The sequence below is a fragment of the Miscanthus floridulus genome, chromosome 8 (genome assembly GCF_019320115.1).
Source record: "Miscanthus floridulus cultivar M001 chromosome 8, ASM1932011v1, whole genome shotgun sequence".
Taxonomy (NCBI): domain Eukaryota; kingdom Viridiplantae; phylum Streptophyta; class Magnoliopsida; order Poales; family Poaceae; genus Miscanthus; species Miscanthus floridulus.
In genome coordinates, this window is record NC_089587.1 from 96,820,219 (window position 1) to 96,891,445 (window position 71,227).

Here is a 71,227-nt window from a genome sequence, read left to right on the forward strand (position 1 = left end):
ACGAAACCATAGAATCCCTGTCCCAATATTCAGCAGAGCTTGATGCACGAATGGATTTTGAGTTTGGCAATGAACAAGGTGGTGATGCTTGTGGTTGGGATGGTAATGACAAAGGTGGTGTCAATAATGATAGTGGAGCCCGTGTCGGGGATGAAGATGATTTGGAGGACATTATTCGAGCCCTTGGACCAGAGATTTTACTAAATAGCCCAAAAGGTCTAGAAAATTTGGAAAGGGTGACAAAAGCATCGAAGGAGACTGTGTATGGTGTTGAAAAGGGTTGTCCGACACATTGGACATTTCTATGTTTTGTGCTTGAGCTGCTCATCCTAAAGGCTAAGTATGGCTGGTCAGACTGTAGTTTCAATGATCTATTGCATCTCTTATCATGGGTGCTGCCACAACCAAACTCAGTTCCCGCCAACACATACCAAGCGAAGAAGGTCATAAGTCCATTGACAATGGGGGTTGAAAAATCCATGCATGCCCCAACCACTGTATACTTTTTTGTGGTGAAACGTTCAAGTCACTGGATAAATGTCCCTAGTGTGGGGCCAGTCGGTACAAGAACAATGACCTTTACGGTGGGGACGAAGCATCCATGGGGAAAAGAGGAATAAGAAGGGTACAAAAAAGGTGGTACAAGAATCTCAGCCCCCAGAGGACACTCCATTAGGCAATGATGCAAAGCAGAGAAGAATTCCTGCCTTGGTAATGTGGTACCTGCTAGTGACCGATCGCTTAAGACGTATCTTCCTAAACCCTAAAGAAGTCACACTCATGACTTGGTGGGATGATGAGCGCAAGGTGGATGATGATAAGATTGCACACCTGGCTAATTGTAGTCAGTGGCAAAGGTTTGATGAGAAGCACAAAGAATTCAGTAATGACCCAAGGAATATACGGTTTGGCTTGAGCACCGATGGAATCAATCCCTTCAATGAGAGGATGAGCAACCATAGCACTTGGCCATCACCTGCATGTGCTATTTCTTTTCGAAGATCTCACAGAAGACGATTGGCAAGCAAGAGCTTAGTGACCTACATGAATTTGTGGTGGAGACACAAAACCAACTAGAGATGTGTTTACCTCCTACTTTTTTTCATATAATGCCACATCTCATGATTCACATGGTTCATCAGATACAGGCACTGGGCCCTTGCTACTTGCATGAAATGTGGTCCTATGAGCGGTTTATGTTGGTTCTAAGTCGATACATGCATAATCGAGCATACCCAGAGGGTTCTATGACAGAGGGTTATAGTACTGAAAAGTCATTGAGTGCTGTCAAGAGTACCTAAAAGTACAGAAAGGGATTGGTAAACCTGATTCTCATCACAAGGGTAGGCTGGCTTGGAAGGGCACCAGTGGTAGAAAAGTGTTCATCAACCATGATTACAAAGAGGTGAGTCGGACGCATTACAGTGTCTTGCAGAGTACACAACTGATGCAATCATACATTGATGAACACTTGGCTATCATTATGGCGGAGAGAAATGGCCGTTTGGATGATTGGGTCATGAAACAACACAAGCAACGACTAACTACATGGTTGAAGGACCAAAACATACCGCCTAGAGACACCATAGACTCTATTACCATTAGTAGGTTAGCGGAGGGGCCATCGAGACAAGTGACATCTTGGAATGCTTATGACATCAATGGGTATACGTACTATACCCACACAAAGGATAGTAAATATGTGAACCAAAATAGCGGCGTTCGAATAGAGGCTCTCGATGGATTGGGGCGAAAGATCCAATACTTTGGCATTATTGAAGAGATATGGGAACTTGACTATAGAAGGGATATAATGGTGGCCCTGTTTCGATGTCGCTGGATCAAACAACACCAACTGAATGAGATCAGATTGAGAGTCCTGGACCTCGAGAATCTAGGCTACCAAGATGACCCTTGGGTGCTCGCTTCATGTGTCACACAAGTTTTCTATATGTCTGACCCATAAAGTAACCTCCCCCTGAAGAAGAAGACAAAGCACGTGGTTGTCTCTAGGAAACAGCAAATTATTGGAGTTGATGGCGTGAACGATGTTGAAACTTACAATTACTACGATGAGATGCCGCTATTCACAGACTTTCCTAAGAAGATCAATGTTGTGGAAAAGAATCTACCCAAAGACATATTGCCATGGGAACAAAAAGGTGTCAAGGGGAAAGTCGATACAGCGGGCTAGCTAGTTGTTGAACGTGGAGTGTTTGTGTAAGTGTGTGTTTGTAAAACTTCATTTATGCATGCGTGTGAGACTATATTTATGTATGTGTGTAAGACTACATATTTTTTTATGTGTGTGAGACTATATTTATGCATGTATGTGAGACTACCCTTTGCACCATCTAGATGAATCTATTTGAACATCCACTCTATTACTACTAAAACTTTATGAAATCACTTAACACTTTATGAAATGAAGAAATGACCAAAATAAAAGTAGGAGATCTTGATGAGATATACAACTTTTATATTCATCACCTTTACAGCTAAAATCATTTAGTGTTTGAAAAACAGGTTTGAAGATGTCATTTTCTAAAATTTAAAATTTGAATTGTTCAAAATTAGTGACAAGGATAGATGACTTGACTAAAATGATAGAGCATGATTTTAGAAAATTTTAGGAAAAAAACCATCACATTTGGAGTTAGTATGAGGAAGAAAAACTAGTTATAAGTTTCAGCCACAGATTAAAAAGAGAAATCACACTTGTTCATCATTGATCATCATGAACAGTTGTGATTTTTCTTTTTAATCTCTAGGTAAAATTTATAACTAGTCTTTCTCTTCATACTAACTCCAAATGTGATGATTTTTTTCCTAAAATTTTCTAAAATCTTGCCCTATCAAGTTAGTGTGTTTATTTGGTCATTCTTTTCATTTGACAAAGTTTAAGCACTTCAAATTTTCAAATTTAAAAAAAAATATCAAGTTCGAATGAGATTTTCAACCATTAAATGATTTCAGCTGAAAAAGTGATGAGTACCAAAGTTGTATAACTCATCAAGACCTACAACTTTTATTTTGATCATTTCTTCATCTGACAAAGTGATAGTAAACATTGTTCGCAAATCAACATGTTTCTCGTATAATTCATGAAACTATGAGTCATATGTAAATTTATGAAAAATGTTTACTAATACTTTATCACATGAAAAAGTGACCAAAATAAAAGTTGTAGATAGTGATGAATTCAACAGCTTTTATGTTCACGACTTTTATTGTTGAAATCATTTAAGGTTTCAAAATCTTGTTTGAAGTTGTCATTTATTGAAATTCAAAATTTCAACTGTTCAAATTTGGTCAAATGAAAAGATGATCAAAATAAAAGTTGTACATATTGATGAGTTCTACAACTTTGGTATTCATGAGTTTTTCATCTGAAATCATTTACTCTTTCAAAATATTGTTTCAAGTTGAAATTGTTTGAATTTTAAATTTTGAATCATTCAAACAAAGTCACATGACAAAATGCCCAAAATAAAAGTTGTACATGTTGATGAGTTATACAACTTTTATGTTTACAACATTTTCATTTTAGGACATTTAATGTCCTAAAATTGTACTCGAAGTTTTAAAATTCAAATTTTTAAAATTCAAATTGTAGTCACATGACAAGATTGAGTTATGTTTACAACTTTTACGACTACAATTGTTTTTATATATATTTATGCATATATAGAATAATACAAAATATTATATACATTTACTTTATGTTTTTGTGAGATAAAAAATACAGAATTAAATATTTAATAAAATAGAAAATATTTGTAGGGGCGGCTAGATCAGGAACCGCCCCTACAAATACATTTGTAGGGGCGGCTGGATCAGGAACCGCCCCTACATCAGGAGCCTCCCCTACAAATTGTCGTGATTATATAACCACGGGCGCTCGGGTGCCCAACTGTTGGGCGCTCTCTTCTTCCTCCCGATGTCGTCAGGCTGTCCATCTGTTTCCCACTGCCGCCCCATCTCCGTGCCCTAGCGTCTGTTCCTCTCACCTTCGCCATCCTCCTGTGACAGCCTCGGTCGCCCGCCACGCTTCCTCCCCCAAATGCCGCCTTCCCCAGGCCAGCCGCCACGGCGGCTAGGGTTTTGCGCGAGAGCTCACAATCTGCGTGGTTGCCGCCACCCCATCCTTGCCGGCCCTTGCGCGCCCGGCCATGCGCTCTGGTAGTCATCCCCACCACCGGCGGCGCCTCCTCTCCGACCTCGCCGCACGCCCAGCCGTGTGCTCTGGTAGCCGTCCCCGCCAACATCGGCGCCTCCTATCCGACCTCTCCTCTGGCTGCCGTCCCTCAGCCAGCCCCTACGCATCGCCGCCATCTTTTGCAGGTAAGCCCAACCCCTTCTGTGCTGTAGACCCTTTATGCGCCCTTTCTGTTGATTCAGATTCACTGCGATAGGAACCATGGGTCTAGAGCTTTGAAGGAGAACAGTACTTAGATTCCTTTTTGTTATGCACCTAGGAATGGTACTTAGATTCCTTTTTGTTATGCACCTGCTAATGTGTAGATTTACCTAACAAAATTAAACTATTAGTTCTTAGCTAGCCACTTAAAATGAAAGCGTCTGCCTTCTTTTTTTTGTTTACACATGCAGCAGAATTTATGAGGTAGAAATTTCAGACTATACATTGGCTTGTACTTTACTGTTGTACGCAATAGAATTATGCACTACACATTTATTGGGTTTGTCCGTTAACCGTTGATAAAGCAAAATAATGGCTATCAAAAACTGTACTCCCTCCATATGTGGATTAATTTTTAGTATGCTTGAAAAATTTTGGAAGCACTTGTGTTAATGTTTGCCTTTGTAGCACTCTTTGCACTGCACCTAGCCTCGCATTTTTTTTACTGTTAGCCTTGCTATTTTCCATTGCTGTGATATGTTTTGAACTGTTGTCCGAAATCATTGATTTGCCCATGTACTAGTGACATATGTGCTTGCTCTTGAATTTAACATGTATTCAATTAATCAGTCTCTACTTCAATTTCCTATGTTTGTTAGATGCAGTACATTATACCATGAACTAGTTGCCAACTGGCACACTCACAGGAATTGTTCTAGCGTGCTTTAACAATGTATTATACACTGTATCACCAGCATCATCATTATGAATTGCTGCCCTTTCCACAGTGTTATGCATATGTGCACACTGCTTCTATCATGTCGTAAAAAAAGTGCGGCTAGAGCAGTCTGTGGCTCGTCATTTTTATAAGCCACTACAGCTTGGTGTTCTTGTGAGAAAAAAACCTCAACTTGTTTAATTTCCAAATTTGACATCTGGTTCTAGTACTTGGTGGCTGGTGGCTACTAATCTTCTCTATACTTGTTGTCTACTCCTAGTACTTGGTGGCTGCTGGTCGTCTGCTCCTACTACTACTTGCTACTCCTACTACTACTCTATACTTTCACTTTCACTTGAATGATTTTTTTGGCTGTGATTTTTGCTTACACTCTATACTTCATTTTTTTATTTTCATTGCTTGTTGGTTGTCCTCCTCCTCTCTCTACTTACTACTACTGCTACTTATTATCTTCTCCTAACTGTTGTTGCTTTCCTAACTGTTGCTGGCTGCTGGCTGCTGGTTGCTGGTCTCCTACTACTCTTACCACTAGTGGCTGCTGGTTGGTCTCCTACAACTCTTATTACTACTACTTGCTACTCCTACTACTACTCTACTACTATACTGTCCTCCTGCTCTTCTACTACTACTCTCCTCTACTCCACTCTACTCCTCTGCTTCTACTATCTACTACTACTCTACTACTCCATAGTCTCTACTCTCTACTACTATTCTCTCTTACTATGTGGCTGGTGGCTATTAATCTTCTCTGTACTTGTTGTTTGCTCCTACAACTCTTATTACTACTACTTGCTAATGTTTCTTCCTATTTATATTCTGTATTAAATCACTGGTACTATGCATTTTTGTGTAGGATGTTTCTATTGATAAAATCAGCCTTGCTGCCTTGTTATTTTTGTGTATGATGTTTTTATTAGTAACTTTGGGAGAAATTTTTACAGTAGCCTATTTGGAACATGTAGTATGAACTGTAATTTTTGTAGATTAAACTGTGCAGTTTTTATATATGTTCATTATTCCACTTAAATAACTAAATAAATTAAGAAAGGCATTAAAAGAAATGAATTGGTGGTGAACACCTTACTTTCTAGTGATCTTATATCATGTGTGAACTTGTGATGCACTTGGTTTGGTCAGAAATTATGTTTGGCACATAAGTAAATATTTAATTTTAGCATTTTTGTAATTCTGGATAGTTTCTAGCACTTGGTGAATTAGGCTTTGATAATGGTGTTTGCTGGGAATCATGTGAATACCAAAGTTGTAGTTAACTTACTAAACTAGCTTGTGTTAAAATTTGGTGGCATTTGGCCAAGTAGTTTAGGAGATATGGTTGTTCTCAGTTTGAGTCCAGTTTTGGCTACTACTGTCTCTCTGTTTAGCAGTTTGAGTCCTCTGTTTGGTGGCACTCTTACTACTGCTACTACTCTCTTACTACTGCTACTACTCTGTACTATACTCCATTCCTCTCTTTTGCTTGCTTTGTTGTGCAGCTACTACTACCTAACTACTACTACTCTGCTTTCTTATATTTACTACTCTGCTATGTCTCTATCTCACTCTTTTCTGGCTCGACTGAACTGCTCTTTTCTGACTACTCTTCTATGCTTCGGGCAGCCCTTCTGGCTACTCTTCTCCTACTACTCTACCACTCCTCTTCTACTACTACTCTCCTCTACTCCACTCTACTCCTCCTACTACTTCTACTATAAGCTTTTTTGCTACTTCTACTACTTCTACTTCTGTCTTCTACCATAAGCTTTTTTTGCTACTTCTACTACTTCCCTACTACTACTGTTTACTACTTCTACTTCTGTCTTCTATCAACTACTTGTACTTCTGTCAACTACTTCTACTACTTCCCTACTACTATTGTCTACTACTTCTGATTATCTGATCTGCCTATCAGGTTCGGAAGACATTAAGCATATGATGTTCATGTGTGATCGAGCAAAGTCAGTATGGCAGCTGTTGCTTTTTTTGGGAAGCAGCACCTGCTTTTTTTTGCCAAATCTCCCCTCTCCTCTATTTTTGCCACATTTCCTATCCTCTATGTTTGGGAAGCAGCAGCTGCTTTTTTTACACATTTTCCTCTCTATGTTTGTTAAGCAGTTGTTGCTTTTTTTGCCAAATCTCCCCTCTCCTCTCCTCTCCTTTGTTTTGCTAATGATGAAATTGTCCAAGTCCATATATTATATGGAATATGAGCTGATGATCAAGAACTTGTGAGGAACTTTGCATCATTAGTAGCCGCCCCTATATTACCTTCTCCTCTCTTCTCTGTTATGATGCCTTCATGCAACAAGTTCAAGATCAGATGATGATTGACATGTTTCTGAGGCCTCTACTACTGCTACTTCTCATTTTTTATATATTGTTGTTTTATAGGACTACTTTGGTTTATAGACCTTTTTATTTCTTATACCTTCTCACGTACCTAAAGCACACTTTCTTGCATCTATTAGAACAAAGCGCGAAATAATGTCGCGGACACCAGACAGTGCAGCCCGATGCCCCGAGCATGATGAGCAGCCAACCTATGAGGAGCAAGCACTAGAGGACTAGCTTACTCAGGAACAGTTCGATAATGAGGTAGAAAAGGATCTAGAAGTGATGCTTACTTAGGAGCAGTGTGACGAGGAGGAAGGGGGGGCAGAAGGAAGAGTAGGAGAGGTTGTTGAAGGCGAAGAAGTTGTTGATGATGATGATGGGGACTCAGAAGAGGGATATGTAAGTACCGAGAATCCTTTCCCACGTGAAGCCAGAAGGAGGCCAACGGAGGAAGATTTGGACAAGGATTTTGACCCGAATGAGGAGGTAGGGAAAAAGCCTTAGCTTGTAAATTTTGCTAAAGCTTTGGTTGTGTTACCTCTGCTAACACTTTGACCTATCGTATATACAGGTCTCTCCTAAAACTTGGAAAAGATGACATCGATGTCCATGACATCTCACTGGACAAGACAGAGTAGAGGAAAGGAGAGCATAGGCAACAGCCACAGAGATGGATCATGATGCCTCTGCTCCACAACCTCAAGACACAACCACGACTACTAAGCCTAAGAGGAAACGAGAGGATAGAAAAGAAAATCTATATCCAAATAAGGCATGCTATGTGATAACGGAGGTCGGGCTAGCAAGGGAGATCCTTGAGCCAAAGGAATTAAGAGAACAATTCCGTAATGCGATCGGGGCCCTAGTAAAAGATAAATTGAACCCAGCAATCTCTAACTAGAAAGAGATACCAGAGAACAAAAAGAATGCACTATGGGATAGGCAGTTGAAGCTCAATTTTAGATTTCTAGAGGGTAAGAACGAACTGGTAAAAATGCTTTTAGGATGATAGGAGAGTCATTTCGATGTTGGAGGTCGAAGCTCAACATGAAGTATATCCAAAAGGAGTTAACTCCCTTCAACGAGTTCAGTAAAATAACTCCTAGTCAATGGGGGGAGCTCATGGCTCAAAAGACTTCACCAGAGGCATTGGAGCTCAGTGTCCGTAACACCGAGCTGGCGAAGAGGAATAAACACCACCATCATCTAGGCCCCGGTGGCTACTATGCCAAGGAAGAGCAGTTTAGGAAGATGGATGAAGAGGCCGCAGCTGCTGAGAATATCAATGTGACAAATTTGAAGGTACGCTCAAAGAATTGGATATATGCGAGGAGTACAGAATTATCTGGTGGTAATCTTAAGTTTGATAAGCCAGAGACCCAAGAGGCAGTATCAAGGATACTGAAATATACTGAAGACAAGGAGAAGAGCTCATTCAATCCTTCCAGAGAGAGGGATGAGCTTAGCCTTGGTTTGGGAAACAAGGAGCACACAGACCGCACTCGGGGGCTAGGGAAAAGGATGACCTAGAAGCAAGGATTCGAAGAGGATAGGCACATGTACAAGAAACAAGGCAGAGACCGGGAGACTAATCTTGAGCTCCAAGTGAAGGCTCTAGTTGCGAAGGCATTGGAGGAGCAAGGACTGTCTATGGAGCCATGGATATTAGTGATACCGCCGGGAGAACTGGCATTAGTTGGCAGCCCTCTGAAAGTTCCTAGCAGCCAAGGTTCCACTACAGCCACAACCCTCATCGATCGCATACGGGAACCAACTAGTTGCACCTTGGTGTTTCTCAGCGGCCGGCAAAACACTATGATGGAGGTGGCAATGGGTGTGACACATCATCTTGGTGGCTTACACCACAATAATAAGATACCGCCGGACTACACTAGGGTCGAGGTGCATACCGTGAAGCCCGAGTTCATGCAGTGGAGGATAGACTACGCAACTCCCAAGGGGCTGGTGTTACTCGGAGATGTTATGGGGTAGTTCATCCTCTGGCACAAATAGGACATTATATTGACTACTTCTTCGCCGCCTCCCCCTCTCCCAAATTTGGAGCGAGTTGTTAATGTCGGGGAGATATTTTCACCATCTTGTGACCACCACATTCCTGAGATACCACATTCTTCCCCGCCTTCTAGCTAGCATGTGCCTGATGAGATGCCATAACCTTCTCTAGCTCGTACCGAGCATGTGTATGATGAGATGCCATAGTCTTCTCAACAAGCATAGTCGATACATGAACAATGAGTGCCTCCTGAAGAAGGTGATGCATAAGAAGATGAGGACGTGCCTGAATGGGAACTTCGAAAGAAGCATCCAATCACTATAAGGCCAGTTTATGTTCCGCTGAAAGATGTTTCATCGGTGTCCAAGTGGTATTCCCATGACCAGTTCAAGCCTGAGAACCAAGTTAAAAAAGTCCCATCACGGGGTTCTGAGGAGGCCGTCACTAGCAAACTCCATCAAATTGCAAAGCAGTATCTAAATGTTGATGCCATCAAATGGTTAAAGGATTGCCCAAAAACATATGAAAGAGGCAAGCCCTTCCTACCAAACTGGGATATCCAGCGCCTACCACTTAGAATGAGAAGGTTCCATGATTGGTACTTGCGTGTTCTCCCAATGAGCATAGACCTCATACAAGCATGCTTCCCCACCGGCACATTTGGAAGCCCAACTAGGAAAATTGTCTTTGACTTCAATGACATGCAGACATGCTTTCACCTGGGAGCAATGGAGATGAATCAAATTCGCATGTGGCGCTTGTAAGTCCTTGTCCTCCTGATATGATATGAATGTAATCTTTGAATTTTGTTTTAACTAACCCACGCCGTAATTTATAGAATACAAGTGCACATTGTCAAACAAATGCCAAGTGTGAAAGTCAGGTATATAGACCCTCAAGCTATAGCCCAAACAAATTTTAACTATCCTAAATAGTAGAAACTGGATGCCAAAGAGCTAACTGCTGCAAAGACTCTTCGGAAGAAAGAGCACATCCGTACAACAAAACTAAGGGAAGAGTCCCTTAAGGTTGCGGCATACATTGCCCTTGCTTTCAAAACTCTCCAACAACACTCTACTATATGGCTATCATACAACTTCAAGTAAGTTCAACTCTATACTTAAAGCTTTGTTCGATATATTTTATTCGATACAAAAGAGCTTATCTAATTCTATGATTAAATCCATGCAGCAACCACTGGATTTGTATAGCCATCGATGTCGGAAGGAGCATGGCATGGGTCTTTGATTCAATAGATAGGGACCCGGTGACATACAAAGACTTCATATCGATTCTCAAGACGTATACATATCGACAGTCCTCATTAGCTTATATGTTTGTATACATACTTGTAACATTCACTTTTAGATACTAACAAGTTGTATTTGCTAAAATAATTTGAACAGGGCATTTAGGTTCTATGTCACTAATTATCGAGGAAGGCATGATCCAGCAAGGAAGGAAAAACTGGCTATAAAAACACTATGTGCGATAAGTGTAACTTACTTCTTCAGTACTCTATTACATGGCTATCAAAAGCATTACTTAATATTTTTATATGCAAAACACACAGTGTCCCAAGCAGAAGCCTGGGAGTGTACATTGTGGATACTATATATGTTCTATGATGAGTAACACCGGTGCCTACAAGAGACACCCCTTAAGGATAAGTTTGAACCTCTTCACCCGTGGTATAAAAACTTCGTACATGGTATGAAATACTAAATCGAAACTTGTTCTCTTGCAGTGGAAAGAAGAGAAAGGAATGAAAAGAGACCCATAAAAGGATGACCAACTCTTAGAGCTCGTCGGCGACCTTTGCAACTTCATATTAGACCAGATTGTACAGGTCAAAGGCGCCTACCATGACCGAGAGTCTGACTTAGGTAGAAATCCTCACTACCAATATCTTCGTGAGACTGAAAGGCTAGCTCTAGGATGTTGATAACAATGTTTATGGAATTTGTATATTTAATGATGGATTGTATATATTCTTGTGAATTGGACTTGTAATTGTTGTTTATATAATACTCTTGTGCTTCTAGTCTAAGGGGTTCGAAACGCTGGTTGCGGGGCGTTCGGCAACGCGAACGCTGGATGAAATGTGCGGAAACAAACAGTGTTCTGGTCGAATTTGAATTTTTTTTGCGGGAAACGTACTGTAGGGGCAGTTCAGAACCGCCTCTACAAACAGGTATTATAGAGGCGGCTGGTACTACAGCCGCCCCTACAAATCGATTTGTAGAGACGGCTGGCAACACGAACCGTCCTTACAAATCTATTTGTAGGGGCGGCCTGAGAACCACCCCTACAAATACATGATTTGTAAAGACGATTGGATAGAAACGGCTGACCAAACTGTCCCTACAAAAAGTTACGAGCCGCCTCTAAAAAGGGTTTGCTCGGTCCTAAATGCCCGTAGGTATTTTATTCTACCCAACTCGTGCTACTTACACGCTCTACCTCGTGCGTTGGAGCTGGCTTGCTTTAATAGTAGTTAGCAAGATCCATTGGACAAGGATCTGCTGCTTGTTGTTGAGGCAACATATTGCATCTTAGCAACGTGGGCATCTCATAATAAAGCCATGTAATGATCAACTTGAACAACGCGCCCTAACTACTTTAATAACAGTCACCGGTATTGAGCATCTTTGGAGCACCATTTTTTCTTATTAAAGGCCCGTTCGTTTAATTCGAGGAATGGCTCTTAGAAAAAATTCCCGATGGAATTGCTAGTTAATTTATATAAGGTTTGATTAGCTTGAAAAATTCCTGGCCTCATCCACCCCTAACCGAACGAGCCCTAAATAATTTTCTGGGCGGATGCTAATATGCTATACACTTGGGTCATTATATCATATGATTTATAACAGTAAAACAAGAATTATTTCAAAATTATGTTTCTGTTTTCAAGTGACTGTTTTTCTGTACAATACTTCTCATATACAGTGATCAGCTGATCATCTAAAAGGCAGATGCCAAAGAGGCTCAGTTGGTACATCTATCTACAAGCTGAGAGTGTTGAGAGCAGAAATTCTGCTTTGGATCAATTTTTTTAACAAAGTCCCAAATCTACCCTCTAGATAAACAATGTCCAACTCCAAGGCTTTAGGCTTGTAATTGATCCACTTCACATAGAACTCTTCTCTTTCTTGTGGATGAAAGGCCACTTGCTAGAACTTTGCTGCAATCTGCTTTGACAGGAAATGTGACGAGGCCTCGAGAATTGAGACAGCAATATCTCTAGCTTCACCCAACAGCTTGACCACCCTGCAGCTCTCCTGGTTAGCTGAAGTAGACTTATTGTTAATCTTCTTGAACCTCCTGCAGCTCTCTGCATCTTCTTTGCAAAGCAGATTTAGGATCGAAACTGAATCTTGGCTTCAACTGCTGTAATGTCTCCCCTTTTGATAATCAATTGCACCTCCTGAATGCTCGTCCTTGCTCTCTTGCATGGCACTGAAGAGATCAAGCAACAGGAGAGAGTGCTCAAGCTCGTCCTCCACTGCTTTCGTCTGCTTTGGTTGGCACAGGCTGATTTGGTTGCTAGTCAAGCACATGATCTCCTAAGTGTTGTTGCACACACTTCCAAGCCTCCTCAAAACATCATGCATTGCTCGAATGGCTGTGGGGGCTGAAGGCATGGTTTCGTTAATGATCTGCAACTGATCCTCAATGCTGGTTTCGTTGGAGCAAGGGCTGGAAGGCGCACTTGCAGATCTTATATGGGAAGCCATGGTTGGAGCGAAAAATGCAGCGCTCTCTTCTTTGTAGAGGAAGGGAGAGGAATGCTGATCTGATGGTGTCTATTCTCCTTGGGCTTCTCTCTATATATAATGAAAGAAGTAGAAGCAACACACAATTGAATCAGCAGACAAGAAGAATCATGCCGGTCCAGTTGCTTGTGAGTTTGCTGTCCATCTCTACGGCAGGTTGATTCTTTTCTTTTGAATAATCTATCGATTCAGACATCTAAATAATGTATGAGCCTGTCATGTCTTAATTGTTGGAGGCAAACAATTACACAAGGATGTTGTTTGGGTTACATCTATTACGTGCACATTATGCTTCAACATTACGGGATGACTAACCTCATTATACAAAATTGTTGTCATGTTTCAGTTGGATCTTTTGGTAGGACAGACCACATTTTCTGTGGGGCTGATGTTGGACGAACATTGGCATTTCACAACATGAATTGGCACAGGAAGACAGGCTGTAAGCACTGTCCAGCTCCAATGCTTGAAATGAAGAGCGAAAGGAAGTATGGAAAAAAAAACAGTGCTCCACTCTATTTTCCCTCTTGTTGGGTTTCCACCATGGTCCATTTGAATCCTTGCTCAATCATCCGTCCTTGTTTCATGAGTGAATGGATCAGTCCCAGAAAATCAAAACAGCTATAACAGCACACACTGAAACACATGCGTAAATAAAGTAACTATGGTATATATATACATATGAACTTCTCTGAACATTAAAAGTTGCTATATACATTTCCTGTTCTGTACATTGAAATCTATTTATATGATTAGCGAATCCTTTTTGCATTAAAAAAAGATTAGTGAATCCTTTAGACTTGGATCACATAAAATCATATGGGTAGATGAGAGAATAGGCTTTCAACACCTCTCTCTAGACTGGGATTCTTTTATTCTTTCATACAGTTTTTGTCCTCCTTAATGTTTTTTTTTGGAGGAAGCAAAAATCCTACTGGCCACTTGGCAACTTTTCATTCGCAACATGCTTGGGCAGAAGATGCATTATTGATTCATAGCAAAATAGTGCATACAGCATTTTTGTAAGTGTCCTGACCTATTCAGGTAAATGCAAGGCTATGCTAATTATTCACAAAAATTGCAGAAACACGAGGATGGTCAAGCATATACATTGCTAGTGCACAAGCAATGAAGAGCCGAGACATGACAGCAGGACTATCACTATCTTCACAAATCAACCGTGTAATGACATGATTATATTGTATCGGGGTGATTAAATGCAACTAGTTGGGAACCTGGGGCTGGAGGCAAGCAAAGGCATCTAGCTGCTCCTTCCTCCAGTGGCAAGTTGCCTGTTAATCAATCATCTCATGAACTGGAGGATCACATGCTCATCTTGCTGCCCTTCAACCGTGCAGGCAAGTTTGCCGCCCATATTGCAGACATGACAGCCTCCTAATCAAGCTTAAGTTTGCATTGTGATGCTTCTTGGGTTTGGTGGCGTTCACCACTTGGTTACACATGAGAATGATTCTTGCTGTCTGCTGGCCAAGCATATACGCTGCTAGTGCACGAGCAATGGAGAGCAGAGACATGACTACAGGGCTACCACTATCTTCAAAAACCCACCGTGTAATGATGTGATTATATTGGAATCAGGTGATTAAATGCAACTAGCTTGGGAACCCGGTGCTTGAGGCGACCAGAGGCATCTAGTTGTAGCTCCCTACAGTGGCAACTTGCCTGTTAATCAATCATCTCATGATCTGGATCAGATGCTCATCTTGCTGCCCTTCAAACATGCAGGTGAGTTTGCCGCCCATATTGCAGACATGACAGCCTCCTAATCAAGCTAAGTTTGTGAATTGTGATACTTCTTGGGTTTGGTGCCTTCCGTTGCAGTTCACCACTTGGTTACACATGAGAATGATTCTTGCTGTCTGCTGGTTCAGCTATGCTGTTGCTTCCACCTCTTTCTCTATATAAAGAGGAAAGCCAAAGCCCGGAAGACCACCATTGCAGCAGCTTGCCTTCTCTTCTCCATTTCAAGAAAAAAGAAGCTTCACAGCTTCAGCCTCCATTCAAATCATGGCTTGCCACCTTAGATCCGCGAGCGTGCCTTCCAGCCCTCGCTCTAACAAAGCCAACATCGATGAACAGCTGCAGAGCCTGAAGGCAGCCATCTCCTCACCTTCAGTGGCCATTGAAACCATGGTTGATGGTGTCAACAAGATCGTGAGCATCTACAGTTGCATTGATGAGCTCGCATCCTTGCCCAGTAACCAACGTCAGCAGAGGAAGGCAGTGGAGGAGGAGCTCGAGCGCTCCCTTGTCCTGCTTGACCTCTGCAACGCCATGCAAGAGAACTTTGCAGAGCTCAAGGTCAGCGTCCAGGAGATGCAGCTGGTTCTCAAGAGAGGAAACCACGTGGCTCTTCAGGCCAAGATTCAGTCTTACGCCCGCTTGACCAAGAAGGCACAGAAGCAGTTCAAGAAGATCAACAGCAAGGCTGCTTCTGACATTGAAGGATGCAGGGTAGTCATGTTGTTGGCTGAAGCAAGGGAGATCGCTGTGTCGATGCTCGAATCGACATCACATCTCCTCTCAAAGAAGATCGCGATGCCCAGTACTAGCAAGTGGTCTCTTGTGTCCAAGGCATTTGAGAAGAAGAAAGTCTTGTGCAAGGAGGAGCAATTGCAGGCGTTGGAGTTAGACATTTCTGATCTTGAGAGTGGAGTTGCCACTTTGTTCAGGACACTGATCCAGAGCAGAGTTTCTCTTCTGAACACACTCACTTTGTAGATAGATCATACACCATCTCTAACCCCTGCGAATAGCATCCTTGTTTTAGAGGATCTGCTGATCATCGAAACAATTTTGATGTATATATATATGAGAGAGTGTACAGAAATATACTCAACTGGAAAGCAAAGTTTTGGGTCCATTTTCCTGCTGTCGAATTTTTTCCCCCCTCTTTCGTCTCATCGTTCAACATGGAGGACAGCTAAATAAAAATAATAATAATCAATGAAATGGGAGTGCTGCAGTTGAAGTTTCTTCAGGAAAATAAATTATCATAAGGTGCTCATGATTATTGGTCCATTATTGGCCTGTTAATACTAACAATAGACATAAGATCCTAATGAAGTGGATCTTGCTCCCTTAACTGATAGCATGCCAACTCTAGCCATGAGATTTGCACTTGCAATTAATAGTTGTTCAGCATTCGGTAAGGTGCCAATGCATAAAGAAATTTGGACGGCATGTGGACATCTTGATATTGCAGGATTCAAATTCTAAATGCTTAACGCACAGCAGGCAGGAGAAACAAAGCAGCGTGTCATGAGTATCAAGAACGCTGTAGTCAACTTTTCCTTCCACTAGCATGCATCAACCAGCCTAGCCAACAGCTGTTCTAATTGCACAGCTTTGCTCTCCATCTCATGATCTGAATCTTGCACTAAACTATGCACCCGTGCAGATGGTTTTGCTGCCAGTTATTGAAACATCCAATGCAACTCTTTATTACCATACTATTTTTCTTGTGCAAAATGATTTGGAGGGGGCTACAAATACCCCTTTTATCCTTGTTCTAACAAATGTTTTGGACTAAAGGCAAACTTCTGTCGGAGTGAAATATCCGGCATCGGTGAGGCATTAGAAATAAAATGTAAATTCAGGAAATATTAACTTGTGAGTCCCTTTGCCTCAGAAACCACTGTGAACGAAATAGGGAATCTTTTCTGTTGTTCTGCCCTTATAAAATTGATACATCTATTCTCTCACGATGTCTAAGAGAGATGGATATCTCTGGCAAAGCGTGCACATATTATGAGCTAGAAAAGATCCTTTGCTGCCGGCACTTGCAACATGACAGTGCGATAATAAGCTAATTGTTCAGGAGCTGCACCTAATGGGTCTAGAATCAGATGATTAAACACAGTTTAAGAGCCTGGAGGTGAGCGAAGTCAAATAGCTGTCCATGCTTCCACCGGTAACTTGCATGTTAGTTAACGGATCACACGATTGAATCTGATGCTAATTCAATGCCCCTTCACCCGTGCAGCTCATTTTGCCACCCATAATGCAGGACATGACAGTAGACAGCCTCGTAATCAAGCTCAACTAGTGATGCCACTTGAGAAATAATGGTTCTTGCTGTCTGCTTATTTCAGCTGTGCAGTTGCTTCAACTTATATCCCTATATAAAGAGGGAACCCAGAGCTGGGAAGACACCATTGCAGCAGCTTGGCTTCTCTTCCATCCTCCAGCAAGAAGAGGCTTCGTAGCTTGTCCCATCCCATTTCCAAGCATGGCCTGCCACCTGAGATCCGCGAGTGTGCCCTCAAGCCCTCGCTCCAACAAAACCAACGTGGAGGAACAGCTCCAGAGCCTGAAGGCGACCATCTCTTCAACCTCCACGACAGTCCAAACCATCGTTGGTGGCCTGTCCAGGCTTGGGAGCATCTGCAGCTGCATTGACGAGCTCGCATGCTTGCCCAGCACCATCAGCCAACGCCAGCAGAGGAAAGCAGTGTGCGAATACAAGGTTGACAAGTACCCTTGTGTGTTCGTTTTGTGATGAGTGATTGTCAATGTGATCCACGAAGTAGGTTGAGTGGTGACTAACCCTACCATGACGAAAGCTATGTGTGCGACATGTCTTTTGGCTTGTGTTGTGCAGGTGTGGAGCTCGGATGCGGTGGTCGACGGCGAGGTGAAGGTCAAGGAGGACGTGCCGTGCCGACAGACCGGAAGCGGTGAAGGACGGACGTGAGGCTTGGACCGAGGGACCCAGAGGCCGGGTGACTAGCCACGGTGGCTGACACTTGGGACATCGACAAGTGCAAGAAGACATGGAGTGACGGTGTTGACCGGGTCAAGACGGCGGACGCGTGAGTCGAGCGAGGCTCAGGAGGACTTGGCGGGCCGGCCGGTCGAGGACGGCGGTGACACGCGTCGGATGGCGGGGGACGCGTATGGAGTACGCTACTCGCGGACGGTTTGATGGTTTGGACCTCAAAACCATCGGATGGACGGTTTACGGGTTTGGGCCTCAAAACCCGGGCGGAGGTTCCGAGGAGGGACGGACGGCACGTGGCGGCATCGGGGAGTTTGCGTCGAGGCGAAGCTACCGGTGAGAAGGCGCGGTGGCCGTCGGATCAAGATTACACCGGGTTGGACAACAACGCCCTTGGGCTTAGCGGTTCAACTCATTTGTATCCAGGGGCAAAACTGGGAATGTGTAATAGCCCTGTTAAATAGGATGAGGGAGCCCCCATCTCCCTCACCTCCTCCAGTTTTCATTTTCTCCTTTAGGGTTTCTTCCTCTAGTTTGCTTCCATGTATGAGAGAGGTCCACAACTCAAATTGTGACTTGGTTTTGAAGGAATCGGTGGCCGTAACCACCGTATGTCCTCCGGGATTCATGATTTAGTTGTGTTCTTGATGTGATTTTGGTGTTCTTCACGAGCTCCTTTTGTCCCTTCTTGTTTCCCCTCTCGTTTCTTTGATTTGGGATGGTTTCGGTTCGTTCTTGTTGCCTTGGATCGATCAGTGACATGAGTAACTCACGAGATCGCAGATCCGGGCAATTTTAGTTCTTGACCTATTTTTTGGGGTTTTCTTCAATTCCTTCGATTCACGGAGTTAGAGTTTGTCTCGGGCTATGATCTTTTAGAGGTTGCCTTTCTACTCGCTTGTGAACTCTTGCGCAAAGTTTCAAGTCATTTGGAGTTGATTTGATCAAGTTATGGCTTATTTTAATTTTTCCCGAGAAACTGCTCGTTCATACCGGACGTGTCCGATATTTCTCACTTTGGAGTTTTGAGCTAAAATTTTGTGGAGATCTTCCCTTGGTGTCTAAAGAGCTATGGTTAAAATTTCATGATTTTTGGACACCGTTTGATGGGGTTTCGGATTTTTCTCTTTTGGTCAGCTTGCTGCTGAAAATCCCGAACGTGTCCGAGATCATACCGGACGTGTCCGATATAATACCGGACGTGTCCGATATTTGCAGGAGCAGTGCTGTTTTATTTTGGGAGTTTACTCGTTTGGGCCTCGATCTGTGATCCGTTTGCTCTGTGGTGACCCGCTGTGTTCTGAGTGAGCATCCACCCTTCTCTTGGGTCATGGTCACCAAGTCTTTCGTGTATGGTTTTTGGGGATTGATATTGGGACAGTGATCGAAGATTTCGAAAGAAATTCGAGGCTCCCATTCACCCCCCCCCCCTCTGGTCGTCGTTTCCGGTCCTTCAATTGGTATCAGAGCCGGTTAAGGATCATTCCACCTTAATCGGTCCGTGATCCACGAAGGCGACATGGAGCGTGGTTCTGGCAAACCACCGCACTTCGATGGGTCAAACTATCCTTATTGGAAGATCCGCATGTCTGCGCATCTCTAGGGGATTGATTGGCTCGTCTGGGAAATTTGCGAGGATGCTACTTACGTTGTGCTCCCTACCGCGGCCCGTACCACCCAGGATCACAAGGATCGGCACAACGCAAATAGCAAAGCTCGCAGTGTGCTTTTCTCGAGTCTTTCGCTTTCTGAGTTCGAGCGTGTCTCCGATTGTACTACAGCTCGAGAGATCTGGGTGATGCTTCAGAGCTATCACGAGGGGACCGCACAGGTCAAGACCAGACTCTACGAGACGTACAAGCGCGAGTACGAGAACTTCTCTCAGCTTGATGGCGAGTCCATCGATGCCATGTTTTCCCGCTTTCAGACTATCGTCAATAAAATGAAAGCGAACAAGGCCAACCTACCTTATAGTGATCATGAGAGGGCGCTCAAGCTTCTCTATGCCCTTGATCGAAAGGTATGGGATGTGAAGGTGTCGACGATCATCGAGTCCGCCAACTACGACACCCTCACCGTTGACGAGCTTTTCAGCAAGCTCAAGTCCACAGAGATCGACTACCAAACCCAAGCCAAGCTCAAGAATCCCTCTGCACCAACCATGGCTTTGGTCTCAGGTAGTGGTTCAAGTTCATTGACTAACCCTTCACAAGCTTCTTTCTCTTTGTCGTGCTTGATGTCAGTCACAGAGGAGCAGCTGGAGTCTCTTGGGGATGATGAGTTGGCACTCGTCATCAGTCGGTTCTCTCGGTTTCACAACAACCGTTTGAATCGCCGACGCAGTGGTGGCCCGAAGGAGAGATGCTATGGATGTGGAGATCCGGACCACTTCGTCGCGCACTGCCCCAAGAAGAAGCCCTTCATCAACAAGTATGACTCCGGCAAGCGCAAGGATAAGCGCGACTACACCTCTGGCAAGCACAAGGCCAAGGGCGGTTTCGACAAGGAGGTGATCAAGAAGGCGTACCGCAGAAAGGCCAAAGCTCAAGAACGCGCCTTCCTCGCCTCTCTCAGCGACCTCGATGATGACTCCGATGATGATCACTCTTCTTGTCCCTCGACCGACGATGAGTCCGAGAAGAAGCGCGAGGACAAGCTCAACGGTCTCTGCTTTGTCGCCGGTGCAAACCGTGGTGGGTTTTGCACTACGGCGGTTGACGGTGGAGCAAAGCTCAAAAAGGACGTCGACGTCGACGACGACGAAAACGAGGTACCGCCCACACTTGACTCACTTATGCTTGAGCTTGATACTATGAATGATACATTGATGAGCCAAGATAAGTTGCTTAAGCGTGCTGCCCGCGAGAGGAAAGAGTTTAAGGACCAGCTAGAGGTTGCTTTGAAGGAGTTGGAGCTTGCCAAGAGTGGTGTAGTGGTGTCAGAGGAGGAGGAGTGCGATGAGTGCGCTATACACATGTCTAACCTCTCTGACTTGCAATCCAAGTATGCTGTTTTGCTTGATGAATGTGATGAGTTGAAGTCTCGTTCTGGGTTGCTCAGTGCGTGCAAGTCCTGCTCAGGCTTGCAATCTGAGTTGGCAGAGAAGGTTGCCAAACTTGCTGAGTTTGAGAAGGCCAACTTAGATAGCATCACCACTACATGTGTTCGATGTAAAGCTTTGGTGTTGGAGCTTGAGTCCTGCAGGCATGACAAGATGGGAACCGAGGAAGAAAACACACAACTTCGATCCATCTTGAGCTGGGTGTCGTGCAGTGAGCCCCAGTTGGGCATGATGGTGAGCCAGTTCAGGCGGGGAACTGACTCATCGGGAGTAGGCTTTGCTATAGGTGGGAAGGGTGAGCATGTCTATGGCAAGGTTGGTGAACATAGTGGTTTGAACCCAAGTGAGAAACCCACCAACACTCCCAAATTGATCAAGATCCCTCCACCAGAGTCTACCAAGCCTATGATCAAAGATGGTGTGTTTGAAGAACCACCAAAAGCTCCACCATCCAAGCAAGTTTGGGTTCCCAAACCGAACCACTTTCGGAACTCACTCGATACTCTACCCAACATCTCTAGTGCACCCCTTCCTAAAGCCAAAAAGCCTCAGAGAGTGAACCACATCCACAAGAGAGTGAGTCAACCACCATCCAAGAGAGAGGTGAGGTACCACTGTGACTATTGCCATAGAGATGGTCATTTGGCTGAGTTTTGCTTTAGGAGGAAGAGAGATGAGCGGCGCGAGTACGAGTTGAACAACCGGAATATGTACCGTCCTCCCCATGGCGTACATGTACCGCCTGTTCAGAGGCACAATGTTAGGCCTAGAGGTGCAATGCCTCAAGGTGCTAGGCCTCAGGTGGTGAGACCACGTGGTGGTCGTGCCCGGCGTGGCCCAAGTCATGATCTATATGACTCTGGACCTCGCGACGGTGGCTTTCAGTCCCACACTCCTAGCGGACCACGTTTTCCCCCACGTGGTGATCGCTTCTCTCCAATGGGACATGGCATGTATGGTGTTTTTCCTAACACTTTTCTAGGGCAAATGACTCAACACTGGTATTCTCCTCATTTCACTAACCCTAGTGTTGTGCCATTTGCTCACCCCCTGTCTTTCTATTGATGCAGAGCGGAGGCCTGGAGAACACGTGGCTTGTTGATTCCGGCTATTCGCGCCACATGACCGGAAGTTCCAAATGGTTCTCCAGCCTTGACCCCATGCAATACAAGGAGTACATCACATTTGGGGACAATAGCAAAGGTAAGGTGCTGTCTCGTGGGACCATTCGGGTCAATGAGTCTTTTATCTTGAAGGACGTTGCTTTGGTTTCAAGCCTGCATTTTAATTTGCTCTCTGTTTCGCAACTCCTTCAAGATGGGTTTGAGGTGCGCTTTAAGACTGGACTTTCTCGTGTGCTCGATTCTCAGGGACATCTAGTTTGTCAGATCGTTCCTTTTGGCCGAGTTTTCAGAGCTGATTTCTCTCAGTCTTTCGATTCTTCTCGTTGTTTGGTTGCCGGATCTTCTTCTGATTTGTGGAAGTGGCATAGGAGACTTGGTCACTTGAGCTTCGATCTCCTAGTGAGGTTGAGTTCTCTTGACATGATCCGAGGATTGCCCAAACTTAAGTTTGAGAAGGATCTGGTATGCCATCTCTGTCGCCACGGAAAGATGGTGGCTACTTCCCATCCTCCAGTGACTCAGGTCATGACCACGAGACCCGGTGAGCTACTCCATATGGACACTGTTGGTCCGGCTCGGGTTCGGTCAGAGGGAGGGAAGTGGTACGTTCTAGTGATCGTGGATGATTTTTCTCGTTATTCTTGGGTGTTTTTCATGAAGGGCAAGGACGAAGCGTTTTCTCATGCTCGTGACTTAATCTTGAGGTTGCAAACTGAGTTACCAAAGAATGCCATACGAGCTATCTATAGTGACAATGGCACTGAGTTCAAAAACTCTCAGTTTGACACCTTTTGTGCTTCCTTGGGTCTTGAACATCAGTTTTCTTCGCCCTATGTCCCTCAGCAGAATGGTGTTGTTGAGCGCAAAAATCGGACTTTGGTTGAAATGGCCAGGACGATGCTCGATGAGCATAGGACTCCTAGGCGTTACTGGGCCGAAGCCATCAACACCGCCTGCCATGTTTCAAACCGCATTTTTCTTCGTGCTTTCTTAAAGAAGACATCCTACGAATTGCGGTTTGGGCGTCCACCCAAGGTGAGTCATTTTCGAGTCTTCGGTTGTAGGTGCTTCATTCTTAAGCAAGGTAATCTTGACAAGTTTGAATCTAGATCTTCGGACGGTATATTTCTCGGTTACGCTTCTCATTCACATGCGTACCGTGTGCTTAATCTTGAGACTAACCGTTTCGTGGAGACTTGTGAAGTCACCTTCGACGAAACCATGCCCTCTTCTATTTCGGTCTTTGAACGTGCAGGTGATGAAGAGATGGGTGATAGCATTTTTGTTGAGGATGACGATGACGTCGATTGGGATGATCCCAAGCCATCTCAACCGGCTGCCCCGATCGAGCCAGCTTCGACCACTTCGGCTCACGGCCCCGAGCCCTCCACCTCTACTTCATGGGGTCCGTGCGAGCCGCTTCCTCAATCGACTGAGGAGGCCCCAGCTGTGGATGAGGGGGAGGCGACTTCGTCTTTGGGTGCACCTCGACATATCCAGCGACGCCATCCTCCTCAGACCATGATCGGCGACATCGACGAAAGGGTAACGCGTTCCAAGTCTTATCATATTTCCCATTTCACTCATTCTGCTTTCGTAGCTTCTTTTGAGCCTCGAGATATTAGACACGCACTATCTAATGCCGATTGGGTTAATGCTATGCACGAGGAGTTAGAGAACTTTGAGCGGAACCAAGTGTGGGTTTTAGTTCCACCTCCACCAGAGTGCCACCCCATAGGTACAAAGTGGGTTTACAAGAACAAGCAGAGTGAGGATGGGGTGGTGGTGAGAAACAAGGCGAGATTAGTGGCTCAGGGTTTTTGCCAAAAAGAGGGAATAGACTATAAAGAAACCTTTGCTCATGTTGCCCGTCTAGAAGCCATTAGGATTCTTTTAGCATTTGCAGCTTTGAAAGGGTTCAAGCTGTATCAGATGGATGTAAAGAGTGCCTTCTTGAATGGGTACATAGAGGAAGAGGTTTATGTGAGGCAACCCCCTGGCTTTGAAAATCCAAAGTACCCCAACCATGTTTTTAAACTCCACAAAGCCTTGTATGGTTTGAAACAAGCCCCGAGAGCCTGGTATGAGCGTTTGAAAGCTTTCTTGCTTGATAAGGGTTTTAGGATGGGTTCCGTAGATAAGACTCTGTTCCTCCTCAAGCAAGGCACAGACATCCTTTTGGTTCAGATATACGTGGATGATATAATCTTTGGTGGCTCTTCTCATGCTCTTGTTGCTAAGTTTTCAGATACTATGAGCAGGGAATTTGAGATGAGCATGATGGGCGAATTGACTTTCTTCCTTGGGCTGCAAATCAAGCAAACTCGTGAGGGGACGTTCGTGCACCAAGGCAAGTACACCAAGGACGTGCTCAAGAAATTTGATATGGGTGAGGCCAAGCCTCTTTCGACGCCCATGTCAACCACGATGGCCCTGGATGAGGACAAGGAGGGAGAAGCAGTGGACCAGAAGGAATACCGAAGCATGATCGGGTCCCTGCTGTACCTAACGGCGACGAGACCGGACATCCAATTCGCAGTTTGCTTGTGCGTGCGTTTTCAGTCTTCTCCGTGCACGTCTCATTGTCAAGCCATCAAGCGGATCCTCAGGTACCTTCGTTTCACACCCGAGTTTGGTCTTTGATTTTCAGCTTCCTCCTCTCTTTCTCTTTGTGGGTATTCTGATGCGGATTATGCTGGTTGTCGTGTTGAGAGGAAGTCCACTTTGGGGACTTGTCAGTTTCTTGGATCTTCTCTTGTGTCTTGGTCTTCTCGCAAGCAGTCTAGCGTCGCCCAATCCACCACAGAAGCTGAGTATGTTGCTGCTGCTGCTTGTTGTTCCCAGTTGCTTTGGATGATAGCTACTCTAAGAGACTTTGGGTTAGAGTTTAGGCGAGTGCCTTTGTTTTGTGACAGCACCAGCGCCATAAGTGTAGCCAAAAACCCAGTCCTTCACTCAAAGACAAAGCACATAGAAGTTCGCTTTCACTTCTTGCGTGACCACTATGAGAAAGGTGATATTGATCTGCACCACATTAATACCCAAAACCAGCTCGCAGATATCTTCACCAAACCACTTGACCAAGCCCAGTTTGCTCGCTTGCGAGGGGAGCTTGGAGTTTGTTTCCCTTTTTAGAGGAGGGGAACTTTGGTTGTTGTATTCTAGTTTTGCTTTTCTTTGTAGTTTAGTCTTTGTTTTTGTTTTTATATCATACTTGCATATCATATCATCATGTATCATATTGCATCCTGAGCTTTATCCTTATAGTAGCTAGATTGACACTATGCTCTTGTTGGGGATGTTATGGATATTCATGATGTGCTTTTGGCTTAGGCTCCTCTTGATCAATTGATGTATGTTATGAGCTAAGCTTATTTTCCAAACTGTGAACTTGATTAAAACTTGTTGAAACATGAAATGTGTTCACCACTACTTGTGGTACTAGCATGTGTAGAATGTGTTGAGATCTTTTTCTTGCTTCATGTATATGCTTAGTTGCTACGGCTCATACTTTGAGTTACACACTTGCTTGAGAAACTTGAATTTGTGCTAAAACTTGAAAATCAAACTAAGTGAATTGAAAAGATCGGGATGGGTCTGTACTATCCTATGTCAGAGTATCGAGACAGCTCCAAATTGCACTTATTGGTGAACTTGAGCTCTGTAATGGATACCGAGATCATTGTCTTAAGCTTCTGATTGCTTTTGGCATAGGCTTGACATGGTCGCTAAGTCAGGTTTTGGTGGCACAGATAACCTCCCGCACACACTTGTCTGACAAACTTTGGTAATAAGCTGCATAACTCTGATAAATTTCAATTGGTGTCTAAAATTTGATCAAACCACAAGTTTGTCTCATGACATGATGTGTGAACCTTGTTTGGGGTAGTTCACTTTGCATACATGTGTAGCACAAGGTCGATCTCCTGTCTATTTTTGCTATGTGCTCCTTTGGTGGTGAACCCTCTTTTAAAATTGCTCAAACTTGATCAAAATTGCTTAAATGCCATATTTCGTCTCATTTGGTCACTTTGAGCATTTGCTAGCACTTGTATGTGTTGCTATATATACATGACAGCATCAACTAGAGCCTCTTTTCAATCTACTTACTATAATCTTGAAGCTTCTGCATTCGTGCATTTCTGCATTCATAGCATAATTTGAGGGGAAGATGCAATCTTTGGGCTCTAGCTTGATAAGTGCATGTGTCAACAAGGGGGAGAAGTTTCCACACTCACAATGTCACCTAAAGTTGAGCGATATGCATTCATTTGAGAGAGATTGCACTTGAGAGAGATTGCACTTGTTCAGGGGGAGTTGCATTTGAGGTGTTTTGCTAGATGTGTTGAGCCTTTGCCTCTTCTGGAGGGTCTAGCAGTTTTGCATTTGAGGTGTTTTGCTAGATGTGTTGAGCCTTTGCCTCTTCTGGAGGGTCTAGCAGTTTTTCGGCTTTTCGAGCTTTGCTAGTGGCGTTGAGCCCGTTGCCTCTTCTTGAGGGCTAGTTTTGTTTTACTTGGTTGCGTCGAGCCATTGCCCATGTCTTTGAGGACCAAGTTTTGCTCACCTTCAAATGACCCAGTTTTTGGCTTTTGGTCAGTTGGGCGAGTTCTTTCTTTTCTCTTCTTCTTCTTTTTCTTTTGCTCAAGCTGTTCGTGTATTGGTGTTGACAATGCACTCATCAAGGGGGAGATTGCGAACACAAGGTTGACAAGTACCCTTGTGTGTTCGTTTTATGATGAGTGATTGTCAATGTGATCCACGAAGTAGGTTGAGTGGTGACTAACCCTACCATGGCGAAAGCTATGTGTGCGACATGTCTTTTGGCTTGTGTTGTGCAGGTGTGGAGCTCGGATGCGGTGGTCGACGGCGAGGTGAAGATCAAGGAGGACGTGCTGTGCCGACAGACCGGGAGCGGTGAAGGACGGACGTGAGGCTTGGACCGAGGGACCCAGAGGCCGGGTGACTAGCCACGGTGGCTGACACTTGGGACATCGACAAGTGCAAGAAGACATGGAGTGACGGTGTTGACCGGGTCAAGACGGCGGACGCGTGAGTCGAGCGAGGCTCAGGAGGACTTGGCGGGCTGGCCGGTCGAGGACGGCGGTGACACGCGTCGGATGGCGAGGGACGCGTATGGAGTACGCTACTCGCGGACGGTTTGATGGTTTAGACCTCAAAACCATCGGATGGACGGTTTACGGGTTTGGGCCTCAAAACCCGGGCGGAGGTTCCGAGGAGGGACGGACGGCACGTGGCGGCATCGGGGAGTTCGCGTCGAGGCGAAGCTACCGGTGAGAAGGCGCGGTGGCCGTCGGATCAAGATTACACCGGGTTGGACAACAACGCCCTTGGGCTTAGCGGTTCAACTCATTTGTATCCAGGGGCAAAACTGGGAATGTGTAATAGCCCTGTTAAATAGGATGAGGGAGCCCCCATCTCCCTCACCTCCTCCAGTTTTCATTTTCTCCTTTAGGGTTTCTTTCTCTAGTTTGCTTCCATGTATGAGAGAGGTCCACAACTCAAATTGTGACTTGGTTTTGAAGGAATCGGTGGCCGTAACCACCGTATGTCCTCCGGGATTCATGATTTAGTTGTGTTCTTGATGTGATTTTGGTGTTCTTCACGAGCTCCTTTTGTCCCTTCTTGTTTCCCCTCTCGTTTCTTTGATTTGGGATGGTTTCGGTTCGTTCTTGTTGCCTTGGATCGATCAGTGACATGAGTAACTCACGAGATCGCAGATCCGGGCAATTTTAGTTCTTGACCTATTTTTTGGGGTTTTCTTCAATTCCTTCGATTCACGGAGTTAGAGTTTGTCTCGGGCTATGATCTTTTAGAGGTTGCCTTTCTACTTGCTTGTGAACTCTTGCGCAAAGTTTCAAGTCATTTGGAGTTGATTTGATCAAGTTATGGCTTGTTTTAATTTTTCCCGAGAAACTGCTCGTTCATACCGGACGTGTCCGATATCATACCGGACGTGTCCGATATTTCTCACTTTGGAGTTTTGAGCTGAAATTTTGTGGAGATCTTCCCTTGGTGTCTAAAGAGCTATGGTTAAAATTTCATGATTTTTGGACACCGTTTGATGGGGTTTCCGATTTTTCTCTTTTGGTCAGCTTGCTGTTGAAAATCCCGGACGTGTCCGAGATCATACCGGACGTGTCCGAAAATACCGGACGTGTCCGATATAATACCGGACGTGTCCGATATTTGCAGGAGGAGTGTTGTTTTATTTTGGGAGTTTGCTCGTTTGGGCCTCGATCTGTGATCCGTTTGCTCTGTGGTGACCCGCTGTGTTCTGAGGGAGCATCCACCCTTCTCTTGGGTCGTGGTCACCAAGTCTTTCGTGTATGGTTTTTGGGATTGATATTGGGACAGTGGTCGAAGATTTCGAAAGAAATTCGAGGCTCCCATTCACCCCCCCTCTGGTCGCCATTTCCGGTCCTTCACAGTAGAGGAGGAGCTCGAGCGCTCTCTTGTTCTGCTCGACCTCTGCAGCGCCATGCAAGAAAGCTTGGCCGAGCTCAGGGTGATCTCCCAGGAGATGCTACTGGGTCTGAAGAGAGGAGACGATGTGGCTGTCCAGGCCAAGGCTCAGGCTTACGCCCGCTTGGCCAAGAAGGCGCAGAAGCAGTTGAAGAAGACCAGCAGCAAGGTTGCCCTTGATGACACCGAAAGCCGCAGGGTGGTCAAGCTGTTGTCTGAAGCGAGAGAGGTCGCTCTGTCGATGCTGGAATCGGCGTTGTATCTCCTGTCAAGGGAGATCGTGACACCGAGCGCCACCAAGTGGTCTCTTGTCTCCAAGGCATTCCAGAAGAAAAGAGTCGCGTGCAGGGAGGAGCAATTGCAAGCGTTGGAGTGGAGATTGTTGACCTTGAGAGCGAGGTTCAGGTTGTCTTCAGGAGACTGATCCAATGCAGGGTCTCTCTTCTGAATGCTCTTAGCCTGTAGAAAGGTCATGCACCAACCAACTAACTCCGATAGCCTGCGATTAGCATCCACCTTTTAGAGGATTGGCTGATCACCAGAACAATTTTGATGTATATATTGAGACAAAGTGTACAGAAAAATAGTTGATGAAAGAACAAGATTTTGATCCATATCATGTTCCCAAACTGTCCGCTACTCTATTTCTTTTCATAGCTTGACATGGAAAGCATAAAACAAATCATCTGAAATTGGGAGCTTCAACTGAAGTTTAGTTCGAAAAAAAATATATTCAGAAGATGCTCTTCACGTTTGGTATCATCAAAGAAATTAGTCGATGAGATGCCCACGTTTATATTCACATGGGATGTGCCTCAACAACAGGCACAAGATCCTTGCAAAATGGATCTTGCTCTCTTTAACCAATAACTTGCCAGCCCCAGCCATGAAGTTTAAGTTCGTTCGCAACCAATAATTTATCAGCACTAGAGTAAGCTGCCATGCTGATTCTTGCTGCTAATAGTTGGAACATGACAGTGCGATTGATCACTTACACGGTTACACCAAATGCTCAAGAAATTTGGATGGCACGTTGATCATCTTGCAATCACCGATTTCAGAGATTATTCTAAATGCTGACAGCACAGCAGGCAGGAGAAACATGCCAGCATTGCGAGGAGACATGAAGAATAATCATGAACAATTCAAATGTTGCTTCTGCATGCAGCATCAAGCTATCCTCTCTTCACACGATCTGAATCAAACATTGAACTACACAATCGTGCAGGTGATTTTGCTTCCGGTTATCTAGACATCCCGTGCTGGACACAAGCTCAACATGGCACCTCGTCACCAATAGGATTCTTGCTGTCTACAAGGTCAGCGATGCCACTTCTTCAGCTTTTTCATTATATATAGAGGACAACCATGGCAGGTCGACAACATTTCAGAAGTTTCCTTTCTGCTCTCTTCTTTTCCATTTGTAGACGAAAAGAGAGCACTTCAGCTTCCATTGAAGCCATGGCCTTCCACCTCAGATCAGCTAGCGTGCCTTCCAGCCCTTGCTCCAATGACATCAACGTTGATGAACAGCTCCAGAGCTTGAACACAACCATCTCTTCATCTTCTGCCACCATGGGAACTGTGTGCGATGGTTTGAGAAAGCTTGGAGAAATTTACAACTACATCAGCGAGCTTGTGTGCTTACCTAGCAGCCAAGTTCCAAAGCAGAGGAAATGAGTGGAGCAAGAGCTTGAGAGCTCGCTTGTCTTGCTCGACCTTTGCAACACGATGCAAAAGAGCTTCTCTGAGCTCAAGGAAAGCATCCTGGACATGCAGCTGGCTCTCAAGAGAGGAGATAATGCAGCTGTTCAGACCAAGATCCAGTCTTACATCCGTATAGCGAAGAAGACACAAAAGCAGTTCAAGAATATCAGCAAGAAGTCTGCAGCAGCTGATCAGGAAAGCTGCAAACTGATCAAGATGATGTCTGAAGCCAGGGAGACTGCTGTCTTGATGCTGGAATCTTCATCCCAACTCTTGTTGAAACAAATTGCGGTACCAAGTCCCAGCAAGTGGTTTCTCATCTCCAAGACGTTCCAGAAGAGAAGAGTTGTGTGTGAGGAGGAGCAATTGCAGGCGTTGGAGTTGGACATTGTTGATCTTGAGAGTGGAGTTGAGACTTTGTTTAGGATACTGATCCAGAGCAGGGTTTCTCTTCTGAATGCTCTTTGCTTGTAGATCATACACCAACTGTGATTCCTAGTGATTAGCATCCGACTTTTAGAGGATTAGCTAATCATGAAAACAATTTTTTGATGTATATTATGAGGAAATGTACATAGATATACTCGATGAGAAAAGCCGATCCATCTCATGCTGTCAGTTTTTCTGCTGTTTCCTTTTTCTTGTACAGAAAATAGTAAACTTAATTTCTGGTGTCATGAAAAAAAATGGTAGTGGTTCAGTCACAGCTAAGAACTGCATATGAGATGTTGCTCAACAGCAGGCAGAAGATCCTTGTAAAGTGGATCATGGTCTCTCTAAGTGATAGCATGCCAGCTCCAGCCATGAGGTTTGAGCCTGCAGTTGATAATAATTCAAAAATCAGATGCAATAACATGTAGAGCACATAGAGTAAGCTCCATGCTTATTCTTGCTGCCAGTACTTACAACATGGCAATGTGATTCAGTTAGGCATAACGCATTACAAAATTGAACAGTACATGAGTCAGTCTCGGGATTGTAAAACCCAGATTCTAAATGTTGTAAACACAGCAGGGAACATGACAACGATGCAAGGAGCTTCGGAGCCTGCAGAAATGAAGCAAGCGTTCCTCGCAAGAAGCATCAACTGCCGAAGAGACAGCTCCCTCATATTTCCTTTCATGATCACTGGTATCACGAGCCCTTTTTATGTATTTATGAGATATAAATGTACACAAAAATATTCAAGTGAGAAAAAGGTGTCCACATCACTGCTCATGCATGAAATGTGTGAGTATGCTAGATAACACATTTTTGTTTGCTATTCCAAATTCAAATAAATATTATCAGAAAAAAAATGGTTGCATTTGTTGTGCAGCAGCCAGAATCAAGACAGCCATGGTAGTCACTCACATGAGGCGTGCCTGCTAAACAACAAGCAAAAGATGCTTGCAGAGTGGATCTTGCTCCCCAAACCGACTAGCATACATGCCAGCTCCAGCCAATTGCTATCACACATCACGAAAGCTGAGCTGCCTTGCCAATTCCTCCTGCCAGCATGAGAAACAACCAGGCAACAAGGCAGCAACTGTGGGTGAAGATAGCAAGTCAACCGTTCTTTCCCTCAGTTTCCTTGCACGCTCACCGATCTCATGATCTAGATCTCAATATAAACAACAGAATACCTGCTGCTTATAACTGGGACATAGCACTATGAGAGCTTCATCAAGCCACCTTCAGAGATTCCTCTTGCTCAGGTTGAACATACAGAAAGCATCAACCTGCAGTGGAGACTAGTAGCTAAGTCGCAACAGCCCGGCACTTCATCACCAGAGATATTTTTTTCTTGTCGGTAGGGTCCACAACACCATCGCTTCAGCTTCTTTGGTTATATATACTGGGAAACCAGATACCTGGTCGACACCATTGCAGATCAATTTCTGTCCATTCTCTTCACCTCCAGTTCCAGCCATGGCTTCCATTATCAGATCCTCGAGTTTGCCTTCCAGTCTTCGATCTGAAGAAATCGACATCGAAGAACAGCTGCAGAGCCTCAAGGAAACCATCTCTTCTGCTACCATCGAGACAATTGTCAATGGTATCAAGAGGCTTGGAGAAGTGTACAACAACATTGAGCAGACAATTTGCTCACCCAGTAGCCAGGCTAGCCTGTGCCGATTACAACAGAGGAAAATGGTAGAGCAAGAGGTTGAGCTCTCCCTTGTCTTGCTCGATCTCTGCAACACCATGCAAGAGAACTTTTCAGAGATCAAGATCAACATCCAGGAGATGCAGCTGGCTATCAAGAGAGGAGATGACTCGACCCTTCAAGCTAGGATCCAATCTTACGTCCGCTTGGCCAAGAAAGCGCATAAACAGTTCAAGAAGATCAGCAAGAAGCCTACTTCAGTTGATCAGGACAGCTGCAGGGTGGTCAAGCATTTGGCTGAAGCCAGGGAGATTGCAATCTCCATGCTAGAATCCTTGTCATATCTTCTATCGAAACAAATTGCCATCTCAAGTTCCAGCAAATGGTCCCTTGTCTCCAAGGCAATCAAGAAAAGAAGAGTTGTTTGTGAGGAAAAATTGCAGGAGACAGAGTTGGTCATTGTAGATCTTGAGAGCATAGTCGAGACTTTGTTCAGGAAATTGATCCAGAGCAGAGTCTCTCTCCTCAACACTCTCAGTTTGTAGATAGATTGTGTACCAGCCCCAATCCCTTGCGATTGATCATAATTTTGTAGCATACCTGTAAATGAGCAACTGTGCAGAAAATTACTGAAAAGGTCACAGTTTTGGTCAATCTACTATTACCGATTTTACTGTTTATGGATTCCCTGAAAAAAGTACTATTGTCAAGTTTTAACAGTTAAATTATGTTAATTTTTTAGAATACTCAAAAGATGCTCGTCATTATTGACGCTTAAAGAAGGTAATGCTTCAGTAGAGATGTGCATGTTATGTAGATGCCATGTGTTGTCCAAGCAACAAGCAAAGGATCCTCGTGCGGTGGATCTTGCTTCCCACATCTAAAACAAGTCAGCTCCAACACACGAGGTTGAGCATGTTAGTAGCATGAATCCTGCTGAATAAAGCATCTTTACAAATTAAGAATTGCACACTCGCTCCATAACACGCTTGTCACCAATAATAATTGGTTAGCAATCCACTAAAATAAGCTCGAGCGTGCAACTATGTCAAGATCCACCAGCTGAGCTTAACTAACCTGTTGATTATTGCCGCCAATAACTGGAACATGGCAATGTGATAGCTCATTGGGAGGATAGCTATTGAAATTAAAAAACCAGAACTAAGCCTGAGTCATATAACAGACTCCATGTGCTGTAGCCACCTTTTTTCAAACCATAGTAGTTAGAAAGCATCTGGAAAATAAAAAGGAAGAACTATGTTCGTTCACCATCAACATGATGCCACCTCACACGCTTCTTGGGTATAAATAGGCCTCAGCTGAAGGCCAGAAACATTCAACCCAACATCTGCTATCTCACTTCTCATCTCCACAGCCAACAAACATAAAAGAGCCCAGCAACAGCCATGGCTTGCCACCAAAGATCAATCAGTCTACCTTCTAGGCCTGCCTCCAAAGTTGAGGAGGAGCTGCAAATCCTTGAGGCATGCACCTCTTCGCCCTCGATGACCATCGAGACAATCTCCAATGGTCTAAGGAGGCTTGGAGACATCTACAACTCCATTGAGGAGATTATGTGCCTGCCTAGCAACCAAGTTTGCTCCTCACAACAGAGGAAAATGTTGGATGGAGAGATGGAACGCTCTCTTGAGCTATTGGACCTCTGCAACGTCATGCATGAGGACTTCACCGAGTTGAAGGCCATCGTCCAAGATCTGCAAGTCTCTCTCAGAAAAGCAGATGATGCAGCAATTCAGGCCAAGATCCAGTGTTACTTCCGCTTGGTGAAGAAGGCAAAGAAACATTTCAAGAAGGCTGCAAAGAAGGTTACCTTTGATGAAGACTGCAGGATCTTGCGGCTGTTGAGCAAGGCTAGAGAGATCACTACCTCTCTTCTTGAGTCAACAGTGCATCTCCTAGCCAAGCAAATTGCAATGCCCAAATCATCTATTATCTTGAAAGCGTTCCAGAAGAAAACTCCAGTTATCTGCGAGGAGCAGTTGCAGGTGTTAGAGTGTAACATCAGAGATATCGAGGATGGAGCAGGACTTCTGTTCAGGAGATTAGTCCAGAGCTGGGTCACACTCCTGAACATGTTTAGCTCATAGATCCTCTAGCTTAGACACTCTTGACATCTGCGATTGTTATCCGCCTTTTAAAGGATCTGCCAGTCGCTATGTACTTACCATTTGTATAGCACAAATATACATAAAATAGCTCAATGGAAAACAAAATTTTGGTTCAGTTCACGTCATCAACCTAGTACTTCAGGCATGCTTCAATTTCAATGGTATCAAGGAAGTGATTTTTACCTTCTCCATGGCCAAAAGGTGCATGTGTTCAATGATGAACCTGAACATTATACATTTGTAATACGCAAACAAAAACAAAAGGAGGATGTATTTTTGTTTACAAATAAAAAACTGAACATACACTATTGTGAGCAAAAAGCAAATATTCTAATAGAGTGTAGCATAATTATTTGATTTTTCAAATAGGCATGTTGTCTCATCATCTGTTTCACAATGTAATTTCAACACCATTTTGAGGTGGATCTGACCTTACGCATGGATACACCAGCTCCACCATGAAAGGCATATAAACTTATAGTTAGCACACAGCTGATCTAACAGACAACCAATCTGTCAATAATTTCCTGAAAACAGGCTGCATCACATGTATCACAAAAGAAATAGATTCCATTAAAAGTTCACAAGTAATAAGCTACACACTAATTTGGATTCTTTTCTGCTGTAAAGCAGGAAATGAACATACAAAGCTCATGGCTCCGTTCAACATTTCAATGAAAAATGACATGACAAAAAATATGATGAATAAGCAGAAAACAAATTAGGAGGCCAAATAGTAGGGCATTGTGTTTGCTATTGGAAACTGGCTATGGCCTAATTTTCTTCCTGTTCATAACAGATACCAAGACCATTTCCAGTCCATGGAATAGGTGTGTGTGGGTGTTTGTACAGCTTATTACCCTTGCGGCCTTGTTATTCTTCTTCTTTAATACCCCCTCTGTTCCAAAGTGTAAGTTGTTTTCGCTTTTCTAGAATCCTAGTTTCTACTATGTATCTAGAAATAATGTATATATCTAGGTGCATAGCAAAAAGTGATGTACCTAGAAAAGCCAAAGCGACCTTACAATTTGGAACGGAGAGAGTATAATCGTACATGGCTCTCCAGCATGTTTGAAAAAAGAAAACTTCAGCTCACAGGTAGACCTTCTAAAAACGGGCCAAGATAAATATAAGAGATATTGAGGCAACAATAACAATAAGCCTTTTAGTCCCAAGCAATTAGGGATAGGCTAGAGCTGAAACCCATTATCCATTACATAAGAAATATAACATGCATGTAAGCAAGGCTCAGATGTAGGCTAAACAACCATACTAATTATTGGTGCCAATAGCTGGAACATGAAAATGTGTCCACTTGCCTTGCTACATGTACCACACTAGGATTTTGATTAGCATGTCGGTGATCTCTTACAATTCCCAGCAGAGACTGAATAAGTATGCCATTTTGAATATACTTATAATATCAAATGTTGGTGAACACGCAGAGGCAGGAATTCTCTTCCATTTTCTTAAAAATGGTTGGTTCTATATTTTCATTGAACATACAATAAATGTGCATAAATTTGAACATACTAATATACAGTCATGAATGCTAATCATCCACCAGAGCCTATACCATTGTTGAGTGGTGGTGCAACGCAGAGTTGCAGACATTCAAGGAGAAATGCAAAGGCTTCAACTCTCTGATGGTATTGGGATCCTGGTCATTTTGGAAGCAGAGGAATGACTGCGTCTACAACAATGTTTCGCCCTCAGTAGAGCGCCTCCTGCAAACACTGGAGAGTTGGGGACTGAGGTCCATCTATGAAGCCTCGCAGGTGCAAAGGGAAGTTACCTGACTGCATTTGCAGGGTAGTGCATATGGCCTGGTCGTGTGTTCTTTTGTAACAGGTGTGGATGTAACTAAAAAAAACATGAGCTGTTCCTTGTAACAAACTATTCTCCTTAATGCAATGACAAGCAGTTCTCCTGTGTGTTTGAATTTTTGGAAAGGATGCATATATTTCAGTCAGAATCAAACTTCTTCACGAATTGTTTGATTTTCTCCAGGCATGTCTTCATTATTAAGTATGCAGATATTCTTTCCAGACATACAGATCAAATGAAGCATAATTATTTGATCTTTTTTTCCCAATAGACATGTTACCTCGGTGAGTCGGCATCTATTGGAAAATGTAATTGGCAAGATTCTTGTGAAGCGGATCTGGTCCAATATACAACAGATCCATACCACAAGGTATAAACTTATAGTTAACACATGGCAGATCCTAGCAGAAACCTTATTTTTTGTAAATAATTGCATGAGAACAGGCTATATGATTATATCACATGTATTAAGAAGGAAAAGATTCAATCAAAATCTCTCTAAAGGATGAGCAAAACAATTATTAGGATTCTTGCTACGAACAAATTGGACCGTCACAAGAGCAATTAACAAACATGAACTCATCAAACAGATAACAGAAGAAAAGAAAATGTGGACCTCATAGTTTTTTTGACGCTTCACTTAATCAGTCACATCGAAGCAAAATAGGGGAAATCAAATAGTAAGGTTCCGTGTTTGCCATTTGAAACTTGTTATGGTTTCATTCTCTTCCAGTTCATAGGAAGGCCTTCTTGAATGGATCAACAATGAACAGAAGTTGCTTATTTCTTATGGTAGAGAACGAATCATTAATAACAAATTTATTCTTGTTTCATTCAATTCAAAACTAATCTTTTTTTCTCTCTTTTCTTTTTGATCAGTCATGCTAGAACCCATGAGGCCATGAGTTTAGAATAATGTAAGTTGACGTGAAACCATAGACTTTATGCTGTTTTGCACAAACTTCGGAACTTTGATAGCTCAAAATGTTAAGATTCTATACACATCATCTAATAGCACAGAGCAAATGCAAATATACAGGAAAAAATTGTGCTCGCTCATCTGTCATTTGAGGCACAGATCTGTAAATTATGTCCCTAGGTCACAGAAATCCTTCTTATCAAAAGAATATGTCGGTTTGCTTGGATTGTGCCTTGAGATCCTTTAACTTCTTCAAAATGTTGGTAAAATAATCTTGTAAATATTTCTCTAAGCTGAGGATGTCATTCCCATCCACCCCGAGAAGCTGGTAGGTCTCATTCATTGGAGCAGAGAAAACTGTGTCACTTGAGAGCACCTGGTTTAAAGAAATGTTCTATTAGTTTTCACAAGCTATGATACAAGTTACCATTATATGGACACATGTAAACTGAACAGAAAGGACAACATGGTAACCTCTGAAAATGCCAGTCTGTCAGCCACATCATTTGTCCATTGGAAGAACCGTGTCAACTGACGAGTAAATCTCAATACCGCAACAGGGACAGTGGTTACATTGGCATCTTGCCCAGCTAACCTCTCACACAAAGTAATCACCTGAAGAGGCAAAATAAAGAAAAAAAGATGAAGTACAATATACAAACAATAAACATAATTCTCGGAAGCATCATTTACAATATCTAGCATCACAAACAAAATGAACTGCATAACATTTTGAAAGATAACAGTGATACAAACTTAATGATCTATGAAGATAGATTTATTGATCAAAACTTTTCTGGACATACTACATAATTAATTTCCTTCAAAAAGACAGTGTGCAGTTTATTACCTCTTGAGTTGTCCAAGCTCGTGGGCCAGCAAAAGTCATGAGTTTCTTGTTGGCCTTCTCATTCCGCATAGCTATAAACGTTAGTCGAGCTACGTCCTATAATTTAACCAGAATGTGTCAAAGGAAAGCTGAAGGAGAGGTTCAAAAAGATATCGGTGATCCCATTTTCAAATGGATAAGGGGAAATATAAACCTGGGTATCCATGTAAGCAATCCGAGTTGGAGCATCAGTTCCCCAGACAGACTTCTCTTCTAGTATAGGCACAGCATATTGCCCAATAAGACCCTATTGCAAACAATGTTAGACAGGAATTTATTTCTGGATAAACAAGCAAATATGACAATGGCAGTATGTATCAACTCGAGGTCATATCACGACTTGATCTTTTAATAGTACAGTTTCACTAACAAGGAACTGCCTTTTGTAACCTATCATCATTGTACTTCACTAGGATCATTGACACTAAGAAAGCAGTTTTCTAACCAAAGACTCAGAATCACAGGGAGAGGATCAAATCTACCTGCATGAAACCACACAAACGGATGATGATATAATCCAGACCACTGTCCTGAATAAACTTCTCAGTACAATACTTGATTTCCATCAAGGGAACCTCAGGATGCTTGTCACAGTTGTGGATGGAATAGAACACATACTTTTGAATTCCCATAGCCTTTGCACACTGTATTAGAGCAACTTTTCCTTCCCAGTCTACCTAAATGGAATAACCATCAGCAAGTCTAAACAAATGATCCATGGCATATATGTTAGTACAATAAACCATGCTTACAAAAACAAACAATGCAGCTAGATGAATTTCTTCGCTACTAAGAGCAATAAAATTAGCTTGAGTAACAACCAGCAAAACTGCATTGATGCAAGAATAATATTCAGGACAACAGAGAAGCATAATCATTTGTTACTGTATTCACAGAAATGGTCGTAGCATACCGTCCGGATGGGCTCTTCTGGCCGTCCTGTCGCACAGTCAATGACGGTATGAATACCAACAAGTGTCGCAGGTATGGTCTCCGGCTTGCTGAGGTCGGCCTAATCAGCTCCAATGCAAAGCACACAAAATTACCACCAATAGCAAAAGCAAGTACAACTGCACAGATTGAATAGTGCGGTAGCAATGGCAGCCCGATGTAACCGTACATTGACGACAGTGGCGCCCCAGTCCCGGAGGAAATCTGCCGGCGCCGGGCGCGGCCTGACGAGGCACCTGACGTCGTAGCCCTCGTCCAGCGCCCTCCTGACCACCTGCCGCCCCAGCGTCCCCGTGGCGCCCACCACCAGTATGCTCGTCGGCCGGACGGGCGTCCCCTGCGCAATGCTGGTCGGCGCCACCGCCTGCGCGTTGCAGGTCACCGCCAGCCTGCATCGCGATCCAACTGCAGAAGCAAACACGCACCCTGTTACTCGGGATCGGGAGGCAGCGCACGACTCGCAGGTGGCTCTCGGGACGGGAAGCAAAAATGGCCGGGGTACCTTTGGTTGCGCAGGTGGAGGAGGAGATTCGAGCGGCTAGCAGAGGAGAGGGCGGCGCGGCGGCGCAGGCGGCCCGGGGAAGCGAGCTGCGATGGCAGCGCGGCGAGGCCGGTCGACGCCATGGCGTGGGCGGGGGGGCGGTTACTGGCGTGGCCCGCCACGGGCCTTCTGGGGTGGGGAGGAGTGGTGGAGAGGGGATGCGGAGCAGCCGATGCCCGTTGCGCCACGTCCACATGACCACAGCCGTAGCCCCCCGTCATCCGTTTCCTCCTCCACGTCACCATCCGCTTCGTCTTCCCTCTGCTATTATTACGCCACCTGCTCTCTAAACACGTCTTCCACAAGTATAATACGCTTTCACTGTGCCTAAAACGTATTTGTGCTTCGTCTAAAGGAGTGTGGAAGGCCGAAGGCGGCTGCCTGCTCCGCGCGGTCTCTTCCGTCTCGGAGCGAGCGATCAGTGGCGTCGCCGCGCGGATCCGAAGCGCGCGCGAGAATGCAGGGCGGATCCAGCGGCATCGTCTACGGCGGCCTCAAGTACCAGGCAAGCAAGCAGCAGCAGCAGCGCCTGCTGGAACCTTCTAGAACAACTTGTCTTAACCTCTTCCTCCTTTCTCTGCTCTTGCAGGCGCGGTGTATCGCCGACGTGCGCGCGGACGCCGGCTCGACCACCTTCCTCGCCGGCACCCTCAGCCTCAAGGAGGAGAACGAGGTGCGTGTCTCGGGGCCATGAAGGCGCGTCGCGTCTGGTGGGATTGCGATTCGAGTAGTACTTTTCTGTCAGGGGAAATGGCGTGGGATTTGATTTGGATCTCGATTCCTCTGAGTGCGTCCAAGTAGGTGCACCTAATCCGGCTTTCGCCGGCGGAGAGCGAGCTGGTGTGCGATGGCCTCTTCTACCACCCCAACGAGATCTGGGACCTCAAATCATGCCCCTTCGATCACAGGGTCTTCTCCACAGTCTACACGTCTGGTAAAGAACGGAAAAGTTGCCTCTCTGTTCGTGAACATTGCAATTTGCAAATCTGTAGTGTGTGATTTTCTTGTAATTTGGAAAAGTCGTGATGTGAATGCCAGGTGAGGGCTACGGTGCGTCAGTTTGGAAAATCCCAGAGGTTAATGGGCAATCAAACTCACCTCAACTTGAGCAGCTCTTTGAGCTTAGTGGGCATACGGGCAAGACTAGACGGTGAACTCCTGTTTCTGTTGATTTTTGGTTGCTCTAGAGATGTTTGATCTACTTACTGTACTAGATTCTTCCTATGCTTTGAATTTCAGACTGTGTCCAACTTTGGTGGCTGAAATGCAAATGTGGGGTTAATGTTCCTTCCTGAACCGCATGGTGTTTATTTGTAGTTAGATTATTTTGGCCTCATTTTTGTGACTACATCACTTGTTTCACTGCACATGAACATTGAGATAAGAGTATAGTTACTAAGAAAGATGCAATGAACATTCTGTCCTGTCTAGCATGCTGCACGTGTTTCACATTATGAGCACCATTTAAGCAATACAAAGATTATTTCCCACAGTGCTCGCGAAGGACATAATACAACAACAACAACAATAAAGCCTTTAAGTCCCTAAACAAGTTGGGGTAGGCTAGAGTTGAAACCCAGCAGAAGCAATCAAGGTTCAGGCACGCGAAGGACATAATAGATTAGAATATTTTATTTCAACTTTTCTGTATGAATCTTTTAAACTAGTCTCGCTTGCTTCATATATTCTTAAAAGCTTCTTGCGATATGTGTGTCATCTTGTTTGGGACTTACCCCAACTTGTTTGGGACTTAAAGGCTTTGTTGTTGTTGTTGTTGTTGCTTCTTGTGATATGTGTGTCATCTTTATTCATGGTTCTTGACACCTCTAAGCTGGTTATTTTGCAGTGTGATTTGGTGGCCACTTGGAAAGCATGATAAACTAATTAGCATTGATGACCGAAATATTTTTCTTTGGAACATAGACACGTCAAATAAATCAGCTAAGGTGTGCCATCATCCTTCTGTTTATCAATATATCATCAGCATACTTGCAAAATACTTTCTCTGTTTTCAAACATTGACTTAAGTACCAGATTATGAAATGTCAAGAATCTACACACCATCTGTTTATATACTTCATATTTCACAATGGTGTTAATTTGAATTCATACATTGCAGGTGATCTCACAGGGATCAGCTGACATGCTTCCAAATTTACGTGGTGGAGCTTGGGATCCACACAATCATAATTCAATTGCTGCAATATCTGATTCATCACTTCAGTTGTGGGATCTACGTTCTATGGAGTTAATACTTTATCTTGACCTTCTATTATTTACTATGCTTCTATCTGTAGTTCAGTTATTGAAATGTTGCAGTTATGTTTATCTTTAAATGTACCATTCTCAGAAAATCAACTGCAATTGAACATGCACATATACGGGATGTGGATTATAACCCCAAGAAGCAAAACATTATTGTGAGTTCGACACTTACTTTCTTGTTTCCCATATCAAGCAATACTTCATATATATTTGCAGCAAACGAACATTCTTATGAATTAGCTTTCTGTAGTAACATTGAAGACAACAACTTTGTATTACCTTCTGTTTCTTGGTTACATTTCAACTTTATTTTGTTATATTTTGATCATGGAGTTTGCATATTTTTTCTTGCTTCAGTAGTTAAGCATCTAGCCTACCCCAACTTGTTTGGGACTTAAAGGCTTTGTTGTTGTTGTTGTTGTTCAGTAGTTAAGCATCATGTTCACACTGGGGTATGACATGAGTTGTTGCTTCGTTATTATTAAATAACTGATTAGAACTCTTGACTGTGTTTTACCAACAAATTCATTTTTTATTGGTTCATAATTGTATTAATTTAATCTAGCTAAGTCCCAATCCAATTTTGTAGAGTCTGCCTAATTGGACACCCGTGTTCAAGTTCAGTAACAATGACAGCTATTACTGGTTCATTATTGAATTGTTATCAACTTATTTATACTCCTGCACCCAAATAAAATATTTGCTTCTGATTAGTAATCGATTATACACTTCAGGCAACAGCAGAAGACGAATTTGGAATTCGCTTGTGGGATCTCAGAATGCTTAAGCATCCTCTAAAAGATCTCCCTGGGCACTCACATTGGTATGTACTGTGTAATAATATACTCAAACCAGAATCTTTCACTGCAATCTTTAAATGTTCTCAATCTGTTCTGTTTGCATATATGTTGTGAATGCATACGGTTTGACCTTACCTTCCATCGAACAAGAGCAAACTTCATCCTTTTCAGAGTTAGATTTCTGGAAATGCTTCGGTCACTAACATGTGTGACTACACGGGCCTGTTTTGACTTTCTTATCTAGCAAATATCGAGGATTTTTTATGGTCTCATTATTTTTACAGGACATGGGCTGTTCGGCACAATCCTGAGTATGACGAGCTGCTTCTGGTCCGTCTCATTCCTCCCTCCACATGCAACTTTTTTGGGGGATTAAAGTAATGATATATTGGGTTTATTGTGTACTGATGACATTGAATCTTTTGTAGAGTGCTGGAACAGATTCAACTGTAAATTTATGGTTGGCTAAAGTTAGCAGTGACGATTCTGAATCTGATAGGTCTCTATTTTTTTTCTTGTGCTTGTTAGATCATTTTGTTTAAATTTGGGATATTGATGCCTGGTCATTTTTCCACAGCCCTTCTGGTTCACCCAATAGGCAAGAAGAACCATTACTGAACTCATATACTGACTACGAAGACAGCATCTATGGTATCCTCCAACCTTCATACTTTGCTTGTCAATTAGAACTTTGACAAGGAATCACAGGGTTAATTAAAATTGTAGGTATTGTATGGAGCTCCCATGATCCATCATTATTCGCTTCTTTGTCTTATGATGGAAGGGTATGTGCTTGCATCATTTATTGCCTTGTGGAACTTTGCCTTACATGTCCTAAACATTCATGAGATTCTCTGATGGTCAGATTGTCTTGGAATCAGTCAAGCCCTACTTGCAGAGAAAATGAATCTTGCTCGTCTATCTATTTTGAATCGTAAGGCGTAAAATATGATTCCTCATTTCCTTTATCTTGTCATTATTACCGGATTTATCTCATGTCCTAATAAACTGTTCTCTCCCTGCAACCTGCAGGCTTGTTTGTTCATATTTGAAGCCGTGTAGCTTTGCCTTGCCATTCTGTACCCTCTTAACAAGCCGTGTAGCAATGGCAGAAATATCAATAACAAGATTGATGCAGAAATCATCTTGGCTGACATCAGGTCTTCAGCCCACTTTATTAAAGCCAGCAATGGTTGCAAAAAATCAGATCTAGCTTCAGTTGGAGATAGTACAGCACAGTTGAGACTGTCTGCAGTTTCCTTTCCTGTATCTTCAAATTTTGTCTGCTAGGATTTGATGTTCAGTTGCTAGAAACTTGGCTGTGAAGATCTGATCTGTATGTTAATAACCGTTGTCCATCTGTCTGAAATATTGTTCCTTACTTGATTCGTAGGATGTTGTATATTTGAAAAGTGTTCAGGAAAAGGTCTTGCGTTATATGATGAGGTGGAGTTGGACTGAATTTGTAAAACCATTCAGAATTTCAGATTACTAGGATTAGCTTGTTTTTTTTTTTATTTAACTCTTCTGTTTGGCATTCAAAATTTCGTCCTTTGCAGGTAGAGTTGAACTGAATTTGGTAAAACCATTCAGATTAACAGGAATAACTTATTTTATGAACTAGTATTATGTTCTGTATTCAAATTTTTTTCTTCTTTGGTTCACAGTAGTTGCCCATCTTCTTTGCTAGTTACATGTTCCTATAGTTGGTCCATGCCCAAAAATGTGCTTAATGGCTCAAATAGTTCATCACATATGTGCATTCCTCAATTTAAGAAAAAAAAAAGTGAGCTTCATTTCCAACACCCGTGTAACAGCTACGCAATCCAAGTTCTTTGAATTAATAAGTGAACCATAACCTAAGATTCTTCTATAGTTGTCCAGGTTGTACATATATAGGGTCTGCTGCATTAGCTTGTAAGTCAGATTTGATTGTATTAGACAATGTAGGCACATAAAAGTTGTCACCCCCCACATACCTCTACTAGAAAAATAAGATCTCAACTAGAACATGAAGGTGACTATATTTAACAAAAGGGGATGCAAACAACCAAATACAATTTTATCAAGCTCGGCGTACCTATGTAGGATAACCAAACATCAAGACGTTGTTTATGTTTACAATTGTTTGAGTTGTGGTACATAATGTATAATACAGAATGTAACCAACTAATTAAACCTATAGCATCCCTTGTATAGTACATTTTATTCTCTCGGGTCACACTTTGGGGTAGGGTGGATTCCACATGCGTTGGTGTCTCCTCCAAATCTCCAATGAATATATATCGAAGGCTCGAAGCCATCTAAAGCAATGATGAACACAATTTTCCACAATTATAAAACATATATCTGAATCATCACGTATATCATTATTTTGAACTAAATACTTCCTTACAATTGAGCAGAAAAAAATCGCAAAATATATCAGTTCATTGTTTGATGTTTTCATCTAACCTAAACAAAATTTTCGTTTGAACACATCTTGTTACCAACAGCAAACCGCATCAAGGGCATGTTTGGTTGCCGCCCTCGCCTGGGCTTGCCTGCCAGGCAAGCGATCGCAGCCCCAGGCGATCGAAATCCAACGCCTGGGGTCGCTGCCTGGCGTCGGAGCTGCCTGGGAGGCAGCAACCAAACATGCCCCAATTGCAGGAGAAATCTACATCTACTACCTCTATAATGTGTTTTTCAATCTTTGGCGAGCAGCATATTTTTGGAGGAAGGAAACGACCTCAAATGACCTCTTTGTATTTATTATTTTTGTTGGTCGTTTGCGCGTCAAAGTGTCCTATTTTTCTTAATATATTTCAGATCTTTGAGACACTTTCTAGTTCCTCTTTCAGAAAAATTTTCAAATAGGAGAACCATTTTAATCAAACAGTAAAATTAATTAGGATATTTTATAGTGATAGAAATACAATTCTAATAAACCATAATTAGTTTTTAAAAGAGACAGTAAAATGTGCCCCATATCTGATAAAAGTTAAAGCATATAATTTGGTCATGAATAGGGTTCTTGTTTTATTCTCAACAAAATGCTTTTTGTCTGCATTCCGAAGGGGAAAAGGGGCGAGCAGAGAACCCGTATTTAACGACAACACACTCACCGTACTGTGCTGTGTGCTGTAGTAGTGTAGTACCACCGGGGATATTTAACTTTTTTTTTCATCCTCACGTATGGCATTGGTTCGTTTGCTATTTTTGTACGCGCCCTATATATTTGTCATCGTAAATAGTAACATTTCTAAAAAAAATTCATTTTTGTGAGGTGACACGGTAGATGGGCACGTCAGCATGGCAGAGAGCCTAAAAAGAGCTACAAAGCATGCGAAATGATCTAGGTACCCCTGCCGCTTCTCTCCCTCCTATTGTTGACGCGTGGGCCCCACGTCCACAATCACCACACAGAGAGGGAAGGATTTTCTGGGCCCGCGCCGCACGACTCTCCGGCGGGCGATGGACACCAACGCCACGGACATGGACGAGGCGGAGGCGGCCTTCTTCGCGCGGTGGGGCCGCCGGTGGTGCTGCTTCCCCTGGCCCGCCTCCTCCTCCTCCTCCTCCTCCTCCCACCAGTGGGTCGGCGGCGGAGGAGGAGACCTAGTGGCAGCGCGCGGTGGACGCGGTGCTCAAGGTGCGCGAGTGGTCAGAGCTAGTGGGCGGCTCGCGGTGGAAGACCTTCATCCGGTGGTTTGCCCGCAGCGGGCCACCCACACGCCCCACACCACCACTTCGACGGCCGCAAGCTCAACTACGACGCGCTCAACTTCGACGAGGGCCACGGCGCCAGCCCCGAGGGCGACTACACTGGCTACCGTGACTTCTCCGTGCGCTTCGTCGCCCTGCCGGCCTCCGCCAAGTCGTCCATCGACCTCACCGGATCCACCTTGGGCATGGACAGGAGGGCGTTGCCGTCGCCGGGGGAGATGAAGAGGAAGCCGCCATTGCCGTTGGGAGCGGGGAAGGCTCACCACCATATACAGGGGCGCCGAGCCACCTAAAGCCTCGCCTACACCAGTCGCTGCCTCCATGGCTCACCACCGCCATCGCAGACCTAGGGAGGATGCCGCCGCCTCCATGGTGGAAGGACACTCCGCGGTGGAGTGGGGCCGGCTGGAGACAGAAGAAGGAGGCGAGGGCAACTTGGTCATTTCCCGTGCTAAGTTAGGGCTCCTAGCCACGCTGGCATGCCCATCTAGCATGCACTTGAGCAAAAATAATCAAAAAATAGGAGGGTTATCGTTTGCACAAATATATTAAAGATATGAAGGCACGCCGAATCGGCGGCCTCTCAGGGTGTCCACGTACGTTCTTTTTATTTGGTGCGTTAGATAGAAATTCCACAGCACAGATGAGGTGCGTCACAACCGGCCTTCATCCGTGCATTCCACAGTAGATAGATGAAGCAACTGCACGTATTAAATGAAGTACGACTTCCTCTGATCATAGGCGGCATGCAAATGGACGGTGGCGCGTAGCAGAGAACGGTGGATTATCGACATGCATGGTCGGTGCCTAAGTAGTGGGCGGCACGCATGTGAGTACGCGTGCATGCATACTGCTGGGCCTTGTTTGCTTTGCAGAGCTAGGCTCCACCGTGGTTGTCACACATAAAATGGTGCTCCTTGCTCTTTCTCTCTCTCGAGTGAATGGCAGGCGGCAGCAGCTCCGCTCCTCCCCTCCTCTCTCTCCTCTCCGCGCTCTCGCTCTCTCCCTCGCTCCTCGTCGCAACCGCCGAGGCTCCCCATGTGACAGAACCGTCCAATTTATACAAGATCAAGTACGGTTGTCTCCGCTAACATGTTGACACACCCATACTTTCACTCATATAAACCCGGTAGTCCGCCGAGTGTCCCGAAAGACCTCGGTAAATCAACATCACAACCAAGATCGCATGATTAAGCAAATACACATCACATACATAGGGTTGCAGCGGAAATAATATTACAAATGGGTTCACAAATAAAAGTACCAATTTGGGTTTCAAAACCGCTTAGTGAAAACAACATAGCTTTCAAATGATTACATTAATATAAGTTCCAAATATATTGCTAGCATAAGTGACATCATCCGACAAAAGCATATAGATGAGAAGTAAGTATAGAATCACCGAGCCCACCGGTGGTTAGCCACCATCTTCAATAGGTCAAGAACATCACCTGCAACAAGGTGGGATAAACCCTGAGTACTCGAATGTACTTAGCCAGACTTACCCGTCTTAAACCAAAATAAAGCGACACCAAGGATTATGCATGGCTTTCTTTAGTGGGCTAGCTGACTTGTTTGCGAAAAACATAAGCTATCATGAAGAAACCATTTTAAGTACTTTGCATCATCTTTATTATGACCTATCCATCTAGGTAAGCACCTGTACTATAGCAATCACTTGATTAACCAATAACATCCAGTTACCAATTTAGATTTAGCATATCCCATACCATCCAGATAACCATCATTGTTCCATAATAATTACTACGATGCCGTAACTCGAGTCGAGTGCTCACTATCCAGGAGCGATGGTGATTTATTCCTTACACAAACCTCACTCACTCGCTAAAGTGAGATATTGATCACCGAGTCAACTATCTAGGAATCTCGAGTTTGCCAGGAACCACATGTACCCGGGGGCCGACCGACTGCACTTTGGTCTTATCATCTCGCCCCCGTGTCCTACCACACCTGCTCTGTCGACAAAATATGGTCGGCAGTCCACCGAGAGGGGTGCCCGTGGTGGTAGATTATCGGTAGGATGCATGTAATCAGGAACCAGATGGTGACACAAGGCGCAGAGACAACGATTTAGACAGGTTCGGGCCGTCTGGTCGACGTAATACCCTACGTCCTGTGTCTTTGGTGTATTGTATTGAGATGTATACTGTATGATCTGTCCCTGAGGGGGACCCCTGCCTCTCCTTATATACTCTGGAGGAGGAGGGTTACAAGTAAAGTATCATATTTGGTACTATTACAATATCTAGTACAACTTGTAATCTTGCCATGTACGCCTTGATCTCACGGGCCGGGCCACCTCGGATGGTGCGGCCCATGTACCATCTTGTGGTACCCGGGGGTATATCCCCCACAGCTAGTCCCCGAGTGCTATGTATTCTGATGCGACACGCCGTTTCAACCTTCTCCGAACAGTGAGGCTTGAGTTCTTGACATCTCCGACCACCATTGTCGCCGGAGAAGGAGGTTGTCCGAAGAATGTATGGTGCTCTTAAGAAGAAAGAAAAAGATTTCCGTCCTGGGAAGTGTGCCCACTTGTATTTCTGAAAAGAAATGTAAGTGCGTCTTGAAGCGTAGCGTCCTTGATCATCAGAGGCGTAGAGGTCGAAAAACAAACACATTCACCGCAAGGTGAAGTGTGCCCACTTAGTCTCCGAGCCTGGTAGTAGGTGACGTAGGCACGTGGTGCCAGGGTCTAAAAAGAATTCCCAGTTAAGTTGAGAATCCAACCGTCGTACAGGCGATACAAGATGCACCGGCAGGTGCATCGTACTGATGTAGTCCCCGAGCTTGCTGGAAGGCGAGGTATGAGCTTGTAGCAAGGTCTAAATGAGAAAGAATATCCCAACTGTATGCGAGTCACCAGTCGCATGTAGTTGAGACGCAAAGTCCCCGAGTTGCGGTCGAAGAGTGGTCGAGGCAGTCCTCGGGCGTAGGTCGAGAAGCGAGCGACGAAGTCCCCGAGCTGTGGTCGGAGAGTTGTCGAGGCAGTCCCCAAGCACAGGTCGAGGAGCGAGCGATGAAGTCCCCAAGCTATGGTCAGAGAGTTGTCGAGGCAGTCCCCGAGCACAGGTCGAGGAGCGAGCGACGAAGTCCCTGAGTTGCGGTCGGAGAGTGGTCGAGGCAGTCCTCGGGCGTAGGTCGAGAAGCGAGTGACGAAGTCCCCGAGCTGTGGTCGGAGAGTTGTCGAGGCAGTCCCCGAGCACAGATCGAGGAGCGAACAATGAAGTCCCCGAGCTATGGTCAGAGAGTGGTCGAGGCAGTCTCCGAGCACAGATCGAGGAGCGAGCGATGAAGTTCCCATGTGTAGCTCGAAATTCCTATAATATAAATATGTAGAATGGTAGTACATGATGTACAAAGTAATAAATTATGGAGAAAATGATGCTCAACGGCCATTTGTAAATGAGCATGATGTGATAAAGCAGTTGGTGCTTTGTAAACATCAGTATTAATGTGAAGTTTGTGTTTATACTTAATATAAACTGCCCGACCAGTTAGTGTATAGCTGAGTCTCCAGCCCTAGCTAGCCCGTTAACCATAACGCGGGGCGCGGACCCCGTGCACATGTAGGAAGAACAAAGCGTCGCTAAGGAGCCGCTGCCGACCACCCATAACACAGAGAGCAGACGCTCGTGCACGTGTAGGGAGGAGCCGGAGACAGAGCCGTCTCTGGAGGCGTCCGAGCGTCAACAGGACTGGTCGAGGATTTGCATTAAGTATAGATGTATGTCATCTTTAAGATGGTATACATGGACAAATATTATTTGAAGAATAATCATGACGAGGACGCTGTGGAGAAACGTCATAATAAAAATTATATTAAATATAAACATTAGAAGTGTACTTATCTTTCAATAGAAATCTGGTCGATAGTGATAAAGTTGTCCGGTCCTCGAGCTTTCTGACTTGTCGTCACGACGGTGGTCGCAGTTGTCGTAGCGCCATTCTTTGCGGCGATCATCATTGCGACGTGGTCTGGTGGTCGATGTGGTCGGAGCTCGGCGGAGCTGCTCGGGACGTGGTCATCGTGGTCGTGGTCGGAGCTTGGCGGAGCCGCTCAGGACGTGGTCGACGTGGTCCGGAGTAGATGCAGTTTAAAGAGCTCGGCGTAGCTCGCTTGACGGCTCGACGTGGCTCGCTGACGGCTCGTGCGGCTCAACGTGGCTCGCTTAGCGGCTCGCTAGTCGGCTCGATATGGCTCGCTAGACGGCTCGACGATGGCTCGGACGGCTTTGCCTTTGGTTGTTCCACGAGCACGGTATGTGGCCTTGACGTTCTGATCTGTTCTGTGCGCCATCTTCTTCGAGCTCCGGCGGCAAGCATGCACGCATCTTGCTAGCTTTTGGGCACGTTGACAAGTCGTGTCGGCTTTCTGCACGATCGGATTGCTCGCATGATTGCGAGTACGTGCGTGTAGCTTGTACGGCTCTTGATAATTAGCTCCCTTTTTGCTCGCTGGCTGAGGATAACGTGGATGCATTTATGACCGTGTAGATGCATGCATACTCCTCCATGCAAATCCGTCTTTGTTTGCTTATTGATACGTGACTCTAAAAGCTAGCTTGCATGGCCTTGCAGATCGGACGTGGCCTTTGGTTCGATGAGTCTGATCAGTCGGCTCGGCTGTTTCTGGGACGTGGAGGAGCGTGTTGCTGGCTGTCGTCGAGGCTGGTAGTCGCCTCTCATAGATGGATCACGGCAACATGTTACACGACACGTAGATGGATCTTCTGGCTTTTCTGCAAGATTGGTTGATAACACGCCGCCATGATTCGTAGTCTCGGGATGTTGAGCCCGTAGGGCTGAAGGGTGATCTTGAGATCCCATCTGGTTCGCTATAGATCAGCGCGCACAGACCCCTAAAAGGGGACCCCTACCTGGCGCGCCACTGTCGACGAAATATGGTCGGCAGTCCACCGAGGGGGGTGCCCGTGGTGGTAGATTATCGGTAGGATGCGTGTAATCAGGAACCAGATGGTGACACAAGGCGCAGAGACAGCGATTTAGACAGGTTCGGGCCGTCTGGTCAACGTAATACCCTACGTCCTGTGTCTTTGGTGTATTGTATTGAGATGTATATTGTATGATCTATCCCTGAGGGGGACCCCTGCCTCTCCTTATATACTCTGGAGGAGGAGGGTTACAAGTAAAGTATCCTATTTGGTACTATTACAATATCTAGTACAACTTGTAATCTTGCCATGTACACCTTGATCTCACGGGCCGGGCCACCTCGGATGGTGCGGCCCATGTACCATCTTGTGGTACCCGGGGGTATATCCCCCACACACAGTGCGCTGCGGGCAATCTACTCGGCCCGAATAATCTCCCAGCTTCGCGGTCGGAAGGTACTTTATCCAGCCAGCCAAATGTAAGGCATGCGCTCAACATGACTCGAGGCCCAATAACGGACGGTCCTTAATCGACACAGACGGAAACTAACAGCACCCCAAAACCCTGTCTAGTTGCCTCTAACTTTTCTGTCCGGTCTTCAATTATCCATCACACATAATTAATTCCAGGATATCATTCTTTTCATAGCTAAATTCTTCCAGTAACCACTTATAAATGTAGGTGACCGGATATCACCGATCGCTACCGGTCTAAGCAAGGCTAAGCAGTTATTCGATCCTGATCTAATAGGGTAATAAGGTAATAAGGTAAGCAAGGATAATACTAAATGCATCAACGGTTTCCATCAACTCCTACAACTTAATGCAACAATATATAACTCATATATAGAAAGAATTGCTTTTATAAAGTAGGAGACTTAGAATGCTCCGGGGCTTGCCTAGGATCCGTCACAAGTCAGTTCAGTTAGCTTGCACCATCCTGGTAACATCTCAGGTCCTAGCATTCGCTTAGTCCTTCCATCTTCGGGATAGATCCATTAAACACTGTCTTTGGGTTTGGCTCCAACATCTCATCCATCACGTGGTTCATCTAGCGTACCTAAATGAGATGCAAGATGCATGTGTATGAATATGAAGAATGGTAATACAAGAGGCACCACATAAACATTCAAGACAAACACAAGATTATGCAAGACATAGACACCAATAGCTATTTAACTAACCTCACACAACTAACTACAGAGAGCAAGCTATTCACATCAAACCAAACATCGAGATAGCAAGTACAACAAGCATTGCATATTAGTTTACTTACGTTCTATTCAAATTACTTTAACTTGCCAGGTTTAGACAACCTAATATACAATTGCTCATCTTCAGTTAAGGCTTGGCACCTGCAACTAACAAGTTATCTTAATTAGCCTAGCATCTAAATAATCACATCAACTCATATCAAGCAAACAAGTTATTCACGGCAATCACAGAGTCTAGGCTGCAAACAGCAGCAGCTAATTTTACTCATAACAGGAGTTGTACTAATCCAAAAGACATGTAACAAGACAATCTGGAAAGCTTATGAAATTTTCTACAATTCATATTTAATCATATTAGCATGATTCTCAAGTTAACTAAGTCAAATATATCCATTTATAGAAACTGGTCCATAATTGACAGAAAGCAGCCATTTCTGAAACCCAACTTTAAACAGCTGTAACTCTTAAACTACTTGGCCAAATGACACCAAATTTTAATAGAAGCTAGATACATGAATTATCTACAACTTTTGTATAAACAAGTTTCACAACAAAGCACATTATCATGAAGAACTTTGCTAAGTTCCCAGATCTGTCCATAAACCACATCGGCAAGAAAATAATTATTAACTTATGTTGCAAATACATAATTGGGCAAAACCAACTTTACCAACATTTCACACATGACTAAAGAACACCAGAAAACCTAGTGTCCATGACCAAATAAATTCTTTTAATGCATTTCTTAATTTATTTTAGATAACAAGGTGACTTAATGAACATATACCAAAAGTGCACAATAACTTCTACAAAAATTACAGTGGCTCACATATACTCTCAATAGTCTAATGTACAAATTTTACTCCATTTGAATATGTATAGCAACCTCTATGAAAAGAACAAGTTGCTAAAGCAAGAATTCATGTGAGAGCGAGATAAACCAATAACTCACTCATAATTCACCCAATACTCATGAAATTTTTACCACATATCAAGTATCACATGAGTAGCATGCCACAAAAATTTCACTTCATTTGGAGCCCTAGATCTACAGTTATGAAAAATAATAAATTCAACTAGCATTACAACCTTACTGCACAAATCTATTTTTACCGCAAAATATTTAAACTAAAACATGCCATATTATAGATCCACTGCATAGACAACTTCACAAGGATTCCAAAAAGTCCTCATTTACTATTTTACGAGTTTTCTATGATTTAATATGAATTTCCAAAGTTCCTGTAAAATAATTACAAACCAGTCCTTACGGCACTATTCATATGAGTCAGTGGTTATGCACTTAGGCCCTCCCCTTTCTTCTCATTGTTGCACGCAGCCCCTCACGCGAATCAGAGCAAGGGAGGTCGTCGGAGCTTGCTATTGCGGCCGGAGGCTGCTCGTCGGCGGTGGTGGAGTGGCGTGGAATGGCCAGGGGAGTCGTGCGCACCCACCGAGCTACACATCCTGGCCGGAGATGGTCCAAGGTGGCCCGGCCATGCGCTGAGGCGGCGCTGCTCATGGCTGCTCCGTCGGTGGAGCCAGCCGGCGGCAGACAAGACTGGGAAAGGGTGCGGTAAGGTTTAGGAAGGGTCAAGGAAGGTTCAGTGGTGGCGGCGGGCTATGCGCTGAGCTGTAGTGAAGGAACGAGTGGTGGCCACAGAGCTTCCACGACGGCCATGGCAGCAGCTCCGAGCGAGAGGGAGAGGTAGCGCGAGAGAGTGCCAGAGGGAGTGAGGGCGAGTGGGAGAGAAGCTCGGTGAGTGCTCTGGTGCTCCACTACGTCGAGCAAGGCATAGGGGCACGTGGCAGCAGGGCAAGCAATGGTGGGGCGCGACCTGCTGCATGGCGACCATGTTGGCGTTCCGTCGAATAGGTGGCAGGCGCCGAAGTGGGCGAGGTGGACGCCAGATTGGGCCAGATCTGGGCTGATTTAGACCTCAGTCCCAAAACAAAGTTTGAAGCCCGCGAGCTGCTCTACATTTTTCATTTAGAGACCAAGGTCATTAGAGCTCTTTAACAGTGGGTAATTAAGCCACAAACTGTCAGTGTCAGCACCTTGATAATGGTCACGAAAATTCACTTTCGGAAGTCAAAACTCGGTTAAACTCAGTGCAACTTTTTGCATGCTCTTCTCCATAATATAACCTTCAACTTTTATTTTTGGACCAACTCAAGTTTCTTAACGAATTTTGGAGAACGCGGAATGCCAACGTCGTTGCTTAGCGAAACTCCAGACTTAGAATATTTCTAAGTGCTGAAAACAATAGCAAATTCGATCTTGTGACCTTGATTTGACTTACTTACAAGCTGATCTAGCTCTTAGTCCAAGAACAAAGTTTGTTCTACATGATATGGACTACAACTTTCATTTAAGGTCCAACCTCAAAACTAGTATAGAACCTACTATTCTACTTTGATCAAAGTAGGATCACGATGAAGCTTAAATTATCCTTTTTGATCCATTGGAGCATTTTCTTGGCATTTGCCTAACATGAACCTTTCATGACTTTTGTTGTAGAGTTCATCTAGAGTCATTTTGGCAAGGTTGCAAGGTTTGGTTGACATCTCATGTTCTCATTCACTTAATAGTGCAATTCAAGCACTTAGTAAAATCATTCCAACAAGGATATAACTTATCATTTCATGTGACTTTTTGATTCCAAACTTCATAAAACTTTTCGAGTGTCCAATATAGATGGGTATTGATGTGAGACATATGAAGATATCCCAATCACACCACCCAAGCATATATCTTGAAAAAGGGTCTATAGGCGAGCAAAGGTGCAATATCCAAGTTTAGGTTGGGGCTCGTTTCTATAGGTTTGACCTTGACATCTTCATCATCACTTAATATACATGTTTTAGCTCAAACCCATTGCTTAACTAGTGGCAAACACCTGGGGTGTTACAGCCCTCCCCCCTTAAAAGAATCATGTCCCGAGATTCAGGACGAAAGACTATAATGGAAGAGAGACATGCTACCAGTTTCCAATATCAGCCAGAGCTTTAGGCTACATAGCTTCAAGCATAAGAGAGGCTAATTTGGTCAAGACACTTTCTGATACTTGTCCTTCGTAGTAAGTTTTGTCTGAAGAATTTCCTTCGTTGGCCTTCATGAAGTATTGTTACTTTGGGAGGAATCCAAGATAGCAATGTCCTACGTACTTCGTCCTTGATGTACGAAGAGCGATACAAACGTAGACTAAATACTTGTAGCATCTACTTCCCTAGTGGATATAGCACAGACCTTATGGACTTTGCACTAGACCGCAGTCGGTTTGATGGATATTCCTTGCAACGGTGCTATATTTGCTCCCAAGGTTTGAAAAGCAGTTCTCTATTAAAGTGGCTTGAGCACAACTTTTCGTAAAGGATGTGATCATAAACGGGTAAACGTCCCTTGAGGGTATGAGAAGCTAGTTAACCAATATCCAAACTGGTTGTAGCGGTGCAATCACTCAAATGTCAACTGATGGAAAGCTACATAATGTTCCATGTGCGCAGTGCTCTTTCTTTGATAACAATATTGTATGGTCTGAGTCTACTGAGTGAGTGGTAAACATAGTAGCTGACTTCGTTGGCTCAACGTTCTCGATGATCATTCCTTAGGGAGCCTTTGGATCCAAGTTGCAACAGTGATTCTAGGTGAAATATGATGCAACCTCTTGGGTAAAAACACATATAAGGTACCAAAGGCATGTCAGCGTTAGAGAACCATTGACGCAAAAGGATGTTAGCGAGGCTTGGAGGACAACACAAGTTGCAAGTAATCACAAAACTAGGGACTAGTTCACTACCAAGCAGGTTGAGTACAATTTGCCTTCCTGGTGCAGTTGCACAGCAAGTTGGGTTGACTTGCATCGTAGCAAAACCAGCTTTCTTACTACATTTGTCGTCGAGGCTTCCATTCTAAGGCCAATCAATATCTTAAAAACCATAATCCGAAAATCTACGGTTTGACACCTTTCCCATTGCTTTCGAATTGCAAGGGCACAAGTTGACTTGTAGAACATCTTGACTGCTCAACTATTATCGATACAAGAGGACAAAGGTACGGCACAAACATGGGTGCAAGGAGTCTTCTCTAGGGCATGGAGGGTTGTCTAACAGCGATACACCTACAAGTTGTAATTTCTTGGCATGAATTACAAACACAACCGTTTAATGCAAATGATGATCGTAGTCACAGCGAAATTGCAGATTCTGTACCCTTTTGTTTTCTATTCATATCTCACAAACTACTGCTCCAATATGCACAAAATTTGGCGGGCTTGTAGATCCATGGGTCTTCTAACTACTCACCAAAAATCAACTCAAACGGACACCGTTTGACCATCCAAACAATTCATCTACCAAAAATGTTGTGTTCTAAAATGGCAGCAAACCGAGCCGACAAGATATCTCTCGAATCCGATGTTTTACTCAACCAATACTCAAACAAACTTGAGGCATCGACCTGTCCTAAGTGAGGAATGAGGTCACCAAAATTTGAGGCCATTCCAACCACATTTGAGTCACTAATTGCTGGCTCGAAGATAACCAATTTTTGTGTCACAAAAGCTGGACAGATTTCTTGTTCTTCCTTTTCTTCACTCCACACGTCGAGGTGTGTGTTTTGCACTCTCTAACTTTTCTCATAGCAGCAGCAATCTTTCTCTAGCTGAGGATGGAGGCTAGAGTTTTCCTTACATGCTTCTCTGGTAACACTTCAACCATCGTTCTAGACACCAACTTGACTATGCACAAGCATTGGACTTGTGGGCTGTTTTCGCAGGGCACAAAACATTATTCCACATGTAGGGCATTTCTACATTGACAAGGAACCATTCCTATATATCCTTTGGCACTTCATCCAATAAAGTCTGGACACATGTGTTAGTGGCACCTTGGGGCACAAAGATGCTGACTAAAAACTAGGGGCATGCTTTCGCTAGCTCCTACCTAGCCGATACCACATCTTGTACTATATACGTGATTGTCCAAGATGGAATTGACTTGATAGCACATTTGGAGAAGAAGTAGCACTTGCATTGTGGGGCCAGGTTTGCTGTTTCCTTGATCAACATTGTTTTGTGAGATCCGGCCTTCATAGTTACCAAATAGTCGTTACCTAACTGAAGACTAACTTTCCTACTGGTAACAAATCAGTTGTCCCTCAACACTTAAAAAGGTTCCAAATCTTCACTCTTGATAATAAAAATTTTGGTCGAAGCCTACAGATGGTTGCCATTGAAGTCAGCAGAAAGGGGTCACACCAAAGAAGGTCGGTTCGTCTACATCATCCTTATGCACCTAAAGATTGAGAACTTGGACAGGAATCTCATATATACCAGGTGACCTATTATAGCACATAATCTCCTGGTCCATTTATCATCCGACTGATAACTTGTTCAACCTTAAGTGTGGTGCACCTTTCTGATCCAATGAAAATGACATAAGTTGCTCACTAGATGATCGACGTCATTATAGGGACAGTCACGTCGAGTAGAGTCACTTGTCTACCCTCTTGCAGTCTGTTTATGTTCCTGTTAGTGACCTGTTCTTCAAAGGTTAACCATTGGACTACTCTAGAAGGAAGTCCTATTGCATCTAGTTCGACATATAGATCTCTTAACATGATAAGGAGAGATAACCAAGGAAGAGCTCAAGTGAGAATAACATATCGGTGTAGTTCTGCAATGGATCATGACTAGAAACCTCGATACCAGCGCGTGTCGAGCAGCATAGCCTTATGTGTGCACCCACAGGGGCTCTCAGTTTCGTCGCGGCACCATAGATCGCTAATCGTGGCACCATTACTGAACTGACAACCAAAGTGAAATTTCTAGTGGCACCAATTGGATTGTAAGAACAAGCATTGTTCAAAAGAGGGATAGCAAACAAGGATAGTCACAAGGTTAGGAATCAACAAGGAGGCGATCTGAAGATCAAAACACAGCGCAAGAGAACATAGCTTAATTGCCAAAGACAACTAAGTATGAGATTCTTGATTAAATTCCATGCACGCCTCACGTCTACCAAGGTGATTACCAGATGAAAGATTATCATAAGATCCGGTCATGTTGAGCAACAACATGAGACCAAGACTGATAGACATCCCAAGACGTGGGAAGGTTGGATACAAGATAAACAAGATTCAAGGGACAGAGCCAAGGCACTGACTAAGGATTTAGTTGATAAGGCAACGACATGATCTACGAGGAAAAGGTTCCAAAGTAGAGTAGATAGCGATTAGCGTTGCACCAGATCATCAGTAGAAGAAGGAGCAATGAGATCTAACAAGGATTTTTGAGCAAGGTCCTCCCACACAGGAGCGGGACAACCACGATACATGCAAGCATTCAAGGGAATCAAGCTTGGGCCTAAGGTCAAGCAAAGGCATGGATAAAGGTCTTTGTAGCACAATGTTCAAGGCTAGCAACCACATGTACAGGCTTAGGCTCCTAAGAGAGAACTTAATTGGAGACGACAACCATGAGATTACCAAAACTTGGACATGGTTCTAAGATAGCGCTCCTCAACACTCGTATGCTTACCGAGGACAAAAGGGGTGATAACTATGGCACTAATTAGATAACAAGCATACATACCCACCACTTGGCTAAACTAGAGGACATTATAGGTTAAGCATGTAACCACAATTATTTCTAGCAAGACTAAGCACACACTTTTCTCAAGCACTTCCTATTCAAGAAACATGGAACACGGCATTCTTGTTTAACTCCACACAAGGAAGATAGTGCAATACATCGATCACAAGTTACTTAGTACTTAGAACAAAGGAAGGGAAGCATATTTATGCACAAGCACAATCATGATGCATGCTCGTCCTATTCATCCTCACGAAATTGCTAGCCTAAGGTGGCAATCATGTTCTATGTCGGTGGCATAACACGTACTCTCTCGATATATAGCTAGTCGTCAGCTACATTCAATCTACGCATTTGTGGTTAGCGTACCTACAGGCAAATTCATTATAGCCCATCCCCACAAGAGATAAATAAGCGCACAATAAAAATAGTAAACTAAGATACCCCCCATATACACATCCTTAGATATATATACTTCGGTATCCATAGCTATCCGGCAGATATATCCACAATTAAGCACCTTCATATATACATGTGTGTAACATGTAAATATTCCAATAACCACAGCTAACTCTCCCCTAGACCGACAGTTGGACGGTCATACTCTCACAACTCACACTTACCTAGGCGTAGAGGCAATTGATCCATACAGTACCATTCAAGCGAATGGCATCCATACAATAGCACGCTGTATGGACGACGAAAGAAAAATTGCAATACAGTACATCCCGCAAAGTTAGTACTTAGATAGCCACCTAATAGTCCTTAACTAGGTATAAAGGAGGATGTCGCTAGCATAGTTTTGCAAATAAGTTTTGACAAAATTGCCTATAGCTAAAGTTTTAGCTAAAATAGACCTTTTAAAACCAAAACTTGGCTTTTAAAACTATGTACCTAACAGTATTATGCTTAATCTCGCTCTAATACCAGCTATGATAGAACTTCCCAATTTATACAAGATCAAGTACGGTTGTCCCCACTAACACGTTGACACACCCATACTTTCACTCATATAAACCCGGTAGTCCGCCGAGTGTCCCGAAAGACCTCGGTAAATCAACATCACAACCAAGATCGTGTGATTAAGCAAATACACATCACATACATAGGGTTGCAGCGGAAATAATATTACAAATGGGTTCACAAATAAAAGTACCAATTTGGGTTTCAAAACCGCTTAGTGAAAACAACATAGCTTTCAAATGATTACATTAATATAAGTTCCAAATATATTGCTAGCATAAGTGACATTATCCGACAAAAGCATATAGATGAGAAGTAAGTATAGAATCACCGAGCCCACCGGTGGTTAGCCACCATCTTCAACAGGTCGAGAACATCACCTGCAACAAGGTGGGATAAACCCTGAGTACTCGAATATACTCAGCCAGACTTACCCGTCTTAAACCAAAATAAAGCGACACCAAGGATTATGCATGGCTTTCTTTAGTGGGCTAGCTGACTTGTTTGCGAAAAGCATAAGCTATCATAAAGAAACCATTTTAAGTACTTTGCATCATCTTTATTATGACCTATCCATCTAGGTAAGCACCTATACTATAGAAATCACTTGATTAACCAATAACATCCAATTACCAATTTAGATTTAGCATATCCCATACCATCCAGATAACCATCATTGTTCCATAATAATTACTATGATGCCGTAACTTGAGTCAAGTGCTCACTATCCAGGAGCGATGGCGATTTATTCCTTACACAAACCTCACTCACCCGCTAAAGTGAGATATTGATCACCGAGTCAACTATCCAGGAATCTCGAGTTTGCCAGGAACCACATGTACCCGGGGGCCGACCGACTGCACTTTGGTCTTATCATCTCGCCCCTGTGTCCTACCACACCTGCTCCGGCACAGTGCGCTGCGGGCAATCTACTCGGCCCGAATAATCTCCTAGCTTCACGGTCGGAAGGTACTTTATCCGGCCAGCTAAATGTAAGGCATGCGTTCAACATGACTCGAGGCCCAACAACGGACGGTCCTTAATCGACACAGACGGAAACTAACAGCACCCCAGAACCCTGTCTGGTTGCCTCCAACTTTTCCGTCCGGTCTCCAATTATCCATCACACATGATTAATTCCAGGATATCATTCTTTTCATAGCTAAATTCTTCCAGTAACCACCTATAAATGTAGGTAACCAGATATCACCGATCGCTACCGGTCTAAGCAAGGCTAAGCAGTTATTCGATCCCGACCTAATAGGGTAATAAGGTAATAAGGTAAGCAAGGATAATACTAAATGCATCAACGGTTTCCATCAACTCCTACAACTTAATGCAACAATATATAACTCATATATAGAAAGAATTGCTTTTATAAAGTAGGAGACTTAGAATGCTCTGGGGCTTGCCTGGGATCCGTCACAAGTCAGTTCAGTTAGCTTGCATCGTCCTGGTAACATCTCAGGTCCTAGCATTCGCTTAGTCCTTCCATCTTTGGGATAGATCCATTAAACACTGTCTTTGGGTTTGGCTCCAACATCTCATCCATCACGTGGTTCATCTAGCGTACCTAAATGAGATGCAAGATGCATGTGTATGAATATGAAGAATGGTAATACAAGAGGCACCACATAAACATTCAAGACAAACACAAGATTATGCAAGACTTAGACACCAATAGCTATTTAACTAACCTCACACAACTAACTATAGAGAGCAAGCTATTCACATCAAACCAAACATCGAGATAGCAAGTACAACAAGCATTGCATATTAGTTTACTTACGTTCTATTCAAATTACTTTAACTTGCCAGGTTTAGACAACCTAATATACAATTGCTCATCTTCAATTAAGGCTTGACACCTGCAACTAACAAGTTATCTTAATTAGCCTAGCATCTAAATAATCACATCAACTCATATCAAGCAAACAAGTTATTCACGGCAATCACAGAGTCAAGGCTGCAAACAGCAGCAGCTAATTTTACTCATAACAGGAGTTGTACTAATCCAAAAGACATGTAACAAGACAATCTGGAAATCTTATGAAATTTTCTACAATTCATCTTTAATCATATTAGCATGATTCTCAAGTTAACTAAGTCAAATATATCCATTTACAGAAACTGGTCCACAATTGACAGAAAGCAGCCATTTCTGAAACCCAACTTTAAATAGCTGTAACTCTTAAACTACTTAGCCAAATGACACCAAATTTTAATAGAAGCTAGATACATGAATTATCTATAACTTTTGTATAAACAAGTTTCACAACAAAGCACATTATCATGAAGAACTTTGTTAAGTTCCTAGATCTGTCCATAAACCACATCGGTAAGAAAATAATTATTAACTTATGTTGCAAATACATAATTGGGCAAAACTAACTTTACCAACATTTCACACATGACTAAAGAACACCAGAAAACCTAGTGTCCATGACCAAATAAATTCTTTTAATGCATTTCTTAATTTATTTTAGATAACAAGGTGACTTAATGAACATATACCAAAAGTGCACAATAACTTCTACAAAAATTACAGTGGCTCACATATACTCTCAATAGTCTAATGTACAAATATTACTCCATTTGAATATGTATAGCAACCTCTATGAAAAGAACAAGTTGCTAAAGCAAGAATTCATGTGAGAGCGAGATAAACCAATAACTCATACTTCACCCAATACTCATGAAATTTTTACCACATATCAACTATCATATGAGTAGCATGCCACAAAAATTTCACTTCATTTGGAGCCCTAGATATACAGTTATGAAAAATAATAAATTCAACTAGCATTACAACCTTACTGCACAAATCTATTTTTACTGCAAAATATTTAAACTAAAACATGCCATATTATAGATTCACTGCATAGACAATTTCACAAGGATTCCAAAAAGTCCTCATTTACTATTTTACGAATTTTCTACAATTTACTATGAATTTCCAAAGTTCCTACAAAATAATTACAAACCAGTCCTTATGGCACTATTCATATGAGTCAGTGGTTATGCACTTAGGCCCTCCCCTTTCTTCTCATTGTTGCACGCAGCCCCTCACGCGAATCAGAGCAGGGGAGGTCGTTGGAGCTTGCTGTTGCGGCCGGAGGCTGCTCGTCGGCGGCGGTGGAGTGGCGTGGAATGGCCAGGGGAGTCATGCGCACCCACCGAGCTACACATCCCGGCCGGAGACGGTCCAAGGTGGCCCAGCCACGCGCTGAGGCGGCGCTGCTCATGGCTGCTCCATCGGTGGAGCCAGCCAGTGGTAGACAAGACTAGGAAAGGGTGCGGTAAGGTTCAGGAAGGGTCAAGGAAGGTTCGGTGGTGGCGGCGGGCTATGCGCTGAGTTGTAGTGAAGGAACGAGCGGTGGCCATAGAGCTTCCACGACGGCCATGGCAGCAGCTCCGAGCGAGAGGGAGAGGCAGCGCGAGAGAGTGCCAGAGGGAGTGAGGGCGAGTGGGAGAGAAGCTCAGCGAGTGCTCTGGTGCTCCACTACGTTGAGCAAGGCACAGGGGCGCGTGGCAGCAGGGAAAGCAATGGTGGGGCGCGAACTGCTGCATGGCGACCACGTTGGCGTTCCGTCGAATAGGTGGCAGGCGCCGGAGTGGGCGTGGTGGACGCCGGATTGGGCCAGATCTAGGCCGATTTAGACCTCGGTCCCAAAACAAAGTTTGAAGCCCGCGAGCTGCTCTACATTTTTCATTTAGAGACCAAGGTCATTAGAGCTCTTCAACAGCGGGTAATTAAGCCACAAACTGTCAGTGTCAGCGCCTTGATAATGGTCACGGAAATTCACTTTCGGAAGTCAAAACTCAGTCAAACTCTGCAACTTTTTGCATGCTCTTCTCCATAATATAACCTTCAACTTTTATTTTTGGACCAACTCAAGTTGCTTAACGAATTTCGGAGAACGCGGAATGCCAACGTCGTTGCTTAGCGAAACTCTAGACTTAGAATATTTCTAAGTGCTGAAAACAACAGCAAATTCGATCTTGTGACCTTGATTTGACTTACTTCCAAGCTGATCTAGCTCTTAGTCCAAAAACAAAGTTTGTTCTACATGATAAGGACTACAACTTTCATTTAAGGTCCAACCTCAAAACTGGTATAGAACCTGCTGTTCTACTTTGACCAAAGTAGGATCACGATGAAGCTTAAATTATCCTTTTTGATCCATTGGAGCATTTTCTTGGCATTTGCCCAACATGAACCTTTTATGACTTTTGTTGTAGAGTTCATCTAGAGTCATTTTGGCAAGGTTGCAAGGTTTGATTGACATCTCATGTTCTCATTCACTTAATAGTGCAATTCAAGCACTTAGTAAAATCATTCCAACAAGGATATAACTTATCATTTCATGTGACTTTTTGATTCCAAACTTCATGAAACTTTTCGAGTGTCCAATATAGATGGGTATTGATGTGAGACTTATGAAGATATCCCAATCACACCACCCAAGCATATATCTTGAAAAGGGGTCTATAGGCGAGCAAAGGTGCAATATCCAAGTTTAGGTTGGGGCTCGTTTCTATAGGTTTGACCTTAACATCTTTATCATCACTTAATATACCATGTTTTAGCTCAAACTCATTGCTTAACTGGTGGCAAACACCTGGGGTGTTACACCCCGCACCCTGTGCACAGCGCAGCAACATCCCCCAGCATGGCGCCATGGTGCGTCGTCCAACGCTGGTGGCCATGGTAGCGTCCGAGCCCCTACTCTCCCCCAGCGCTGACCGTCGCCCGCCACCTGTGCAGATGCGATGAAGGAGGATCACGACGCGACGGAGGATCAGGACATGGCGTAGCTCGTGCTCAACCTCTGCATCTTAGAGCTCCGGGAGAAGGCTCTCTTCCTCTCCAAGGTGAATGATCCCTGGTCCTCTCGCACGCCAACTCCTCCTCTCCCCCATGCGATGATGAGCCGACGTCCACCAGGTCGCGCGCGGCTAGGACAACAGCCCCGCCGGCGGCGGCGGCGACTAGGGTTAGGGTTTCGGGCAACAGTGAGCTAGCACCTCTTCTTTTCCTCCTATTGTTTTTATTCTATCATTTGCTTACATTAATTAATTTCTAGGTAGTAGTATCTTGTGCAAATACAGTTGAATTATTTTCCTGGTGGTATAAAGTAACTAGCAGAGTGTATTCATATATTTAGGCAATTACGCTTCCTTTCTTCTGAAAGTATTTGAGACATTGATGTGATTCTAGGACCAGTGATTCAGACCATAAAAAAGGATGCTCTATAGATATAACTTGCTGGTGACCTGGTGTAGCTGCAAATAAACATGTACATTGTCTTCAGTTTCAACTTTCAATCAATTGCACAATTGAATCGCCTTTCAGAAGCATAGTGAATATGTTGGTGACATAGTGAAACCTTTTTTTTTGTAACTAGGATTCAGTTTGACATTAGATTCACCCAGATTCTGGTGGTACGCAATCTTTCCTTGCATCCTTTTGCCTCGTTATTGCCTCATTAGAGGGGATCCTAAAAAACTGATGGAATAGTTGACTTGGGTGTGCTTCAGCTTAGGTACAGTGATGAACACATATAGTTTGGTTATCCTGTGCTTTTGGATCTTGCATCTTTTTTAACCACAGTGCTTACTAACAGTTTCCTAATAGAGTACTTACTAAATCTAAAAGGACTCATCACTTCAATCTGAAGGCATTTTCAACCTGAAGGACATAGCCAAATGGGATGCTTGGAAGATTATTATAGGTTTGTTCAGATTTATTCCGGATGTGCTATTTTCCCCTCTGACCAAACTCTGAATTGATGCTTATACATCGTTGCGACTTTTGTACCTGAACAGGGAAATCCAAGGAGGATGCGACGACTGATTACATCACCAAATGTACTTCATGTGTAACATTGTTTGGAGCAATTAAGTAGCATACAGGTAGCTTGCAGCACCATGACTATGTCATCATATTTTTACTGTCTTGCATATTATCTGCCTGTGAGATCAATGAAGTTGGTCTCGTAGCTTGCACCACCATGACTATTTCATCATATTTTTACTGTCTTGCATATTATCTGCCTTTGAGAAGAATGCTGTCTCATGTGGCTTCTTAATGAAACTTTTCAAGGCATTTTGGATTTCATAGTTTTTTCAGTCAGCCCCTACTGAAGGTAACAGATACTCTATCCTCTGTTTTGATCTTCTCGATCTACTTTGCCAAATTTCAGATCATTTGAAGTCAGTGCAAGGTTGAACTTTTGTTTATCTAAGAGATGTCAAACACTAAGAGCAAGGATGAATTTTTTCCATGTATCATTCTTTCCAGTTTTGGGCTAAAATGGGATGAAATTGTGTCTTAAAGGTAACAAAGGTGTATCCTTACTATTTGTAATGGTTTTGGCTTGAAAATAACTACAAATAATGATGCACCGGACAAGAAATTTCGGAACCTTGAAACCTCTTTTTTGTCTTGACAGTGATAAATTAAATTTTTGAGACACTAAAATGGCCAGATGGTGCCTTTCTTATTCGTTGATTTAACAGCTCCAATTTTGAAGCATCTTATATTGTTTCCTTTCCATTTTTAGACAAAAGGTCCCCCCTACTTTTATATTTCAAAAAGCAAATAACGGTTTTGTATTGTTTCCTTTCTTTCAACCAAACTATGTACCTAATTCAGGTTGGCTCCTTGCGTTTGGAACCATTTTCAGGATACCTGGTCAATAATGTTTGGTGAGCTTTCTGCATATTCAGGGAAAATTTATTACTTTGGTTGCCTTTCACAACCTCACTTTGCTTATATATCAACATCTTTTCTTTTGGAAAAAAAGTTTTAGACTCCAGTTCAAGCCTCCGAGGTAATGGAGCACTGCTGATGACAAGGGGTGGTGGGAGTGGATCCCGCAATGGAGCGCTGCTGATGACGAGCTACTGAATTGAGCAAAGGAAGGATCAACAATGCCGTGAAGGATGTGAGGAGGAAGGGAAAATGATGACTCTGCAATCAAGATGTAACGATAGTACATTTTTCCACCAGTTCAGTCCATTAGCATGCCCGTTTTTCTCCTTGTCCTGGAGTTAGCATGCATGGGCATTGAAGGCTCTGTTTCTAAAATAGTGTGATACACAATTAATTTTTAATTCTACCAGGATCTGAGATGCACGACATGAAGGCTCTGTTTATGAATAGTGTGATACTGCTTTATAAAAAGAAATATATACCACCATTAAAAAAGTAGTATGATACTCCTGCTACTTCAATTGTCATTTGATTTCTAGAACCAAATAGCATCTGGTGTTGTATTCTCTTGGATCAACTTAAGTCCTATACTTCTGTTAGATAGATGGTAGGTAAGTTCTTGGGATATTATATTTCTTTAAGCCTATGTTGATCTTCACATGCGATCTCCTTGCTGCCCAGATATCTGCCTAGAATTGTAACGAAGTGTTTTTGACAAATGAAAATGCTTCGTTATAGATGTGACCACTAATGTTGGAAAATGTTATTATTCATATTTTGATCAGGTGAGATGGGCTTCCTTTTTACTTTTTCTTTTTACGTGAATCATAAATATATCTCATTTAATTTTCTGTGAATCGTAAATATATCTCAGTGATGCTTAATAACTTGGCATATATGCCTTTTGGTTATTTGATTTGTATGATTATATGTTGCCGTAGCATTAGCACAGCCATTGAAGGATCTGAGTCTAGCTCAATCCGTGGAAGGTGTGGCTTAACCCTGCACCACCCAGGTTTGGGTCCTCTTCGACTCAAATTCGGATACATATTTCTTCTTATATACAGTGCCACATGGTTCCTCCTTGTTGGTCAAGTTTTTTATTTCATCTATTGGTTCCAAAGTCTATTAAGTCTTTAGAAAGATAAGGTATACATCCTGAGTCTGCCTGTCTGCTTTTCTGAAGTTTTTTTCCCAAATGTGTTTTTCTGAATATTTTGGTATTAGTATTGCTAATTGCATGGCTCCTGTTCAATAGAGTTAGTACAGGTGCTTCTTCTACATACATTACAGAAGAAGAAAGAGCTAATACAGATGCTAAAGAATTCTTGGTCATCTATAAGTTGTCACATTTCACTCAGAAAAATATATCTTCTGAATGTTATGGGTGCAGTTTACGAAGAGTCTGTTATATGCAGTTCTGATCCCTGTTTGCATTTTTTCTGTCTAAGTGTCTTTGCAAGGTTCTGGAGATATAAATGAAGTGCATTCCTTATGTGGAGTCCTTGGAATCAATTTTGGAAGTACTGTACATGAAGTTCATCCCAGTTTACATCAGAATGGTATTGAGCAGTCAAGAAATATCAGTAATAGCACACTGGAGGGCCTTGCTGCTAAATTTTCTTCACCTGTTATCATATTATTGTAGTAGAGTTTCTATTGATTAAGATATTTTTTAGGTTTGTACACCAGACGATGCTTGCAGGGTTAGTAAAGTAGGTGAGCTTTTTGTTTATCAGGACTTTAGCCGCGTCCCCGTTGAATCTGTTAGTGCTGGTGACATTTGTGCTGTATGTGGAATGGATGGTATCATTGTAGGTGTCTGTGCATTCATATTCAATATTCAATCTTCCATTTCATATTTATACTTATAACATGATTCTATATGCTTTGAACTATCCAGATTGGGGAAACTATAGCTGATAAAGTTACAGGAACACCATTGCCCACTATCAAAGTGGAGGAGCCAACAGTCAGAATGCCTTTGTCCATCAATACATCATCTTTTGTTGGCCGGGAGGTATGTCTATCCTCCATGGTAACAAAAAAAATGTTATATCACTTCCTAACATGCTCTTTTGTGTCAAAGAGTTGGGAAATCCATAAAATATACCATCATTACTCCATATGATCTCTTGTACTCTAAATTCGTTGTTCTAAATTCGTGCAGTCAACCTTCTAGAAGCCATAATTAAAGATATGAAGGCACGCCGAATCGGCGGCCTCTCAGGATGTCCACGTACGTTCTTTTTATTTGATGCGTTAGATAGAAATTCCACGGCACAGATGAGGCGCGTTAGAACCGGCCTTTCTCCCTGCATGGATGCATTCAATGAAGCAGGGCTTCCCTAGTGATTGTACGTGACATGCAAATAGATGGTGGCGCGTAGCAGGGAGATGGATTCTCGGGCCGGTGCCTAATTAGGCACGGTGGTCGGCACGCATGCCAGTACGATTCACCGACCATGCACTTACACATGCATCCATTGTTTTTGTTTCGTCCTTTCCATGTTCTAGTCCTAGGAATCCTATCCCCAAACCTCGCCATCATTGAATCGTCGGTGCCTTTTGTATTCTTCACGCTACGGACTTCCTCGGCTGCAACGCCGCCAGCGGCTCTTACCCCACCCCACCGGCGGCACTGCCCCCTCCCCTCCTTCTAGTACTGGCACCGACGAGGGCCCCCTACATCCAGCAGCGGCCACCCTCCCTGCCCCTCCCTCCAGTGATGAGGAGGATTCATGCAAGGGCGCCGTGGATTGATCCTCTTCGAGCTTCGGCCTTCATCCTCCACCCCATCGATGGCGTCAGCGGCCCTCACGCTGCCGGTGGCATCTCTACATCTGTGTGTCGTGGTTGGTGGCAGCACTGACGGGCGGATCCCCCGGCTTCCCCCATAGGAGGTCGGGCGCATTGGCGGCGGGTGGCCAGCGCTCCGAAGCTGCTCCTCTTCTGCGATGGCATGCCCAGGCCCGCGCGCTCGACGTTCCCTGGTGGCATGGTCTCCTCCGGCGGTGGTGTCATCGAATCGCGTTCTCAACCAGGACGGCATGGCTCCCCGGTGACCGGCAGTGGCCCTACACTGCTACACCACAACAGCGATGGCGGCGGCGTCCTAGTTCTCCCCTGGTAGCAAGATCCGGCGTCCTGGGTCTCTGGTGTCCAACGGAGGAGCAGATTCTGTCTTTTCTTTTTGTGGATAGCATCTCCCATCCTGGATCTGAAGAGCATCGGCTCTCTCTCTTTCTCTGTCTCTCTCTCAACTGCTACTGATGTGCTTGATTTTAGAAATTTTCTTTTCACGGTGAATCTGATTGTTTTTGTGCAAATGTGATGAATCTGATTGTTTCTTGTGCAAATGGTGGGGGAGGAGGAGAGGAAGCGGGTGCTAGTGGTGGGTGGCAGTGGCTACCTAGGCCAGCACCTCCTCACGGTGTCCTCCACCGCCGACCGCCTCGACGTCGCTTTCACCCGCCACAGCCCCGCCCCGCCGCAGCCGCTCCTCGACGCGCTCCCCTCCATCCGCGCTGACCTCCGCTCTAGAGACGGCCTCGAGGCGATCTCCACGCCCTTTGGCCAGGTACAATACGCGTCCACATTTCCCACCGCGCGCAACTCTCTGCTTCATACGAACTTCTACTCTCGCTGATTCAGTGATTAATTGATTGGCGATTACTTGGCTGGACGTTACATGAATCATGAGATCACTACTACATTTCTTCGATAACAGAGCATACTAACCTGTACCTATTATGTTCAGCCACACATAGTTGTCAACTGTGCTGCGATGTTAGTTCCTCGGGCATGTGAAATGGATCCACCTGCAGCTATGGCTACCAATGTGCCTTCTTCACTTGTGAATTGGTTGCTGAGTTTTAGGAATGACGACTCACTTTTGATTCATCTGTCAACTGATCAAGGTACAACACTCACAATCCTTGGTGCCATACTCTGCTACTCAGACATTTTTATCTGTGGTGCATACTGCATGTATGTTCATCCTAGACTCAAGTGTACAATGAAATATGCCTCTCTTGTACTGACAGTTTATGAGGGGGTGAAATCCTTCTACAAAGAAGAGGACGAGACAGTGTCGGTGAACATGTATGGAAAATCTAAAGTTGCTGTAGAGAAACTCATTGTTGAGAAATGCTCAAACTATGCGATCTTGAGAAGCAGCATTATCTATGGGCCATAAACAATCTCTCATGTGGCAAAATCCCTTCCCGTTCAGGTAAAATGCACTGCTCAGCACTCATAAATAGTGTTATGTTCTTCTCCCCAACTATAAGTAAGTAGAGTCGTGTTGCTAATGTTTCAGAATTGAAACTGATTCTATAGGACTAGAGAAGTGTCTAACTAAGAAAAG

At 43.8% G+C, this 71,227-nt stretch overlaps 5 protein-coding genes and 4 pseudogenes across 5 annotated transcripts; 8 read left to right on the forward strand and 1 right to left on the reverse strand.

Moving 5' to 3' along the window:
* The first annotated feature begins 14,799 nt into the window (after positions 1 to 14,799).
* LOC136473017 (uncharacterized) lies at positions 14,800 to 16,092 on the forward strand. Its single transcript, XM_066470714.1, has one exon. It carries the CDS (start codon positions 15,249 to 15,251, stop codon positions 15,960 to 15,962), a length of 714 nt encoding a protein of 237 aa, XP_066326811.1. The 5' UTR covers positions 14,800 to 15,248; the 3' UTR covers positions 15,963 to 16,092.
* A 1,347-nt stretch (positions 16,093 to 17,439) lies between these two features.
* LOC136477046 (uncharacterized) lies at positions 17,440 to 29,094 on the forward strand (annotated as a pseudogene).
* LOC136477044 (uncharacterized) lies at positions 29,077 to 31,145 on the forward strand (annotated as a pseudogene).
* Positions 31,146 to 31,176: 31 nt separating this feature from the next.
* On the forward strand, positions 31,177 to 33,011 carry LOC136477045 (uncharacterized). Its single transcript, XM_066475055.1, has one exon. The coding sequence runs from the start codon at positions 32,248 to 32,250 to the stop codon at positions 32,968 to 32,970; it is 723 nt and encodes a 240-aa protein (XP_066331152.1). The 5' UTR covers positions 31,177 to 32,247; the 3' UTR covers positions 32,971 to 33,011.
* A 45-nt stretch (positions 33,012 to 33,056) lies between these two features.
* Positions 33,057 to 37,194, forward strand: LOC136477047 (uncharacterized). The gene has a single exon (XM_066475056.1). The coding sequence runs from the start codon at positions 33,832 to 33,834 to the stop codon at positions 34,531 to 34,533; it is 702 nt and encodes a 233-aa protein (XP_066331153.1). The 5' UTR covers positions 33,057 to 33,831; the 3' UTR covers positions 34,534 to 37,194.
* A 135-nt stretch (positions 37,195 to 37,329) lies between these two features.
* LOC136477048 (protein HIGH CHLOROPHYLL FLUORESCENCE PHENOTYPE 244, chloroplastic-like) lies at positions 37,330 to 39,779 on the reverse strand. The gene is made up of 8 exons (XM_066475057.1): positions 39,653 to 39,779; positions 39,310 to 39,566; positions 39,103 to 39,201; positions 38,672 to 38,866; positions 38,344 to 38,436; positions 38,151 to 38,246; positions 37,775 to 37,915; positions 37,330 to 37,676 (listed from the first exon to the last, which is right to left on the reverse strand). Exons 1-8 carry the CDS (start codon positions 39,762 to 39,764, stop codon positions 37,500 to 37,502), a joined length of 1,170 nt encoding a protein of 389 aa, XP_066331154.1. The 5' UTR covers positions 39,765 to 39,779; the 3' UTR covers positions 37,330 to 37,499.
* Positions 39,780 to 40,048: 269 nt separating this feature from the next.
* LOC136473018 (WD repeat-containing protein DWA2-like) lies at positions 40,049 to 44,132 on the forward strand. The gene is made up of 14 exons (XM_066470716.1): positions 40,049 to 40,186; positions 40,271 to 40,354; positions 40,483 to 40,615; positions 40,720 to 40,831; positions 41,528 to 41,627; positions 41,801 to 41,928; positions 42,032 to 42,101; positions 42,681 to 42,769; positions 43,031 to 43,076; positions 43,175 to 43,245; positions 43,324 to 43,397; positions 43,473 to 43,531; positions 43,612 to 43,680; positions 43,779 to 44,132. Exons 1-13 carry the CDS (start codon positions 40,139 to 40,141, stop codon positions 43,651 to 43,653), a joined length of 1,056 nt encoding a protein of 351 aa, XP_066326813.1. The 5' UTR covers positions 40,049 to 40,138; the 3' UTR covers positions 43,654 to 43,680; positions 43,779 to 44,132.
* Positions 44,133 to 46,202: 2,070 nt separating this feature from the next.
* LOC136469614 (uncharacterized) lies at positions 46,203 to 46,747 on the forward strand (annotated as a pseudogene).
* A 23,460-nt stretch (positions 46,748 to 70,207) lies between these two features.
* Positions 70,208 to 71,227, forward strand: part of LOC136477050 (uncharacterized) — a 2,367-nt pseudogene continuing 1,347 nt past the window's right edge.

Bases quoted from the DNA above. Each gene is read 5' to 3' on its own strand.
- LOC136473017 (XM_066470714.1), top strand. From the start codon at position 15,249: ATGGCTTGCCACCTTAGATCCGCGAGCGTGCCTTCCAGCCCTCGCTCT.
- LOC136473018 (XM_066470716.1), top strand. From the start codon at position 40,139: ATGCAGGGCGGATCCAGCGGCATCGTCTACGGCGGCCTCAAGTACCAG. The intron at 40,355-40,482 runs GTGCGTGTCTCG...GCGTCCAAGTAG, and splicing joins GCCTCAAGGAGGAGAACGAG to GTGCACCTAATCCGGCTTTC. The intron at 40,616-40,719 runs GTAAAGAACGGA...TGTGAATGCCAG, and splicing joins CTCCACAGTCTACACGTCTG to GTGAGGGCTACGGTGCGTCA.
- LOC136477047 (XM_066475056.1), top strand. From the start codon at position 33,832: ATGGCTTGCCACCAAAGATCAATCAGTCTACCTTCTAGGCCTGCCTCC.
- LOC136477048 (XM_066475057.1), bottom strand. From the start codon at position 39,764: ATGGCGTCGACCGGCCTCGCCGCGCTGCCATCGCAGCTCGCTTCCCCG. The intron at 38,867-39,102 runs GTATGCTACGAC...TATTCCATTTAG, and splicing joins CAGAAGAGCCCATCCGGACG to GTAGACTGGGAAGGAAAAGT. The intron at 37,916-38,150 runs GTAATAAACTGC...TTGCCTCTTCAG, and splicing joins GAGCTTGGACAACTCAAGAG to GTGATTACTTTGTGTGAGAG.
- LOC136477045 (XM_066475055.1), top strand. From the start codon at position 32,248: ATGGCTTCCATTATCAGATCCTCGAGTTTGCCTTCCAGTCTTCGATCT.